At 38.4% G+C, this 72089-nt stretch overlaps 1 protein-coding gene and 1 long non-coding RNA gene across 3 annotated transcripts in view; both read left to right on the top strand.

Annotated features, from left to right (window-relative positions):
* Positions 1 to 19311, top strand: part of tmem132e (transmembrane protein 132E) — a 356024-nt gene extending 336713 nt beyond the window's left edge. For both annotated transcript variants that reach the window (XM_079872223.1, XM_079872222.1), the window contains exons 6-9: positions 3799 to 4004; positions 8513 to 8789; positions 11951 to 12145; positions 18072 to 19311. In XM_079872223.1, coding sequence (XP_079728349.1) covers positions 3799 to 4004; positions 8513 to 8789; positions 11951 to 12145; positions 18072 to 19142 — 1749 coding nt within the window. In that variant the 3' untranslated portion in view covers positions 19143 to 19311. The remainder of the gene's footprint in view (positions 1 to 3798; positions 4005 to 8512; positions 8790 to 11950; positions 12146 to 18071) is intronic.
* Positions 19312 to 36780: 17469 nt separating this feature from the next.
* Positions 36781 to 67140, top strand: LOC307158597. Its single transcript, XR_013821252.1, has 3 exons — positions 36781 to 36903; positions 37115 to 37225; positions 66778 to 67140. It is a non-coding gene; the product is annotated as an uncharacterized lncRNA (long non-coding RNA).
* The last annotated feature ends 4949 nt before the right edge of the window (positions 67141 to 72089 follow it).

Genomic DNA, 72089 nt, shown 5'->3' with positions numbered 1-72089 from the left:
GCTACTTAGCCGGAATTCTCACTGCACACATTCCCAACACAGCAAACACGCACATTTAGACATGAATCACCACGTATAGATGAGTCACACACCTTGATTCCGGTGCAATGACTGAATAATATGTATAATAACAGCAAATGTCATGTGATTATCTTTGGCCTTTAAAGTTGATGTATTTTGTTATTTTAAATGTTAAAATACTTTCTCTCTTCTATCCCAGGTTAATTGTAAAGCATAAATATTATGAAATGGATAGTTTCGGTACTGATTGGTCAATACAGAATTCCAGTTGTAAAATAGTAACCACTTTGAGTCATGTTTATCATATCATATATGGTGGAAGGATGGCACTTAATGTATTTACTGTAAGATAAGATAACATTTTGAGATTTGCAAGATTACGTTTAACAGTGTTGTTAAATTATTACTATTTTTTTAGTGAGTGTTGACAGCAAAATAAATCCAATATTAAAAATCCAATATCGGTCAGTACCAATATATTGTGCATCTCTAATGTATTTTTTAGTACAAGTCACTTTTGCAGTGACTATATTCACAATATAGCTTGGCCTCTAGAATGTTATTGCATAAATTTAGCAGAGCTGGAACGCTGAATTGACCAATCAGCATTCAGGACTTGAACTCTCTATTTGATACCAGTATTTTAAATGTGAAACCATTCTGTTTCTGTAGAGGCTACCTGTCATATTAAATCAAATCATCAGTTTCTGCTTCAAGCTGTTGGCAGTAAGTTCGTCTTTAACCATGTATAGTCGGCCTTCGCATGATACCATCAACACAGATAAAAGTGCATCTGCTTAACTGTGTGACGGCAGCCTGGATGGTGGAGGGTTACAGGAGGTGTTTGTTGGATTAAACACAGCTGGCGGGTGTGTGGAGCTGGAGGCCTCTCGATGGGTGGCACTATCCTGACCTCGCCCTTGCCACTCCTCTGGAACCACGCAAGTTGCCAGGGCAGATTAGTGACTCTGAGGAACTCTGACTGCTGGCTGGCACGTAAAAAGTACTTTCAGCCGGCCCCTGCTGGCGAGTGACGCCCACAGTCCTTAACTGCTTTTGACTTAAAAATTATCCATCCAAGTTTATTAGAAGCCCCAGGAGCAAGTGGGTCAAGACTGAGCTCACATCAATAGAAGTGGCACAGCAGGAACATATTCGTGAGACTGTAGAGTGCAGTGGGAACCAGACAGGACATGAGCAACACTGCAAAACTACTGCTGCTTTTGTTGTGTGCCACCCACCCACGCTATTGATAGTAACAATAGTGACCATTTTTATTGGGCTTACCAGTGTTAATATTACTATTAAACAATAGTTCAACCACAAAAAATCTAATTCTGTCATCAGTTTGTCACCCTCATGTCATTCACGTTTATTCTCTCTTACAAGGAAATATTTTGAGGAATATCCAAGCTGTTTGAAGGTGTAATACACTCCACCTATATACCATTGGTCGACAGAACAGATGGTACCGCCCTGAACTTTCGCCATTGGTTGAGCTATCATTGTGGAGTCTGGCTGATTGGGATGCAAACAGAGCAATAAAAAAAAAAAAAAATTGACTTAAGTTCACCAAAAAAATGAAAATTCTGTCATCATTTACTCACGCTCAAGTTGTACCAAACCTGTATGAATTTCTTTCTTCTGCTGAACAAAAATGTCGGTAAGGGCCCCATTGACTTCCATAGTGTATATTTTTTTCATGCTATGGAAGCCAGTGGGGCCCATCAACTGTTTGGTTACCCATATTCTTCAAAATATCTTCTTTTGTGCTTAACAGAAGAAATAAATTCATACAGGTTTGGAACAACTTGAGGGTGAGTAAATGATTTTTGGGTGAACTATCCCTTTAAAATGATTTACTTATAGTTCAGTCAAGATAAGTCTCAAAATAGATTTTACCAGCATTTTATTGATATGAATTGAGTATAGATACGATTGATCTTGGTGGAATGGTTGCTGCAAGGTAAAGTAAGGAGATCCCCATAGCAGAGCTAGACAGGTGGTGCTGGGGAGGAGGAAGGCTAAAGAAAATGATCTAGCAAACTGTACTGAGCTGGAGCAGTTTGGGATGGGAACAAAAAAGGTTGTGTAGATAAGAAAAATAAATTGATTGCCTGTGCAGCTGGCTTGAAAGAATAAATAAAGTTTCACGACTGACCTATGCATCTGTACTACATATTAAGATGGAATAGGAGAAAATATCATCAACTCTAATAAATATAAGGGGTCTTAAAGTAAGAATTTTTTTTTTTTTTTTGTGACTATAAAAACTTTACTAGTGAGGTTTCTCTCATCTAGATTAAGGCCAAGCAAGGAAATGTTTCATTTGCACATGAAAAGCACTCTCTGTTCCTCCTGTGCTGTTATCCTCTCTGCTCTATCACCATATGTCAGGGTTTTTTTTTTTTTTTTTTTCAGCAGTATTATTCATAGTTTTTCTCACTGAATAACAGTCCCTTTAAAAAAGAAATGAAGTGGGCAAGCAGAGTTTCCCCGCAGATTCTCCTAAAGACCACTGTTGAGAGAGCCATCTCCTCTGATCAATTCCCTGTATTGATGGTATGGATAAGAGAGGGAGCTGTCTAGCAGTCCTACATATTTTATTACTCAGATATCCCCCACTATGATGAATCTCCAGTCTTGGATGGACTGCAGCTCCCGACCTCCATTTGAGGAAGATTAGGTTCTGATTACAGTGTCAGCTGCCTTAGACCCCTAGATAAATCATAGATGGAACCCCAAAGCAAAGCTTCAGCTATCTATTACAGTAAATAATTTATTATTAAAGACTGCTGACTGTACATATGAAATGTGTTGGCAGACCAGAAGGAATAACAGGGGGGGAACTATTCTTTTAGTTCTCTTTGGTAACCCTTTGGGTGCGTTAATGAAATTTCCACAACTTGGAGATTTAAAAATGTGTGTGTAGTGTGTTCATTGGTGTATCTGTTCGTGTACTCAGAAAAAAGGCAGAATGCAGTGAATAACAACTGCTGCTTCGAAAAAAAGAAAGAAAAAAACAATGCCTCAGGAAAAAAGCTGTCAGACCCAGTTCCTCTGGGGTGTTATTTTAGGAAACATGTTTCAAGTAAAAAGACCTCTTTTGCAATTTAAAAATACTTTTGAATGGATTATTTTCATGGTTTACTTGATGCTGTTCAAAGTGACTCAGAATGACACGTTAACCCTTTCTGGTGCTAATTGATTTGAAAGAACATTAATTTGAAACTACGCCTGTCATTTATTTGAATGTGTTATTTAGTACAATTAATATATAAAAAAATAATGTGATGCACATGGTAAAAATAAATAAATAAATCATGCATTTAACACCTTACCCATACAAAACTGCAGGCTACTTGGCATGGCAAACCATACTTACAGAATAGTGAGGAGCTGTTCACATAGGATGCATTCTTGGTTCAAAAACAGCTGAACGTAGCACAGTGCAGTGGTCTGTTTTAAACTTGACACAGCTTCTTAAAAGCATGTTGCTCATGATGTGAGATGCTAAAAAAATGCCCTTTCGGTCCCCATCTGAGCGTGAAGCTCTGCTGTGAAGGTAGTCTGATGTGGAGTCGGCATCATTTTGAGGGGATTTCATAGCAAATATTGATATGTGATTCATTTTGATTTGTTCAAATAAGTGTTTTAATTCACAGGCCAATTACAAACCAACATCCTTGCTGTTGCCCGTGAAGAGCTTTTGTTTTGTGCAGACTCTCCAGAGGATGCAGTGAAAGCAATCAAACCTCTCTTTGCTCTCCTCAACAGGTGTCCATGAACTGTGACTATGTGTTTGTGAATGGAAAAGAGACGCGTGGCTCCATGAACGCTCGGGTGATTTTCAGCTATGAGCACCTGAGTGCCCCTCTTGAGCTCACCGTCTGGGTGCCCAAACTACCCCTTAAAGTGGAGCTCTCAGACAACAGGCTGAGCTTCATCAAGGGCTGGAGGGTGCCAATCTTACCCGACCGCAGGTAAGACACCACCGTATCTGTGCTCTCAAATATTCTTGCACTCTGAATGCTGTTTGTAAGCAATAAGGTACATGAGACTGTGCTGTATCGTGAACAAGTCACGAACAACAAGAAGGGCGTTGTTAGGCCGTGTCTTTTTCACGATACAGCACTAGCCTCGAGTACCTTATTGCTTTTATAAAGCAGTTACCACACAATACAAATATTAAAGGCAAAAAATATGTATCAATGCAACTTTGTAAAATCACTAAAAGCCTTCCTTCCGCTGGAAAAAATAGTTCCTGACCGTAAACAGCAACAGAAGTTACATACATTATTTCGCCATTAGATGGCGGCAAAGACTGTCTTCATGAGTGAGTCAGTCAATAGACTAAAGAAGACATTTTTAGATTGAAAGGAAGACGCAACTGACAAATGACTAGCATGTCAGGGCACGGGAAAACCCCTTAACTGTTAAAAGGACAAGATATCGCAGCGGACATTCAAACTGATTTTTTTAGTATTACGAAATACGAATATAGGACTGACCTGAAGGAAAATGCTATATCTACTGTAAATGCAGGTACACTCGCTTACTCGATCTCTCACAATACTCTAACGTTACTCTATAAGCTTCAGAACATATGTTTACGTTGCTAAGAGTGGTTGCTAGGTGTGTTGTGGAGTGATACATAGAACCGTTGGGTGAAGCGGTCATAGCCGTGTTTTATCGTGAAAAAAAAAACAGCTATTGACCATTCAGAATCGAGGACTGGAACTAACCGTTTTATAAATGCATATTAATTTCCCCAGTTAGCACCTTTACTGCATGTTTTCTTTTATTTTGCTGCTTGTTTATTTAAACGTAATACTTGTAGGCGATGTGAGGGTGATAAAGCGGTGTAATATTTTAATTAGTGTGGTTGTAAAAGCTTTAATGCTAGGTCACTAAGGGCTGTGTTAGTTACAATGAGACCATGGAGCTGATGCCGCATGAGACCCGAATGTCATTCTTCATACAGCCCATTTACTGTGATTTTGACAAATTGAAGCTGCGGTGTTGTCGTACAGTGCACGGCAGAATATCAGCACAGGCATTTTTCATGAGGAACCTCTCCAGAATTAATCATGATGGAAAACATTCTGGTAACTCACTGGTATCATTATTGCTCCCTTACAGAGGTCTTTCTTTTGTGATGTAAATCTCTAATTAAATTCATTCAAATGGGCCATTAAAATGGAAATATGATCTGATTTGGTTATGCTAATCCTGTTTGGGTGCAAATCGTCAATCTACATATAGCCTTCGTGTAGGGCTGGCGGTATGACGCATGTACCATGCAAAGGTAGAAATAAGTCATCAATTGCAAATTCAGCTATAGAGATTTAGCTTTGATATCTTAAATAACATTGGAACGTTTAAAAACATCATATATAGCTGCTAGAAAATCTAGATAGTGTACTGCGGTTCACTATTATCAAGCCGTTGTAAGCAAAGTCTGTCAGTTTCATATAGACAATTCACACACAATACAAGCGTGTCACCGCATTTGCATTTGACCTCAATTTGAGTGCCTTTGATTTAGCTTCCTCCCAGGACCTAAGATCTCTAAGGCTTTGTTCACACATACAATCTCTGTGTGATCGGCTCGAAATCTGATTTGTTTTTCAGATGCAATCTTTATGCCGGTGCCTGCACTGTCATTTTGCAAGTGAAGAGATCTGATCTATTTAATGTATATGGTTACTATAGTAATGACTTAAAATTCAGCATGGCACCAAAAGACATACGAGAGTAGCTGTCACCATGGAAGGAAAGAGAAGATGACAAAACGTAACATTTAGTCTCTGCTGATATTCTTGACATCTTGTCACAGTGCTGAGCTACGGGTGCATAAAACCCAGCCATGGCACCAGCTAATCCTGATTAATCTCATGATTTCTTTCAGTTCCTTTTTAATCATTTTAAAAGAAATGTTTAAAAAAAAATGTGTGTAATCTCTGCAAGCGTATGAGTTTGTGTGGATGACACTAATAGCAGAACATAGTCTGTTTATTTTTGTTTTGTTTTTTTTACCTACAAAATCAGTTGTTTTTAAGAGACCCTAATAAGATTGACGTTGACAAGTCCAACTTCGCTTATGTATTAAGTGTATGTATTATTAAGTGTATGTATTTTTTTAATCCAGTTATTTATATCTTTTGCTGTAGTGTGTCAGTAAGAAATATCAGTTTGCACTTCCAAACATTAATTTGACATTAATTGTAATAACCCAGTGAGATTTTTGTAGGAGTCTGACAGTATACTGTATATAGCTTGTTACCATTTAAAAAAAAAACTGTTTTCTGTTTTAATATAGTTTGTCATTTAATACTACATGTAATTTACAGTCTTCAGTGTCACATGATCATGTAGATGAAGAAAAAAAAATATTTATCAATGTTGAGTTTTTATTATTTTGTGCATTTAATTGAAATAGAAATCTTTTGCAACATTATAAATGTCTTTATTCTCTATTGATCAATTCAATATGTACTTTCTGAATTAATATTAAAAAAAATCTCACTGACCCCAAACTTGTGAACATTATGACAGATGTATCATTCACAATAAGACTAGAAACAAACTAAATTTGATATCATGTGGAAGCATCAAAGGCATTTCTGTACTGTTTACACATTCATGCATATTCTGTGCAAAAACCCACTCATTTGTTTACTTATTCACCGTTTTAAGCGTAAATTAGTGATTTCAGGCACAGCGGTAACACTGCTGTTTTGTGTAGGCCATTATATACATGGTACAACCCAAATTAAATGTTTTATTATTATTATAATTTTAATCTGATCTAACCTGACACTTATTTTATAGATTTGTATTTTTTATTAAACAATTAACTGGATTTGGATGCCTTATTTTCTTTCCCTCTTCCCTTCTTTCAGTTCCTCCCTCCTCTGCTCTGTCCGTTTCATTCCATTCCATTGCTCAATGTTAAGACGTGTCAGTGGGCAGGTTTCTCGCATTGGCCTTCCACACCAATTGATTGATTGTAGCTCACTAAACTGGTGAAACAGTGATGTGTCTGCAAAACCTGACACTCATTTTTATTGGATGAGCAAGTTTCCGTGCATGAAATCTCCAGTTCTCTTAACAGCCTAATGAGTTCGAGCAACGCTCCGCTCTTGAGGTGTGTTCTTCTGGTTTGAAACTCGCATTAACCCGTGTGAGGAGACGAGAGAGTACAACTGTCCTCAAGAACACAGAGAGCTTCTGTCTGCCAGGTTCTTCAACTGATGCAAGAGCCTCGTGTTTTTCCCCTCCATGGAAACAGGAGCGTGTGTTTAACTCAGAAGAGAGCAAAGTGCTGATCAACAACTGCTTTCCACTATTATAAGTCTTCTATTTCTGTGTTTGTGTGCCTGTTAATCTCTCTTTGTTGCTGAGAAGTAACTGTGTCTCCTTACATGATATAACGCAATGCTTTACATTCAGTTCAGTTTAGGCTTATCGATGGGCATGTGTTGTCAGTCACGTGTGTTGTCAGACAGCTGTCTCTACATCTCCGGTTATCTGATTAATTAGTTATGTGTGTAGAATGCTCTTACCCTGCTTCCGCTCGCTTTCTTCACATGGTGACACGCTGCCAAGGGAGCAGATTAGATAGACTGAATGTGATGGTATGTGTGAGGCATGTAAGAGTCACTGATGCGAAAACTCTTTGAAACAGGTCTCCAGATGATGCACTTTTTCATATTGTTATGCAGGTCTAACAAACATTTTGGAGGGAATTCACGATGGAGGGTTGTTTATATGCACACATTAGCTATTTTAACACCCAATGCACTTAAGAAATGCGAATTAATTAGGTAATGGCACAAGCATGCCAAAAAATCGGTGCTGAACGCAATTTATTCATCACAGTTTTAGAAGCGGGTACACTTTAGTAAGGTTCACTAAGATTCTGTGCAATGAGTCTGAATGCATGTCTTATATATGCTCTTTTGCATCATTTGCAGATCATTGGATGAATAACTGTTGCTATAGCTCTATAGAAAATGACCACCAACACCTCCCTTTAATTATATATATATATATATATATATATATATATATATATATATAGTAAACATTTGAAATGGATCAAAAAAGTTCATCAAAGTTGTCATAAGACAAGAATGGGTATTGTTCAAAATTCATGTATAACTTTGATGAAAGGTTTTGATCCACTTCAAATGTTGACTACTGTATATTGAATGGATGGATGGATGGATGGAGGCAGATAGATAGATAGATAGATAGATAGATAGATAGATAGATAGATAGATAGATAGATAGATAGATAGATAGATAGATAGATAGATACATTCTATTTCACCACATAAATTGCTGTTAAAGTTCACCGAACTTGAGTGCAAACTTATTAAACAGTGAGAGACGAAAAGTCACTCTAACATGCATATGAATGGCACATATATTCTGGTGTGAATTTCTTATCCTACTCACAATGACCTCTCCCTCATCTCCTCAGAACGGCCAGAGACAGCGATGACGACGATGATGATGACCGTAAAGTGAGCCGTGGATGTACGCTTCAGTACCAGAGGGCCCAGGTTAAGGTTCTGACCCAGTTCCACACTACTTCTACTGAAGGCACAAACCAGATGATCACTATGCTGGGTCCTGACTGGCAAGTGGATGTGACTGAGCTGGTGCAAGACTCTCTGAAGGTGGTGGACGCCAGGGTGGCTGAGCTGGTGGACAGGACGGTGCTTGTGGCCAATGAGCTTGGATCATCCACTCTGAAGGTAGAATACAAATAAGAATAGACCTTATAAATGTAGGATTGATGGAATAATGGGGGAGAGGTGAATGGAGCTCTCAATACCATATTACAATGCAGCAATTTAATTTAGCTGTATTACATTCTCTTCATCCAACATTATTGGACACTGATCCTTACTCATTGTTTTTATACCTGTCAAGACATGATGCAAAGTGTCTTAGGGACAATTGTTCAATCCCTTTTACTGTCTCAAATATCCAAGTAAAAAAACTTTACTTTCACTCTCTTCCCTGATGTTTTGTTTTAGACACTGGTATGGTGGTCTAATTTATTTTATTTTTACTTTTTTATTTTATCAGCTATTATAATAAAATCAAAGCAAAGTAAAAAATAAAATAGGCCACCTTGCCAGTGTTATAACATAGTCATAACAACGTCAAAACAACATCAGGGAAGAAAGTGAAAGTAAAGTTTGTACTTTTCGTTTTATCATTCTTTCTCTTTTCTTTTGTTACAACAATTGCTCATAGTTCAAAGTCAACCTGATAATTATCTTAGTGTTTTTAAACAGACAGATTGCTAAGAATATAAATGTAGTTTATTGATAAAATCAATAGGGGTCCTAAATCAATAATTCAAATTCTCATATTTAATTTATCTAAGTTAGCTCTGCTGCTGTTTTTGTCTTTTAATGCCCCGTTAGAAAGCTATTCATATGCATATTTAGTCCCAGTAGGCTATTCAGAAACTGGGATGTTTGGGAAGAGAATTATCAGTGCTTTCTAAAAACGCTTTCTAGTGTTAAATTGGGGGAATCATTCTTGAAAGTGAAGTTTTCTCTCCATTGAATACACACACAATCAGTTCATTGTGTCCAAACAGAGAGAGATTTGATTGTTCATGACAGCTTCATCACACCTCTCCACAGTGCTGTCTGTTGATTGGCAAAAAAACAACAACAAAAAAAAACAGTCTGTTTTTGCCCATAAACAAATTTGAGCATAAAAGAAAAAGTTTGCTAATTTAACTTGGGAAAACTGCAAAGGCCATTAATAATTAATGGCCAATGCAGATTTCGAATGTTTTTGCTGAATGCAAGCTGAAAATAAACGAGTCTGAGTACAGAAGCATCATTTCACCCTTCAAAAAAAAAAAAAGAAACAAGGGAAAGGTATGAATAATGTTGCTTATTAGTCAACCACACCAGGGTTTTTTAGCTTATTTGGTGGGTCTTTGATCTTTCTCTGCCAGAACGCTCATCCTCCACCCGTCACTTTGGCCTGAACACAAAGACGCTCCGCCGTTAAGCTTTGAACGTCTCTAGTTGACGCATTGTTTTGATAATCTTCTGAACAGCAGAAGGTATTGCTGACCCCTTCTCAGCATCGACTGAGCTGTAATGGTCCTGTGAATCAATCTACAGTAGCATTAAGTGTACAATACTTACCCTCTGAGCCTGATTCTTTGTATTTCCTATGACTTAATTGGCTCGCCAGGTCTACCAAGTACAGTAATCAGGTTTTAGGGGAATAGGCAGTCCCTTTTTAGCCTTTGAACACACTCTATTCATGCATGCAAAGCTCTGGTTATAATGCAAACATCAAAAGAAGGTATATCAGCAAGTATAATAAAACTAATTGCAACCGCCTGGATACCAAACAAACTAGCCATTCTGGCAAGAATTTGTTTTTAGTTCCCCTTTTTCTATCTGCCATTCCTTTTCTCTCCTTCAAATGTGCTGTATCCTTGAAGCTTGCCTTGAACTCGGGAAATAAAAAATGCAAGAACAAAACAGTTTAGTTCAATTATACATTCATCTGCTCCCCCACCCCCCAAGGTCTACATCTCTTTTCCAACCGGAGGATTGTATAGGACTGGATGGTCAATGAACTGTAACAGCCTTCTCCAAAACATTAGTGCATTGGGACACAAACAGTGTGCATCTGGGACATATGGGTCGCAAGTCTAGGCTGGATCAGGAAAAGACTGGGTTGAGCTTCCGCACGCCAAGACAGCATCATGTTCTTCACCGAGAGATGAGGCTAAAAAAATGGCTTATCTATGCCAAAAGATGGTTGAGCATTGCCACTTCACAGACGGAAGTATAATCAGCAGCATGGCTAGATCATAAACCTACATCAGCGTTGAGGGCTTTTAGCTGGAGATGGGTAATTTTGAAGAGGGAAGTAATAGCAGGTTGGAAATGAAAATGTTTGCTGTAGAGGTTGGAGATTTTTGAACACCATTACCAGTCATTATGGAGTTTATAGGGCTAAATTAGAAGAGCAAAATTCGCTTTGCTCCCTCGTGTGTTGATAAGTGTAACTAGCTCTGACTCAGCTGTGATTAAGACAATAATAAGAAGGTTATATTATTGTTCTTTATTCAGTATAGCTGTAATTGAAAAGATAAGATAACATAAGATAATGAGCTCACTTTGCAAATGCCATTTTGACATTTGCACATGGTGTAAAGGGAAAGCAAAAACAACTTCAATTTCTGTCAACATCTTTTAGTGTTCTTTACTAGTCATAATTTTGTTTGTCATTGAGAGACTGAAGTGTAGGCTGCTGGCAACGATTCAGATTTAAAATTCATCCAATCTCTATGTACTTCTCCCTCTTATTGTGTCTTTCTCGAGGCAAAAACACTCCACATAAGCTGCCTTGTTCTTGTCTTGAAAATGTGAGTTTAAGTTAATCTTTTCGAATTATGAAAAGATAAAAACTATCCCTATATTGAGGCACATTTTATCTAACTTGGCGCTGTGTGGCTCTTGGGATTCCCAGGGTCTCATGGTTCAGCAAAGACACACAGGAGAAAAAAAAAAAAAGAGATTCTCTGACCCTCCTAGTTGTGCCGCCCCACTTGACTTTTCACTCGGTGAGTCCCTGGTGACCTTTAACGCTGGTAGGAGGTGAAGAAACCGTGATATAATGGGTTTGAAGTGTCAGGATTTATGTGGAGGCTGAGTGCTGACCGTCCTCTAGAGAAAAGAAGCATTTTCCCTTGCTTCCTTTTCTCAGTGGGCTGCATCTTGAATATGTGGGATTACTCACTAAATGTTTCTGTTTGACAGACATTGTAATTTCACTCCCCCCCATTCTTTCTTCCATTTAAACTGTCTTTACTCCTCCATTGTCTTTCGGAGTGTGAAAGCTCATCTTGTTTTGTTGATTTCAGGTTGAATCCCCACTGGCAGTGGAGGCGGTACTGGGTGAAACGCAGTTCTTTGTGGTAGACGAGAAAGTGTCCATTGCGGAGCTTCGTGTTCATGCCATCTCGGGACTGGCACTTAATCTTCAACCAAGCCCTGGCAACAGCCATACCATGGTTGCCAAGGCAACTGGCCTGCAGACACTCTCCACTCTTAAGCAGGTATAGTTGATCCCTTCATTGTTTTTCACACCTTCTAGACGAAATGACATTTCATCTGGCTGTCTTGACAGTATGTTGTTACATTTTAAACAAAATACAGATTTTTTGAATGTGCAGTATATTTGATTTGTTGCTGGTCCATGGCAAGGTATCATTAACTAAAAATAATAATACGTGAAATAACATAAACATCAACTGAAATTAAAATATGCAAACCTTAGGCTTATGAACACGCTGTGTTGAAAACCCTGTTACACCTTTGGTGTTCCCGGTCAAAAATGACCGGCCTTTTAAAAATTGCCGGTAAATCACTCATTATGCTATATTATCTCCAAATATTGGATTCAATCTTTTGGTCAACTTGTTTTATTTCAATAAAGACAGGATTCAATTAGGACACCTTTTGTATTTATTTTTTTAAACTGATTGATTGTAGAACTCTTAGCGTAACAAGAGATTTATAAGCTATTTTTTGTAGGCTGGTAATTTTTGACCGGGAACACCACAAGTCTAATAAGGTGTGGAAAAAAATCACCCAAAAAGGACAAAAATTATCCCCCAAAAAATTTGGGAAGTAGTTAACACCCTGTGTGAGCAAAGTCAGTAAGTTGTAGTCCAATGCGATAACATTAACTAACACTTTCAGGAAAAAGAAGATCCTCTCCAGGTCAAAAGGACCCGAACACAACATAAGGGTTAAGCAAAGCTACATTTCTCATTTTCTAAAACTAATAAATAAAAATGAATAAATACTGAAAGTTTTTAAAAAAAACTAATAAAAAGAACAAAAATGCACAACAAAATTGCTAAAACATTAACTAAATTTAAAGTGAAAACTAAATATAAACACAAAATCTAATTCTAAATATATATATATATATATAAACTATAATAGTATATTAATCATACTAAAATAGCACTGTTCCAAGCTCTAATAAACTTGTTCAAGATGGTCTACCAACTCATTCTGGCCCCCATTTTCAGCTAGTCAACGCATAAATCAGCACAGACCATCATATGAGTAGACTAAACCAGCTACAGACCATGTAAAACCATCCAAAGTGTCATATTTTAGTTGAATTGTCATGGTATCATCTAATGTATTTGAATTTGTGTGAAATATAACAGGTATAACTAAAATGATCACACTTGTTTAGGGGAAAGAAACACACTGAAGAATCTTAGTTAATTTATACACAAAATACAAACTTGTAGCTTTGTGTAATTGTCTAAATATGACAGTATCGTTTGTCATCATATACCCCTCTGCAGCTGAGTCCATGGAAAAGCTCTAACCTTTGGCCTCCTGCAACTAATTATGCAAGTGACATTTATGTGAAATCCGTCCTTGTTGCTCAGGATTATTCTGCTCCTCAAGAGTTAACACTGGCTGGACTTAGCCTCATATTGATGAATCGAGTCTCCACGAAGGTTATACACCATTGGCAAATTAGCCTCAGCACGGCCCTCACTACTTTAATAAAGGCTAGTTTGGCATTCAGACATATTCAGATCTCCTTTAATATCAGCACACCAAATGAGCAAGCATCTCGCTTATTAAGAAGCCACCGCCACCTCTGTTCTCTGGCGTTCTCGAGTGTCATCAGGGGAGCTCCATGCAATTGCTGTATAATCTTTCTCAAAGCATTAATTGGAGCGCATTCACTCGTATTTTCAAGTGAAGACCTCGGATGCTGCCGGGCTAATTTATGCGATGTCTTGGGCAGGTCACGGAGCCCTGCCGCGAGAGCTCGGGGCCTTTTTTTCCTGCTCTGTACTTAGCCTGTGACCAACATCAGACGAGGGTGGCTGCTTTCAGTTCACGCATTAAAATCCAGCGGTTCTCCCCCGCTCTGTGCTTCGCCACCTTTGGTTTTAATTAGCGTAATGTATCAGCCTAAGTGCTTGTGGAGACTGTGCAATAAACATCACTGATGACCCTCCTCCTCCACCACTACTACCAGTCCATCATTTCAATCCTTCAGTGCACTTGCCTACTTCACCTCTGCAGTCACAAAATAACAGCAGTTTTGCAATCGTTTCTGCCTTCGGTTTTTTATTGTTTGATTTTCTGGTAACACTTTACAATGAGGTTCAATTTGTTGGGATTGGTTAATGCATTAGGCATCATGAACATTGGACAATAATTCTTTACAGCATATATTAGTCTTTGTTAAAATGCATTAATATAATTTAATAATTTATTAAAAGATAATTATAATTTCTCTATATGCATTAAGTTTTAAGTTTAGAATAAATTACCATTAATGTATGAACGAACACGAATAAACATTGAACAAAAGTGAATTTATAAAGTAACTTTAACCTAGATTTTTAACCTAGTCTTGGAGTTAATTAGTACATATACTTTTATTTGCTGTTGACAATACATTAACTATTATTAATTTCTACAAACTTGAAATGTCATAACGTATCATTGGCCCTTTTCGGACGGTATATATTTCTCACGTGGACGTTCATAAAAATAAACTTGCATGGCACCTCAGTGATAAAACTTTTTTTTAAAAGTTTTATTCATGGCGATTTATTCATGGTGGTCACGTTTTGGTTTTGTTTCATGTCTGTCATGTGGTTCCCTGTTATAGTCATGTGATCCTGCCATGTGTTCCCTTGTCTTATGTGTCATTTTCTGATTGTTTCATTGTTCACAGGTGTCCCTTGTCTTGTCATTAGTCTTGTGTGTATTTATGCCCTCATGTTTGCCACGTGTCCTTGTCAAGTATTGTTACCTGTAACCACTGTTGGGAAGTTTATGTCCATTTTTATGTTCACGTTTAAGTTTAAGTCTTGAGTTTCATGCCATGCCATGCTTTTGTTTTATGTTTGATCTTGTTTGTATACAAGTAAACTGCACTTGGGTTCTGCAAGCTCGCCTCCAGTGGAATCATTACAATGGTGGAGGAGCGAGTCTTGTCATGCTACGAACCAGGGAACGTGTGGTCAGTCGCATATGATTGTCTTCTGTAAATAATATTAAAGAAATAATAAATTATATTTTAATTTAATTTAAATGTAATAATAGGAAAATAATATCCTAGTTGATTATTTAAATCTCCTGTTTTAAAATAGGAAGATGGATGCATTATAGTTAAAATGGTTTTATGTCTTGTATTTTTATCTCAAAATGATGGATGGCTTTTTAAAAATGTGGAAATTAGCAGGAATAAGTTAATACGGCCTCTTATTTATATGATGACCCATTTCAGATGTTTACGTGCTTTTCTTCTCGCAATCGTTATCGTACGGTGCTCAGCAGTGGTCCAAAGGAATTAAACAGTGAATTTTGAATTGATGTTTTCTTATAAACTCAGTGATGTGGGTTCAGACAGCTTTTAAATTACCACACGAGCTTGGTGTTTGTGAAAATACAGTAGGTTTTTTGGCCGGGGATTTTAACGCGGGTAGTGGGAGAAAAACACTGACATTCTGAATTCGGGTGGCAATAAACTAAAGTAACTAAGGTTAACAAATTGAAGCTTGTGTAAAGTGTTACTGATTTTCTTGCTCTTTCTTTTACACTTTAGATGCCCCTTTCTTTTGTCTAACTGGCAGCCTTAAATAATTGATTTTGCTGTATGCTGGTGTAAGCGATTATTCTGTTTTAAAGTTCCAAGTGTCTTGGATGTAAGAACACTATACTTTTATAGTTTGTTACGTACAGTGAATTCAAACTTCCTTTCAAGATAGAGTTCAAAAACTTTTGGCAGTTAGAAATGTAATGACTCATCTATGTAAAAGTTGTAGAAGAATCAAGGACCATGTGTGATTGATGTCATTTTATTTAGTGGCTAGAGTGATCTCAAAAGGTCCACGAGGATATCATGTCATCTTCAATGTATTATTCAGATCATGCATATCAAAGACTCTCTTCATCTTGACAAGCAGTGTTGACAGAGCCTGAGCTCGAATGTCAGAACAACCTTGAAGTTAGTGACGCGACAGAAGATATTTTTTACAGCCTCACAACAGGCCGTTGCTGAGGCAGATAAATACTTCTCTTCCTGAATATAAAAGCAAAGCAACACTTCATTTCTGACTAAAAGCACTCTGGCAGAGTGGTTTTATTTTGTCTGCCTGCCAACAGGTGTAAGGTGTTGTGCTGTTCCTTTAGCAGAGAGCATGAGCAGGAAAACAACTGTCAAGCTCAGGCTTGTTATGAGGTGACAAGAACACAAGCGTCGCGCCAGTGCTCCTTCCCCTCAGTCTGTTTCTTACGGCTAAAGCAGGCAAGCACCTCTGATGTTGGCTGTATTTTGCTTGCTCAAGACAGTTGTCTTTTATGGACCAGAAAACTTTGGATAATTAACATTGAACTCTTTCCCCGCCATTGATGGAATATTCTTTCCGCGTTTTCACTGTTATACGGTAGGGGGCGCTATTACACATCTTCTGAAAGAATCCATGATATCCGATCAGAACAAAGGTGAAGAAGAAGCAGAAACAAGCGATAGCATATGTAAGCAGATGCATATGTAAAATAACACGATCATCAACATTAAACCGCATATAAATCAAAACTGCCTAACGTTACCGAATGAAATGTCGACCCAGGATGAGCTGTAGGATGGTGAAGCTTTGGAGGTGTTGATGGACTTGATCTAGTCCATCTATGTTTTGATCATCATTCTGAATCCTATCCAGATGTAGTCTTTGACAAAAATAAAATTTTCTCAACTTTTTGCTCAAAATGTTGAGAATGCATTAAGCTAGAATAGAGCAGTATTTTTGTTGTTTAAAAGCAGAGGGTATTTTATTTTGCTGCTCGTATCAAGTTCAAGGCATTGACGCTTGCTTACAGATCTATCACAGGCTCAGCTCCCTCCTACTTTCACTCACTCCTACGAGTCTACATCCCTACCAGAAGCCTACGATCGGTCAAAGAGCGACGTCTTGTGGTTCCATCACAGAAAGCCACAAAATCACTTTCCAGAACATTCTCATTCACAGTTCAATGCTAGTGGAACGCTCTCCCCACCCTCATCCGGAATGCAGAATCCCTGACAACATTCAAAAAACAGCTGAAAACCCTTCTCTTCCGTGAGCACTTAACCGCATAAAAAAAAAAAAACCTTCCCTTTCCCTTTAAAACCTCACTTATCGGGCTTATGCTACTCTGAATAATGCCCGAACTTCGTATTTTGAGCACTTCTTGCGTTGTTTTTGCCTCTTCATGATGACTCGCTTAATTTAGTCCTAATTTGTAAGTCGCTTTGGATAAAAGCGTCTGCTAAATGACTAAATGTAAAATGTAAATGTAAATTTTTATTTTTTTTTCATACATTGCATGTTCAGATATTCTAGGGGCCACGAAAGTTCTATGAAAATGTTAAATGCTGTTGCTGGCGGAGAAAGAGTTAAAAGAAGTTTTGAAAGTCAGGAGATGAAGGTCGAAACCCTTCCAATATAGATAATCTCTTTGCATTAAGAGAAAGTTGTACAATGTTTTCGCATTTGAAAAATGTATGTGTTGTGTCACTGCCTTAAAGAGTTAGCTCCCCCCAAAATTTTTATTCTGTCATTAATTACTCACCCTCATGTCGTTCCAAACCCGACTTTCTTTGATCTTCGGAACACAAATGCAGATCTTTTTAATGAAATCTGAGAGCTTTCTGTCCCTCCATTGACAGCCTGCGCAACTACCACTTTCAAGCCCCAGAACCGTAGGAAAGACATCATAAAAGTAATCCATGTTACTCTAGTGGTTAAACCTCAGTTTTCTGAAATGACGCAAGTGCTTTGTTTATGCACACACACACAAAAAAAAAACATAATTTACCACTTTATTTATAAAATATAAATCTCCAAGACTCATTCAGTGTGGGCCCCCCTTTAGAGTGCATCACAGACAACAACGTAAGAATTCAAAGAATTTATGCTCACAATTTCTTTTGTTTTGTGTTTGTAGGAGGCCAGTTTGTCCATCTGGGTTTATTACAGTGACAATACCGCCGCCCCCCTGAGTATGTACGACCCTAAAGAATACAACCTCAATGCCTCCACAGCAGACGATAAGGTGGTTTCGGTGGCTCAACAACCCCAGGGGCGGTGGCCAGTCATCGTTGCCGAGAGTGAGGGCACAGGAGAGGTAGTGCACGTGGAGATGACCATCAGCGAAACCTGCCAGAAGACTAAACGCAAGAGTGTCATTGCTTCATCTCCTGTGTTCGTCAAAGTCCGCTTTGGACCAGATGAAGACTCTGAGGAGGAAGCGGATACAGAGACTGAAATAGACACTAGAATGGCTTCCAACACGAGAAAGCCCGCTATCGATCCCAACGTGGGTGGTGGAGGGTATGAGCCATCTAATGAGCAACCTGCAAGCGTGCCCATTGATTACACCAACTTCCCTACAATAAGCAATTCTGAGGAACCGACTGAAGAAGATGAGGAGGATGACGAGTTTGTGCACAATCCCCGTAGCATGACTGACCTAGAGATCGGCATGTATGCTCTCCTCGGCGTGTTTTGTCTCGCCATATTGGTCTTTCTTATAAACTGCATTGTGTTTGTGTTGAAGTATCGCCATAAGCGCATCCCTCCTGAAGGCCAAGCCAACATGGATCATTCCCATCACTGGGTGTTCTTGGGTAACGGGGAACCCCTGCGCACCCAGAACGACCTCTCGCCTCAGACGGTGGAGAGCCCCAGCAACACCTTGGAGGGGGTACAGACATGTTGTCACGGGGACCACCACAGCAGTGGGAGTTCGCAGACCAGCGTACAAAGCCAAGTCCACGGCCGAGGAGATGGCAGCTCCGGCGGTTCCACCAAAGACCACGGAGAAGATGCCAGCTCGCCAACCTCCAAACGCAAGCGTGTCAAGTTCACCACCTTTACCCTTCCCACAGAGGATTTACCCTACAACTCCATCCCCATTGCCAATGAAGAGGACATTCAGTGGGTTTGCCAAGACATGGGCTTTCAGGACCCAGAGGAACTGCACGACTACATGCGCAGGATAAAGGAAATAGCCTGATCGGGTTATATGCTTTCTAAAGACGTTCCTTTCTATTTTTCTCTCTCTTATTTTTCACTCTAGAGGGGAGGTACCTTTCACGAAAAAAACAACCAAGGCCTAATGTCCAGTTTTGTTGGGGTTTTCTGCACAGTGCTGTTTCCCTTACACATTGACACTTGTACAAACTAAAAAAAATAAAAATATTCATGACGCTACCAGGGAAGCCAAAGACAAGTCTAAGGGATTCTAACTAAAATGGCTTTAGCGGTGTGTGTGATTACTGAAGGGTGAAGGGTGAGTGTACAATCTTTATGGGAAACATAGAGTTTTTTAGTTGTGAACACTAATATCAAAATGGATCCCTGAAGTACTCAATCATGTGTGGGTCACCCTGCTGTGGATGGGATCTTTCTCAGAGGAATGCCTGGAGTCTTGGCACTGTGTCCATTTTTCTTCTTCTCTCTCTCTCTCTTTTTTTTTTTTAATCCAACAGATTCTTCTCCAACAAAGAGGCCTTTGAAGTGCAGATCTACTTTTGTCCCAGATTTGTGTTTGAGATGGATCATTTTCATGCCATTGTTGATAAACCTGACACTTAGCCACAGAAACTGTCAGGGATGTTCGTGTCAGTGTTGGAAAGGTGGAATGGTTTTATCCCCCTGCCCCTCTTTTCAGCGTTATCTCAGTTCAACACATGCCTTGGTTGTTGAATTAGTTCTTCGTCTGTCTTTGGTATTTCATACTCATTCTCAATCTGGATCCCACCTCTGCTTCTCTCACTGTCTTGTTTAAGTCAAATGCCTTATTAATCTCAATAGTCACAACCTCTCTCTGTGGTGACACCACATTTGTTCATATTGGTAAGGGCCAAAGCAGGGGGCAACTCTACAGATGTCTGTATCTCAATGAAATGTGTCGGCATGGGGAAGACGAGAGCTTGTACATTGTGGAGTTAGGTATCTTCTCCAACATTCCTCTGCATGAATGGAGACTTGGAGGCACAATTAGCGCAATTTTGTTTCTTTTTTACTTTGTATATGTTTGTATTGTGAAAATAATCTAATCATGCATAAATGATAATAGAGGACATATCATGTTACCATGCATTACATGCATGTGCCAGACCCTCCCTCCTGTGTACATACCATGTTCAGTACATAACGACTGCTGACGCTTAACTCTTGATTACTCAGTTAGCCTGAGAAATAAGGGAGGCAGATGCCATATAGGAACTCGGCAGCCAGATACTTGAATTTCAGTGAGGCTCTCGTTTCTCTTTTTCTGTCTCTTTACTGAACTCACCGTGAATTCCCATCCAGGTGGTAATAGAGTTAAAGATAAAATGCTATGCAAACACTGGAGGGGTTGATTATTGTGGTTAGGTAAATCTGCCCTAGATATTATTATAGCACCACGGTTACTTTCATTAATATACCAAGAAATATCTCAAACTAGTTGTAACATCTTACACAGTGTAAATTGCAGGTTTTGAGATTTAAGCTGTTGTTTTTGTTTTGTTTTGTTGTTTTTTTTACTTTGAAACACGCTAGATTTGTTAAAGAAAACACCACAAAATGCGGTAGCACAGTAGATCAAGCCCAAAAATTTAAATATTAACTAGTTTAGAAAGGGTTAAGCTGATAACGGGTCTGGAAGCTTTTTTGTGGTGGGGCACAAAGAAGTTGTATCTGTATTGCTGCTGACCAATCACAGGTTAGTTTCAGGGTTACAGTCCCCCCCCCCCCCCCCCCCTCACCCCCCGCTTCTTCAGGATGTCTAAATTCACACACTGTATTAAATGCTTATTTCCCACTGTGCTTATTTGTAACATGCAGGATTTACCTTTGACTTGTTTTTAATAGTCTTATTAGTCATTTTCCTGTAACCAGAGGGAACACCTATATTTGCTTTCTTTGTTTTATAGTAATTTTATTATATTATTATTATTATTATTATTATTATTTAAATAGATCACCCCTAATTTAACCAGGGGCCCTTTGCACTCCAGATAAGAGTCACAGAGAATTTAATACTGACACCTCTCCACCTTTCTCCTATGATTTGTTGCCCCCTTCACCCTTTTTTTTTAAAAAAAGAAAAGAAAAAAGGAGTAAATAAACCCTCAATCATATTATGTGTGATGAAATGTTAATTGATGATGTAACACGTCAAGGTATTAGGTTTTGATTGACAGCTGGAGTGTTGGTCAAATGTTTAGTTTGGTCCACACATTACAGATATGGAGGCTCAGAACTGAATGTAAACTTTTCAACTGTACCTTGGCGATCAAAATGAACATAATTTCCAATGTATTATTAAGGTCTTCTGATGGGGTACACGAGACTCGATACGACTACTAGCAAGTCTCTGGTAGCAGCTCATAGACTTTTCCGTGTTCCAAAATTATTTTCCTTAGTGTAACACCACCATCAGGATATTTTTGGTTTCATTTTGTTTTCTACTTTCAACTGATGTACGTATGTATGTATATGAATCAGCAGTTGCAATATCTGTGCTTTTCTTTTTCTTTTTCAAGAGGAGCTGCTACTAGGCCTTTGCCTTGACCACATGCTGTGTTGTGGTGTAGATTTGAGCTGTACTCTATGACCTGCTGAAGCACGGTACTGTCAGCCATGTGCTGTCACACCCTTAATGTACAGAGCACTGTTACAACATCCTGTATCCTCCCTAAAAAAACAACTGTTGTATTTCCCTCCTTATATGTAAGTACTAAAGAAAATACAATGCATAAACTCTGTGTTATGTCTTTTACTTGACAATGTGTCTGTATTTGAATGCGCTATCCAAACAATGTCTGAATCTATTTGAGCTGTCTAGACAGCTGTTAATTTATAAAGACTATTGTTGTTTGTTAATAATTATCCACAGTGAAAAGAAACGGAAATGGAAAAAAAAAGTTATACTACTTAATTTTATAATGGCATTAGTAATACCAGCGCACAAAGCAAGTTGCTACAGACGTGCAGAGGTGAAGCTAGTTATTATATTTTAATTGAAAAATTACAAAGACAAAAGTGCAATGATGAACTGCTTACATTAATACCAGAAACATTTGGAAAGTTAATGGGGTCAATTTTGACTTGTGAAAAGAAGTGTAATTTATTTTATCAAATGTGCACTTGTGTGTATATATATATATATATATATATATATATATATATATATATATATATGTATATGTGTGTGTGTGTGTGTGTGTGTATATATATATATATATATATATATATATATATATATATATATATATATACAGTACTGTGCAAAAGTCTTAGGCATGTTAATTACATGGAAAATGTCCGACAAAAAATATTGTAATACTTCATAAGTGAACTTTAGTGTACTTTTAAAACAAGTATCACGGAAATAATGTACTTTAAAAGAATATACTTGAGTGCAAACAATTTACTACAGTTTACATTTATATTAAATGCAATAGGCTATAAGTTTAGATGTAGTTGTACATCTATATATGTTATTTCATAATTACCTCTATTGTCTTTGAAATATGGTTAAAGTGTACTGCTAAATGTTTTGGCAGGCATTTGTGGACTAAAATATAATTTAAAGCCATTTCTGTTGACACTTGTCATATATTTAAATATATTTACACATATGTAATTATGTAGCAATTTTAGTACATTTGAAGTATATAGCACAAACTTTAAATCTAATATCAAATAACTAAAATTATAATCAACTACTTTACATGTCTTAGTATGTAAGCCCACACATCAAAAAACATGATTTATTATTATTTGACATTATTTCAAAGTGCACTTTTGGGGTGTACTTTAAGAAATAGTCATGAAAGAGTGCTTTCTTTATGTACACTTATTGGCCTTTCATTTCATTAATATATTATCTGCAAATACGATTTTTTTAAGTATAATTTTAAAATGTGAAGTACACCACAAGTGCACATTCAATACAATCAAGCACACTTTTTTTCACAAGGGTTTAACTTAACTTATACTTCATAAACTTCCAATGCATAATGAAAAGCAAGATTTTAATCAACATACTTTTCTAACGGGATTTCAACATGTAAATGGGTTATAATACATATCCAAATGCTTTAAAATGGCTATAGTGCTTCACGTTCATTGCTTCACATCATTACTTTTATTTCCATCATTGCTTTTGCAATACCAGACTCACACATAAACACTCTAGAGGTTAGTAGTAGGTAAAATGAGAATAACAACCGCCTTCATGGCATCTGTGACTGCCTTCGAGGATGTACACTCTGTGCTTAGACCTCCCATGGGAAATAATGTGGGTTTTCAACGGATGCAAAGACTTCTTCACTTACAGGTCTTGTTATATTGTGCCGAAATGTGAGAAAACAAAAGTGTTTCTGTTGCTATACATAAAACAACAGTAGACTTACACCTATTTTGCACCTTAGTGTCACATCATTTCGTGTACCAGTCCTGTATACCTCCCGTGTCAACACGAAATTTTACAAATCTTGATTTTGTTTTTGGGGTCTACTAGAATAGGTTTTAAAAAAACACCTTTTTCCATTGTTGCAGCACCTCTCTTCCCAGTCTGTCAGTAACACTCTGTTCAGTTCCTGTTACGATGAAGCCCCTCCTTCTGAAAAGCACAGTGGGCTCTGATTGGGCGGCTGGATCAGTGTGTTGTGATTGGTCAACTGCTTTGAGCTTGTTTCAGAAATGTTACGCCCCTTAACATAACCACGCAACTCAACCCGACCTCGACGACCACTTTTTTTTTTTTTTTTCATATGACTTGGGTGGGAAGTATTTAAATGAGGAATATTGTGACCTATTTGAATCCCGGAAGAAAACTCAAGACTACAATGGAGGCGACTCAGGGAGTTCATAAACGGAGCGCGCTGATATAGAGAATAACTGCCTTTGTGCTTATAGCTTCGCAGACCTTTTTCATGCTCAAATGCAACAAAGCATAATAGGTCCTCTTTAAACTCTCTGGAAACAATTCTCTGGAAGGTTGGGTGGGTATAACGTCTGTCATCAGGGAGAAATGTTCTAAATCACAGTGCAGATCTATTTGACTAGAGGGGGAAATCAGTAAATCTTCCTGAGTAAAAAAATAAATAAAGCTTTCATCAACACATCAGGCTAATAGGTACCAACAGTAAAGTGAAGGCAGAACAAAGCCAAGGTCTTCATTTAGAGAACAGTGGCACAAAGGTGACTGTAACAGAAGATTGATATTATTAAGCTGAAAAAGAGAAGTGTAATATCACTCCCCAGGTATGTGTATAGTGGGAACACGCATCTGCTGGCAAAGTAGCCTGTAATATAACCATGCAATGTTTCCAGACATTTCATCAGCTGGGAGTTGTCAGGAATGTCACCGCTTGAAGCCACTCATAATTAAAAGGTTGGGAGTTATCGCACATCACGGACTTGCCAGCATTTGATGGAGTGCATTTGGAATGCATCCTAATTGAAAGCTTTTATTGAAGAGATTCATTAAAATGAAAAATTAAAGGGAAACGAGCAAATACTGTAGAGTAATGGTCTTGTTTTAGTTCTGGACGCCTGTATATATATCATTATGATTTTAGACCTCTGAATAATGATTCAACATGACTGTAAAGTTTAGTTTTTCAATTATGATAGAAAGTCTAGGTATAACTCTTTAACATTAATGTACTTTTTTTTCAATCAGAGTTTTTGTACAGCCCCCGGGGTAGCTTTAGATTACTTTCAAAGGCTCTTTTACAGAATTTCATTTACGTTTTATAGTGTTCTGAAAAATTTCAATATAAATGCCGTCTCTTTAACTGTTTTGCAACTTACATGACCAAAGGTCAAATGTGGAGGTGCATGTTATTCTCACTTTGGCAGCAAATTATTCAGAATTAATTTATTCTCCTGACAACTTCTTTTATATATTTTAAATGTTCCTTTCTAATAAAAAATTAATTAATTAAAAACATTCAGAAGGTCTTCCAGGTTTGTGGAAACACACACAGACCATAGAAGGTATGCTTTCCGCGTGCTGGATTACCCCCCTTGGATATTTCATTTGTTCTAGCTTAAGCACATGGGGGCATCCATTGGCTAACAAGCCATCACCTGCAGTTAGAATTCCACTGACTCCCATTCATTTTGGCGTCACTTTGACAGCGAATAACTTTACATCTGAGGCGTTTAAAGACTCCATTTGTCCACTGTTTATTTCTAAAGAAACACGACAATGTATAAAATGCTCCATTACCTTGTATCTTACGTTATGGCCCCGTAGAAGCCATTTTTGTAAAAATAGGCTAACGATTGCGTCATAACCACGTGACTCTCTGTCGCACAGTAGAGAAATTACCGTATGGACAGGAGGAGAAGCTCGCGGGCAATCGGGGGGATGTGGAGGCAAAATGACCAAATAATTATGACCGCCGCTAGCGTAGCTAGCGAAAGCGGTCATATAGGGATTGTCAAAGTTTTTTTTTTTTTTTTTTCCCGTCACCTTACTGAATTTTTCGTCAACGATACCAGGGACACCGAAGCACCGGGGAACATGAAATTTGGTGGGCATGTAGCCCCACTAGACTTCTAAGGAAAAATTTCGTTTGGTCCCCGGGGGCCACTCCCCCCCCGCGCTGGGCCCCCCCAAACCCCAAAAAATGCAGTTTTTCCTAAATAACTACCTGAACCGTGGCACCGAGGATGAAGAAATTTTTATGGTATGTGGGTCTACTAGACTTTTACGGAAAAATTTCGTTTGGTCCCCGGGGGCCACTTCCCCCCCCGCGCTGGGGCCCCCGTAAATTTTTCGTCAACGATACCAGGGACACCGAAGCACCGGGGAACATGAAATTTGGTGGGCATGTAGCCCCACTAGACTTCTAAGGAAAAATTTCGTTTGGTCCCCGGGGGCCACTCCCCCCCCGCGCTGGGCCCCCCCAAACCCCAAAAAATGCAGTTTTTCCTAAATAACTACCTGAACCGTGGCACCGAGGATGAAGAAATTTTTATGGTATGTTGGTCTACTAGACTTTTACGGAAAAATTTCGTTTGGTCCCCGGGGGCCACTTCCCCCCCCGCGCTGGGGCCCCCTTAAATTTTTCGTCAACGATACCAGGGACACCGAAACACCGGGGAACATGAAATTTGATGGGCATGTAGCCCCACTAGACTTCTAAGGAAAAATTTCGTTTGGTCCCCGGGGGCCACTCCCCCCCCGCGCTGGGCCCCCCCAAACCCCAAAAAATGCAGTTTTTCCTAAATAACTACCTGAACCGTGGCACCGAGGATGAAGAAATTTTTATGGTATGTTGGTCTACTAGACTTTTACGGAAAAATTTCGTTTGGTCCCCGGGGGCCACTTCCCCCGCCGCGCTGGGGCCCCCGTAAATTTTTCGTCAACGATACCAGGGACACCGAAGCACCGGGGAACATGAAATTTGGTGGGCATGTAGCCCCACTAGACTTCTACGGAAAAATTTCGTTTGGTCCCCGGGGTCCACTCCCCCCCAGCGCTGGGCCCCCCCAAACCCCCAAAAATTCTGTTTTTCCTAAATAACTACCTGAACCGTGGCACCGAGGATGAAGAAATTTTTATGGTATGTTGGTCTACTAGACTTTTACGGAAAAATTTCGTTTGGTCCCCGGAGGCCACTTCCCCCCCCGCGCTGGGGCCCCCGTAAATTTTTCGTCAACGATACCAGGGACACCGAAACACCGGGGAACATGAAATTTGGTGGGCATGTAGCCCCACTAGACTTCTACGGAAAAATTTCGTTTGGTCCCCGGGGGCCACTCCCCCCCCCGCGCTGGGCCCCCCTTAACCCAAAAAAAATGCAGTTTTTCCTAAATAACTACCTGAACCGTGGCACCGAGGATGAAGAAATTTTTATGGTATGTTTGTCTACTAGACTTTTACGGAAAAATTTCGTTTGGTCCCCAGGGGCCACTCCCCCCCCCCGCGCTGGGGCCCGCGTAAATTTTTCGTCAACGATACCAGGGACACCGAAGCACCGGGGAACATGAAATTTGGTGGGCATGTAGCCCCACTAGACTTCTACGGAAAAATTTCGTTTGGTCCCCGGGGGCCACTCCCCCCCCGCGCTGGCCCCCCCCAAAACCAAAAAAATGCAGTTTTTCCTAAATAACTACCTGAACCGTGGCACCGAGGATGAAGAAATTTTTATGGTATGTTCGTCTACTAGACTTTTACGGAAAAATTTCGTTTGGTCCCCGGGGGCCACTCCCCCCCCCCGCGCTGGGGCCCCCGTAAATTTTTCGTCAACGATACCAGGGACACCGAAGCACCGGGGAACATGAAATTTGGTGGGCATGTAGCCCCACTAGACTTCTACGGAAAAATTTCGTTTGGTCCCCGGGGGCCACTCCCCCCCCGCGCTGGGCCCCCCCAAAACCAAAAAAATGCAGTTTTTCCTAAATAACTACCTGAACCGTGGCACCGAGGATGAAGAAATTTTTATGGTATGTTGGTCTACTAGACTTTTACGGAAAATTTTTGTTTGGTCCCCGGGGGCCACTTCCCCCCCCGCGCTGGGGCCCCCGTAAATTTTTCGTCAACGATACCAGGGACACCGAAGCACCGGGGAATATGAAATTTGGTGGGCATGTAGCCCCTCTACACTTCTACGGAAAAATTTCGTTTGGTCCCCGGGGGCCACTCCCCCCCCCGCGCCCCCCCAAACCCCAAAAAATGCAGTTTTTCCTAAATAACTACCTGAACCGTGGCACCGAGGATGAAGAAATTTTTATGGTATGTTGGTCTACTAGACTTTTATGGAAAAATTTCATTTGGTCCCCGGGGGCCACTTCCCCCCCCCTGCGCTGGGGCCCCCGTAAATTTTTCGTCAACGATACCAGGGACACCGAAACACCGGGGAACATGAAATTTAGTGAGCATGTAGCCCCACTAGACTTCTACGGAAAAATTTCGTTTGGTCCCCGGGGGCCACTCCCCCCCCCCCCCCCCCCGCGCTGGGCCCCCCCAAACCCAAAAAAATGCATTTGTTATTGCTTTGTAATTTGTAATTGTAAACATTTGTAGTTGTTATGGTATGTTGCTCTTAAGGGCCCACATCAACCTAGCCCATAATCACTCATTTGTGATTTGCGCCCCTCCCATAAAAAATGAAAATGCAATATTATTCTGCTTTAATCGCCCCTATCTTCAGTGGAGATGTTCAGAACTGCACCATATTTCATGTGTATGATTAACTTGACATCCTCTGGGGGTATCCTCTGCTAAGTTTTGTAGAATTTCATCCATGGGGGGGTATAAAATAAATTCATTTATGTGCACATTTAGTGACTGTACACTCATCGGCCTGTAGATGGTGCTGTTGAGCGAAGGGTTGCTGGTTTAGGATGATACTGTCACACACACACATGCAGGAATACAAACAAACGCAAGCATGCACACACACTGACATCCACATGCACAGACACACACACACAAACACACACGCGCACACATGTACGCACACATACATACACGCACAGACACACACACACACACACACACACACACACACACACAGACACACACATACACACACACACACACACACACAGACAGACATGCACATACTATTACTTTTTTTAGGTATATACATAAACACGCAATACAGCCTAATTACTCCACGTCATTTATTTTTGTGGAAAGCCAGTGCAGGCCTGAGCGGCGGTCATATTTTGTACCGCGATGCGGTACATCTAGTTAATCAGAATACTTACCAAAGTTTCTCCTGCTCCTAGCTCATGGACAGCTCATACTCACGCTCTCCGTCTCTGCAAGATTCGGAAGGGAATGATTCAGATTTCTCTTGGCACATCTACTAGAAGACTTACAACTGTCAGACAGGTTGCTCACGTCACATCTACGTCGTCAAGCTCAGTTTGAGTCTGCGCAGTACGCTCAGCCATCAGGAAGAGAGTGCTTCTAATTGACTTCACTTGTCTCCATTGAAGTCTATGGGGTCGCTGTGTCCATTTCTTTTATTGTCTATGGAAATATCTGAACTGGCTAGGTTTGTTGAGTGCCACGTTTGATTGCTTGTTAAATATGGTCAAAAGAAGGGTCCAAAAAGTTAAGAGTATCATCGCCCTTCACAAACAAGGAACAGGATGCAAAAAGATAGTGTAATGGATTTTTTCTAACCCTGACTATCTAGCGTCTGCAAATCGACACTTAATAAATAAATCTTATCGCGTCTACTGATAGACACCGAGCGTCTGCAAATCGACACTTAATAACCTTTATACTCTAGCTCTCTGCGTCTTCCGTCGACAACTGGCCGAGTCTCTTACCTTAACTTCTTTGCTGCACAGCATAAATAACTAAAGAGACAGACTTCAGTAAATGTCCCTCAGATGGTTTATTCAAACGGCTGGGAGTTCTCGAGCAATACTCAGAGAACCTCAACCCAACAGAAGAATACAACAGGCTTTATAGGATAAAGCCAGACACATCAAAATAGAATCATCATGACTAACATGTCAAGCTCTATCAATAAGATTTGGTTAAATTGTTTAAAGCAAGCCTTTACTTTTGGAAGTATACTTCGCAAGTTAAAGTTAAACGGTAACGGCCGGCATTTTGTCAGTCAAAAATAGCCGATCTCCGAATTCAACGTAACTAGGAGGAGAGTAAAGATGGAAAGCTCCTAAAGCTTAGTTCAATATAAATTCACGGATAATTTGATGTTTTCTCGTTAGTGAAAATCAATATTGACCTTGTATTTGAAAAAGGATCCTCATATAAGAAACAATACTAAAATTCAGAGTCAGTTCATTCGCATTTGGATATCGACTATTTTTGACTGTTAAAATGCTGGCGGACACAGCTACAGTGAGTTGATCAAATCTTTTTAGTAAACTCTGTGTACACAAACAATGTTCTCAATGCTCGAGTTCATGTGTAGAGCCCCTGGTGATACTTTGAGCAAAGTTTCATGTTGTATCGAGCCTCCTTAGTGTTTTAAAAATTGTGATTTTTGATGCTATCATAAAAGTGCCCCATTCACAAGGCATTTTAACCTAAAACGAAAATACGGTTAAACTTAAAAGTGGTGTTTCCATTGTAATTATGCTTTTAAATGAAAGTTTGCCTTGGGTAGATTAACAAAAAGAGCCTAGGTTGCATTCTGGCGAGAGTTACCCTTTAACAGTGGTTACACTACCTGGACGGGGTAGCTACAAACAGATTTCTGAGAAGGCAGGTTCAGAAAAACCCTAGAGTGACTGCAAAAGACCTGCAGCAAGACTTGGTGGCAACAGGCACTGAGGTTTCAGCTTTCAAGATGTACACCACTACTGACCCAAAAGCACAAGAAAAGTGCTCAAAATCATATAAATAAGCCACAGAAGTTATAGGATTCTGTTCTGTGGAGCGCTGAAAAAAAAACTGGAACTTTTCGGCCCTATGGATCAGCGGTATGTCTGGAGAAAGAAGAATGAAGCATATACTGAAAAGAACACTCTGACTACAGTTAAGCATTGTAAGCATTGCCCGTGCTCAATCGGCCCAATGGAGGCATCCGGTCAGCGGGGAAGGTCTCTGCGTGTTACTGTCTTTTCTCGTGGCAAAGTATTTTTGATTAAATGTAATACATTTTCTCATATGTATTTTCTCGTTATTTCATCTGACTCCATAAATGAAAAGGTTTTAATGATATCTGTGCATCATTAAATGTGAGCGAATGTTTGACTATTCTTTTTAACTCTTTACTGAAAATAATGCCAGAGTCCGTTAGAATAACGGACCATAGAAGGTATGCTTTCCGCGTGCTGGACATAATAAATGGTTACAATTTATTATGTCAGGTAAATATGTCATGCCAATTTCATAATCAGTTCAAAGATAATCAATACAAAACATCAAATGCTCTGGAATAAAGAGAAGAGATGCGAACCCGACATTAGGAAATACATGATGCTGAAGTCTTTAAGGTCCTTCAACATCATTGGCTGATCTGAGGTACAGAATCGTGCCGATCCTTCTCGTTGCATTTCTTTATATAGACAGACCAAGGCAGAAACCTCTTTTCAAATGTAAACATGAGTTCACAGTGGCAATTTACATAAATCACCGTCCCAGACTTACTGGAGGCAGAAGTTGATTTACATGGAACATTTGCTAACAATGGGAATTTACATTGAGTTTACACCTTTGAGAACAGGAGGCCGTTTGCCTGGAGACACACCCTCCTTTGTGTGCCAGTTATCTCTAAACTCTTAAAAACCTTATTACCTTTTATTTTACTTATTTGGGAATGAGACCTTTGTACCAGTTGCAATGAGACATTTCAAACGATACCAAAAGTGTAATACTGTATGATAATTATTCACATTATACCATATATATTTTGGGTGAATTCAGATAGGGATGGGTGAAGGGAAGAAATGTAGATTAGGATTGCTTAGGTGAGAGGTGCTAATTTCACAAGAGAGAGTTTAAATGTTAATTTCCAGAAAGGTCCTTTGTCTTCTCGAGGAGTGGTCGTTCCTCAACCAGTAAAATGTTACCTGAGAGATAGACAGAGAGAAAAGACAGAGCAAGAGTTACAACTAGGGCTGTATCGATTCCTCGATTAAAGTCGAGTACTCGATTCAAAAAAATCCTCGATTGCAATTTACGCGTGTCGAGTAACCGGCAAAATAACGGAAGTGGGGCATTCCACAGACGAGAATCCATGAACTGCATTATTGCACTGTTTTCTAAGGCTATGCGATATATTTAAAACCATTTACAATCATAATATAGCATAGTGCTATCGTGAAATCACAAAGGCTGTGATTCAGTTAAAGGGGAACTATGCAGTTTTTTAGCTTAATTTACCTTAACTGTACAGCTTCGGAGTCATTGGAATGGTTATATGACTTTTTTCGGGTTGAATGGTGGTCTTCTCGCACCCCCCTACCGCCTGTGAGCGGGAAAACCACCCTTGCAACTTTGGGCCGGCGGGATATCAGGTCTCACGAAGCAACGAATTGCTTTACGGCACTGCACACATACACTATCTAAACATTTATTTGCTAGCCTTCTGTGTATCATACATACCTCAGTGGACATGGCTCCGTGCATTCGCTGGCTTCTTTGAAAACAAATGCACATGACCAGAGGGAGAAGATGGGAGGGGGGAGAGTTGCTAAAGAGTTTTGACGACAGTGTTGTCAAATATCTATTCCGAAGCTGTAGGGGGAGCTCTATAGAGAAACCCGCGAGCAAAAAGCGAGAAAACAGCGAAGAAATTGCCAAAACATGCAGTTTTGTATAGTGCCGCTTTAAAAAATATATATGCGCTCTTTTCCCCCTTTAGTGTAACCAGGCCGTTGGCGCTCTCTGCGGGCATTTGTTTTAATACGTAATGTACATTTGTTTATATTAGCTTATATCATATATTTTACATGGTGTATTTTTACAGCGTTGTTCAATAAAACCCATTTGATTACTTTGATACTTTACCTGAATCAATAATTATTGCTTGTTATTATATATTTTGGAACACTTTACAATAAGGTTAATTAGTTAACATTAATGTATTAACCGAACAATGAACAATAGCTACATTTGTAACGGTATTTATTAATCTTTGTTAATGTTAGTTAATACAAATCCAGCAGTTCATTGTTTGTTCATGTTAGTCCACAGTACATTAATGTTAACAAATACAACCTTTGATTTTAATAATGTATTAGTAAATGTTGAAATTAATATAAACTAAGATATGCTGTAGAAGTATTGTTTATTCTTAGAATGTTAACTAATGAACCTTATTGTAAAGTGTTACCTATATTTGTATTTTAAGTCATTTTAAAGGCTGTTGTTCACTTGGATCTTTTTTTATTACCACAATTTCTTATCCGATTACTCAATTAATCGATGGAATAATCAGCAGAATACTCGATTACTAAAATAATCGATAGCTACAGCCCTATTTACAATCTTCTTTTATCATTTCCCTGACCATGTGACTTTAACCCAAACGTGAGACATTCAAACTGACCAATCAGATAATTCCAACTTCCCCCATTGAACTAAAGGTGTGACAATTCATAGACCCCCAAAGTACACACATCTTGGCCAATAGGCCTTGATCACTATCAGATCCAGCATGTAACCCCTCTGTGCCTTTTGGAACTCCAAATGGTCCTTGTGGTAGAAAAAGGGGGTGGAAAACAGTAAAGCAAATGGCTTTGTTCGTTTCAAATATCTTGGATTATTTTCAAACCTACAATTCTGCCCTTGGCACCGATGGCCACTAACATGGAGTCCAAAGGTGGCACAGTCCATAAAGACATGCTTTCTGTTGTGGGTAGGTCATCTTCAGACTTTTCATCCAGGCTTGTTGCAATCGCAGTTGGTCAGTCTTCAGTCATTGTTCTCCTTTTAGCCCTGAGGAGGCTCCATCAAATGGTGTTGCACCGTTCATACATATGCAAATCATCCAGCAAATACTTCACACCTCCACAAGAACAGGCACTGAATCTGGGAGCAAACGCTGTTTTTTTCGTGGTTAATGCCAATTCTGATTAACATTGTAGCCACATGGCAATTCTTTGGTATTACTGAAGCTATTTGGAAAATAGCAGAGTTTTCCACTAAGGAGGCAAACAAATTCAACATAGTCACACATGCAACTTGAAATTGCTATGCAGTTCCAGTAAAACAATTATTCCAGTTTACACAAGATACATATAGCATATATGCATAGCATCTTCAACCTTTTAACCTAAGTGTTTCATTTTTCATTTTTTGAAATAATGTTTCAGATTCATTAGAGCAAGTCACCTCCTCTAAGAAGTGAACATGGTTTTTAGTCCCATCACTGTTAAGCATTTTGGGAGACTTTTTAGCATTTAGCTTAGCTTTGAGATTTGCAATGATTTCCTTGTGATTTTTACACTTTTCAGTCAGGGCTAACTGCTCAGCTAGTAATTTATCTAGCTGTGTTTGAAGATCTTGAATCTTTGCCTCAAACTTTTGTCCCTCTGCATTTTTAGATTGCACTTCTTTACATTTAGCATCTACTTGAAGATAGACATGTTGTTAACTCACGTATACAACTTATGAAGTTTAAAGCCTCAATTATTTCACCATGTTTTGATTTCTTTTGATGTTTGCCAATTGTGTCCCACCATTGGAGCATTTCCTCATCTGGACATTTAATCCCAATGTACTCTTTCTTGAGTTTACACAAGGTAGGCTCAACTTTTTTGCTCCATAAAGCAAACAATACATCACTATTATCAGAATCTTTCCCTCCCATGCCCGAGGAGATCTGAATATTCACGGATTGTCTCTGGAGCTGCTTTGCATCCTCTGGCACTGGAAACCTGCAGTGTGTGGAAAGCAACATGGATTTATTGAAGTATCAGGAAATCCTAGGAGAAAACTTCAGTTTTCGTCCGGCCGTCAGTGAGGAAGCTGAAGCTTGGGAGTTATTGGACCGTCCAGCAGGACAATGATCCCAAGCTTACCTCAAATTCCGCCAAGGCTTGGTTGGAGAAGAAGTCCTGGAAGATTCTACAGTGGCCATCACAGTCACCTGACTTGAACCCCATAGAAAATCTCTGGTGGGATTTGTAGAAGGCGGTTGCAGCACACAAACCCTAGAATACTGAACTGGAGGCCATTGCTCATGAGGAATTGGTTAAGATTCCTCAGAAACGCTGCCAGAAGCTGGTGTCTAGTTATACATCTCATTTGCAGCAGGTCATAACAGCAAAAGGGTGTTCTACTAAATACTAAGTACTAAAGATGCTTGTCATGTTGAATAATTTTGAGACTGCAGAAGTCATTAAAAGTTGCATTTTCATTTGAATTTGGGGAAACCACTTGAAACATTTGTTGTGTTGAGCTATTTCAGTTACTTTCGTTTGATTTGTTCATTGGAAACAGCTGAGTCTGTACATTTTATATATGAAAAGAAAAAAAGAATATATATATATATATATATATATATATACACACACACACACACATTTGTTGTTTAGCTTATAAAAAGAGAACAGAATGTGCCTTCAGAGTACTAATTTACAATGAAGGCCTATAGCAGCTGAGCAGACAAGACTGTTGCGTCATACCAGTCTCATGTGGTGCTCAAAACCAATTCACACCTACTGCACAGACAGATAGTAAAAAATCTGGAATGTTTCTTAAAAAAAAAAAAAAAAAAAAAAAAAAAGTGTATTTCTCTGCTCCACAGCTCAGAGCTATGGGTGTAACTATAGGAACTGCAGCACAATCTCTAATATTGACTGCAGTTGAACCTGTGTGTGGTTTTTGTTCACACTGCACACGAATTCCGTGAATAGGTTTTCAAATCCAATCTTTAGGACTGTCTGCACTGTTACTTTCCAAATGATGAAATCCGAACAATTAGTTAGGACAGTGTAGTCAATATCTACATTGCCTGATTTAAGTAACACACAATACCAGGAAACTTTCTTTTCACAACACATTGCAGTGAATGTCTCAGATTACTGTGTGAGTAAAGAGCAAGTGAAAATTAGGGAATCTGATCACACTTCCAGACAATGTCATTACATACACTACTGTTCAAAAGTTTGGGGTCATTAAGATTTTTAATGTTTTTAAAAGAAGTCTCTTCTGCTCACCAAGGCTGCATTTATTTGATTACAAATACAAACAAAAACAGTAATATTGTGAAATATTATTCCATTTTAAAACAGCTTCTATGTGAATATACAGTAAAGTGTAATTTATTCCTGTGATCAAAGCTGAATTTTCAGCATCATTACTCTAGTCTTCAGTGTCACATGATCCTTCAGAAATCATTCTAATGTGATGATTTGATGCTCAAGAAACATTTATGATTATTATCAATGTTGAAAACAGTTATTTACATTTTTATTTCATGATGAAAGTTCAAAAGAACAGCATTTATCTGAAATGGAAAGCTTTTGTAACATTAAACACTACCGTTCAAAAGTTTGGGGTCAGTAATAATTTTAATTTTATTTTTGGGGGAAAGAAATAAAATAAATCAATACTTTTATTCATCAAGGATGAGTTAAACTGATCAAAAGTTACAGTAAAGACATTTATAATGTTAGAAAATATTCTATTTTAAATAAATGCTGTTCTTTTGAACTTTCTATTCATCAAAGAATTTTGAAAAAAAAATTGTGCACAACTGTTTTCAACATTGGAAATAATAATGAATGTTTCTTGAGCATCAAATCATCATATTAGAATGATTTCTGAAGGATCATGTGACACTGAAGACTGCAGTAACGATGTTGAAAATTCAGCTTTGATCACAGGAATAAATTACAGTTTAAAATATATTAAAATAGAAAACAGTAATTTTAAATTGTCATAATATTTCACAATATTACTGTTTTTTTTATTGTTTTTTATCAAATAAATGCAGCCTTGGTGAGCAGAAGATACTTCTTTTAAAAACATTTAAAAAATCTTACTGACCCCAAACTTTTGAACGGTAGTGTATGTTACAAACTGCTCTGAGACAAGAAGGTTGAGATCCAAATGCATCTTTTAATAATGGGGCAATCCAGACACGTAATCCTATGTACAGGCAACAGGTCAAAACACAGATAGGCAGTCCAAACAAACAAAACACACAAGGATGGGAACAAGGCAAACAGGTCATTCAAAAGCAGGCAGAGAGTCCAAAAACCGAAATACATGGAGTTAAAAAATGAGATTGTTTTTGCTGTTAACAAGACAGATGAGTCTACTATGTCAAAAATTGTGTTTCAGCTGCACATGTCAACAGGAGAGAACACGGATAGAGGTAAGAACTTTAATAGCACTATTTTGTTCAAAAGTGCACCTGCCTGTCCTTGAATGTGTTATCAAAGTTATCAAAGGGCTTTGGTACTGGTTTTTGTACATTAAAGCGACTATAGTGTGAATGTTGACTGAGGTGTTTGTGTTTTGATTAAAAGTGCTGCTGATTCAAATAAAAGGGGCAACAGAAATGAACAGAAAGCTTTTCTCCACAGAATTTCAAAGAGAAAAAACTAAATTACAGGATGACAGAGCACAAAGTAAGACAACATAAAAGCCCTAATTTTGGATCACAGAAGCATCTGAAGGCATCACTGATAGCTCAGGTACGTTTCTTAATGATTATAAAATGCATGCTTGGCAGTCAGTAAATGTAAAAGCTTGGCTATTAATTACACAACCTCAAAGAATTTGTGATTCTTTACCATGCTTTATTTAATTATATATGTGTTTATACCATTCTCTTGTACAAAAAAACAGAAATGGTTACTTTGGAAACAAGCAGGTACAGAACAAGTATGAATGCAAAGACTACTGGTGGAATACAGAGATGAAGGACTGAGAAATGTCATCATACTGAATGTGAAGTAATTGAGACATATATGAAACCTGTGATTAATATGGCTATATATGTCCTCCTCAAAGATGGAGTTGACAAATCACTTTAAAATGATTGCGAGCATGGGCATAAGTTGACATTTGAGCTAGTGGGGCCAGACCGAGCCATGCAGTCGCCATTTGGTCAGTCACCATTTTAATCACATTTTAGCTTTTCTTTAACAGACATTTGTTAAAAACAAGTTTGGATGTGGTATTAGTGACGTCAGATGGGCAAATATAAGGTGAGTTCACGCAATGTCGGAATGACTGTAATTACGAGATCCTGAAAAATAATTCGTAATTAGCCCTACAACTTATAAACGCAAGTTTTCTGAAAGCTCCAACTTGGACAGCGAGACTTTTGTACCTGACCGCTGCAGATTCGTTTTGCCATTGATTCCGTTATTGCCGTTTAAGGGCATAATTCCGAGGATGTGAATGTCTCCGACAGAACGTCACAGGTTGGCATCTTGTAATTATGGTAATTAGAACATGCTGCGAATGCAGCAGTATTTGCATATGACGGACTGAGCAAGACATCAACAAATTGATTTACATTATCACACCATAGGCCCCGCCCACTGGCATTCAGTCGCTTAAAAGACCTGTCTACATCAGATTAGACCGTCGTATCAAAAGCAAATAGAACCCATTATAATCACTGATGCTGTCTACACTGAATTCAGTATACAGATGCCCATTCAATTTATGACATACTCCACGTGCTTGATCGAGTTATTGTGATCAATTTTTCCATTGCAATTGCATTAGCCAATCATAAAAGTGGCTGTTTTACTGACAAGCCTTGGGAGACACCCCTAAAGCAGATCATTTCAGACAAAGGGCCAGAATTTGGTTAATAAAAAAATTTTAAAAATAATTTGCTGAAAAAAAACCTGTTGTACACAATCTACTATATGGCTTCTGTTGTCTGAATGATAGTTTGTAATTTTTTAGCAAGTAAATGCCTTTAAGTATCACTCTAGAAATGCCCACCTTCAGGTTGTGGTACGTGTCTTTTTGCTGTGAAATCTTTAGTGATTTTTATAAATTAAACATTATGTATAATAAATTATATATTTTCAGTAATATTTGAAGGTGAACACTTGCTGAACTGAAGCATCTTATAGTAGGTTTACTTGATTTTCCTTTTTTTTATCATGTTAAAATGGTAGTATTAAATATGATACATTTTGAGGAACATTTATTTGTACGTTTCATAATCATAATTTTATTGCATTGCATTATACACTCACCGGCCGCTTAATTATCTAAATCATCCATCCATCCATTTTCCAAAACGCTGGTACAGCGACTGCCTAAAATCATACAGGTATAAATTCCTTTTTCATTTATTATTAAATCGTTTAATTAAGGTTTATAAATAGTTTCCATGACAGAGATCAAGATATTTTCTTTACTTCTGGAGCTGCCAAATTATTTGCAAATGACTATTAAGCAGCAAGCACAAACTATGCATAAGCGTCAACCCTTCCGGCACACTCAGTGTCCGAATTCACTCACTCGATTTCATTCATTCTCTCAAGAGAACTATATTAGCCGACTAATGTAGAGAATAGTGAATGAGGGCAATAGGGGTAATTTTGGACACAGCCATGGTAAAGAAGATCTGCTGAAGTTCAAACTGAGCATCAGAATGGAGAAGAAAGGTGATTTAAGTGACTTTGAACATGGCATGGTTGTTGGTGCCAGACAGACTGGTATTTCAGAAACTGCTGATCTACTGGGATTTTCACACACAACCATATCAAGTGAATGGTCTGAAAAAGAGAAAATATCCAGTGAGCGGCAGTTCTTTGGGCGAAAATGCCTTGTTGATGCCAGAGGTCAGAGGAGAATGGCCAGACTGGTTCAAGCTGGTAGAAAAACAACAGTAACTCAAATAAACCACTCATTACAAACGGAGCGTCTCTGAACGCACAACACTCAAACCTTATGACGACATAAGGGGAAGATTTCTAGATTCGCCCGTCTGAGCTTTCATTTTCTCAAAAATACCCAGGGCTTGGTTTACACCCATCAAAACGTCTAGCCACTGGGGGACCATAAGCAGGCTAGGGAAACTCATATTAAGGTTAAAAAACCTCATAAAGTGAAATTTTCATGCAATGGGACCTTTAACACCGCAGTATTGTTGCTGACCACGTCCATCACTTTATGAAAATAGTGTACCATCTACTGATGGCTACTTCGAGCAGGAGAACGTGTCATGCCACAAAGCTCAAATCATCTCAAACTGGTTTCTTGAACATGACAATGAGTTCACTAGACTCAAATGTCCTCCACAGTCACAAGATCTCAATCCAATAGAGCACCTTTGGGATGCGGTGGAACGGAGATTCACATCATGGATGTGCAGCCGACAAATCTGCAGCAACTGAGTGATGCTATCATGTCAATATGGACCAAAATCTCTGAGGAATGTTTCCAACATCTTGTCGAATCTACAGTATGCCATGAAGAATTAAGGAAGTTCTGAAGGCAGAAGTGGGTCCAACCTGGTACAAGGTGTTCCTAATAAAGTGGCCGGTGAGTGTACTGTATGTTTTGCCCCCCACAATAAAAACTACAAAGCTTTGATCATAAAACTAAGCATTACATATCATCTTAAGACATTGTGAGATATGAAATGACGACGAATTAAGACGAATTAAGTAAGTCTGTTATATTTTTATAAAGATCTCATTGATTTACATTACAAGCTATCAGAATTTCATCTTACTTTTTGGTCATATAAATATCAGCAACTGCACCAAATTGCATATATTTGCTCAGTTTGGGCCTCTGAGTTTTTTTTTGTTTTTTTTCTCGAGTATGAGCTCCATACTCATATCATAATATATGAGCCATAAAAGCCTGATGTATCAAATATGATGCTCAATAAAAACACATATGCAATAATTTTTTATAATTTTTATTTTCTAAAGTTCCAAGAAATGGTTCCTTTAAAAAATATGTATATATTATTACTATTATCAGGCTTTTTAGGGTTAAATTAAATGACAATATACACACACCCCACAGCCTCCCCCAAGCTCCATCCATGACTGAGGGTCATTTATTAAACCTACCCAAGCAATTCTTCAGCAGAAATAATGCATGGATGACCTTTCTCTGTGGGTCAATACTTTGAGCATAACAAGGGTCTATGAAGAAATGTGACAATGAGTATTGTTTCAATTGAGCACTCAGCATATGGGCTATGATGCTTTATCTTCATTCTGTGCCAACCACAGTGTTTCCGTCATTTCATTAAGAGTAGTGGAGACTTATCTGTGAGTGTTGGACACTAGAGACAAAGATGGATTAATGCACAGGCCTGCCGGGCATCTGCCCAGAGCTCCAAACCAGCAGGGGGCCTCGATGAGCTGCAGAAATAGTTCATTTTTGCTAGACCTGTAGAGTATTTCTGGAATGATTTTTGTTTCATTCCAATAACAGAGCAATCTTTTACATAGTTGATGTATTACAGCTTATGTCAGAAATTAAACGGCCATAACAATACCTGGATTCAGCTCCGTTGGCTTCCTCAGCACTTGCAGTGATATGAACAGTAATGATGGCCTCGGTTTTATTATATCAACTTGAGCCCGAGTCCTCATCTTTTGAAAGTGCATTCAAAGTGAATTTGCTTTTCCAGCGCAGAAAACAGCGTCTTCTCAACATGTTGATAACGCAAACCAAGCTCTTTCAGGCTTCAGCTACAACAGTGTTTGAGGGTCAATGCAGATGTTCGCAAGCAGCCAATGAAGACCAGAGTCTGGCATTATGCAAATTTGTTACAAACCTACATACAATTGTGCAGAAAGTAAGACTCGAGTTACTGAGGGCTCATTTCAGGCAGTTCAGAAATCACTTCTTTCTTTTGTGAGATGATAACTCCATTTATCGTGCACTTTGATCTTTGAAACTTTGCAGACCTTTCACATCAACAAACAGCTATATTACACAAAAGGTAATATCTGTTACGAACTGCTCCAAGACACAAAGGTTGAGATCCAAATGCAGCTTTATTTGAGTAGTCCAGAATCGTAATCTAAACACAGGCAAAGGGTTAAGCACAGGAAGGCAGTCCAAACAAACAAACAAACAAACAAGCAAACAAACAAACAGGCAGGGGTCAAAGGCAAAAAGGAATCCAAGAAACAGGCAAAAATCCAACCAAGAGACAATGAAACCAGGGAGAATGCTCAGAGATGCAGTGTAAACAGCTAACAAAACCTTGCAGTGAATGACAGAGTCCAGGGTGGAGTGCCCTCTGGTGGCTATCAAGGGCAGTCCAGCTGTTAATCATGACATAGGAGCCTAAGGAGCGGCTTCCAGATGCTCCTAACCTGATCAGAGAAATCCAGGAGGGAGGCGGAGTGGAGACGGACCAGGGGTCGTTATAGGAGGGCCAGGGCAGTGGAACAGAAGAGGGTCTGGAGACTGAGGTAGAGCAGACAGCCAGGGCGGAGCAGGCTGTGCAGGCGCAGAGGCGCAGAGGCGGCCATCTCGTCCGGAGACACAGACGTAGAGTTGGCCGTCTCGTCCGAAGACACAGACGTAGAGTTAGCCGTCTCGTCCGAAGACACAGACGTAGAGTTGGCCGTCTCGTCCGAAGACACAGGCGTTGAGGCGGTCGTCTCGCCTGAAAACACAGGCGTAGAGGCAGGCTTCTCGTCCGAAGGCATAGAGGTGGCAATCCAGAATCGTAATCTAAACACAGGCAAAGGGTCAAGCACAGGAAGGCAGTCCAAACAAACAAACAAACAAACAAACAAACAAACAGGCAGGCAGGCAGGCAGGGGTCAAAGGCAAAAAGGGAATCTAAGAAACAGGACAAGAGACAATGTAACCAGGGACAAATCAGAGATGCAGTGTAAAAAGTTAACAAAACCATGCAGAATGATAGAGTGAACCAGGCTTATTATATACACAGAGTTAACAAGGCTATGAGGAACAGCTGATGACAATCATGGTTGATTAGTCCGGGCAGTGGGTTATGGGTAATGTAGTCCGAGATGGTGTGGCAATAGTCCGGGGTGGAGTGCCCTCTGGTGGCTATCAAGGGCACTCCAACTGTTAATCGTGACAATATCTAAAAAATAAATTTAAAAAAAGCATAATAAGGGTACTTTAATGTTATAATTAATACCTGACTACAGAGTGCTATAAGAAGCAAAGTAGCTAAATAGTAGAGGAACTGATTCATCAAGAGTGATAGCAAATCATTCCTCGTCTTTAGTGGTTTCTTTAGTGCTTTCCACAATTGATTAATACTGCCTGATTGGCTTAAAAGAGTGGCCTGTTAATAAACATTTGGCTAGGAACTACCACTGAATGAGATCATAGCTTTATTTCAGAAGTTTGTGAGCTGCCTCGCTGCCTACATAGGCAGCTGCCTTTTAAGGAAACTTAATGAAATCTCATTATTCTTCAGTTAAGCTGTTAATATCCTCAAAATTTGCTTGATAACACTGCATGGACATATACAATGATGAAACTTTAGTTTAGGCTCGAATTCTCACTATTACCTATAGTTATTAGCATGCATATTACTAGGAAATTGGCTGTTTATTGGTACTTATAAAGCACATATTAATGCCTTAGTCTGCATGACCATACATCGCTTAAAGGGGTGGTATAATGCCCTTTTCACAATATGTAAAATAAGTCTTTGTCCCCAGAATGTGTATGTGAAGTTTTAGCTCAAATACCCCACAGATATTTTTATACAGCATGTTAAAATTGTCCATTTTTGAGGGTGAGCAAAAATGCACCGTTTTGTGTCTGTTCCTTTAAATGCAAATGAGCTGCTGCTTCCGGCACAGAGGGCCGAGCTTCAACAGGTTGCACTCACACAGACATGCACTGAAAATTTCAAAAACTTTTAGCCTTTTATGTTCAAACCGAATTCAGACAATGATGGAGCGACTCAAGAAGAGGTGAGAACAAGAATGCAACAGGACGTTTCTGAATGGTTATGTAGTTATGTAATTTATGTAGTTTATGTGTAGTCTGTAATCTATAAATCGTGTTCAGGGGGTGGGGTTTATGTAAATTTTAGGGTTGGTGATGTCACTAACCCTGGAGGAATGTCTTGTAGTCCCTACCAGCCGTTTGTTGTAGTCCTTAAAAAGTGATCTCTTTAAAAGCAAATATCTCCCTTTGCTTTGAAATTTGAGCGTTTTAACTTTGCAGATGTTGTTTATGCTCAACCAGCAACATTACACACTAAATAAAGTTTTTAAAAAAAGTGAAATCATAATCAACCACCCAATACCTAAACTTAACAACAACCTTACTAACTACTAAGAAGCAGTAATTAGGACTTTAATGAGGCAACAGACATAGTTTATAGTTAGTTAATAGCAGTGTTGGGCAGTAACGCGTTACTAGTAACGCGTTACTGTAACTCAGTTACTTTTGACAGTAACTAATACTGTAACGCATTACTTTTTTTAAAAAAATAACTCCGTTACCGCTACCATATGGTGCGTTGTCCGTTACTTTTTCAAATTAATTATGTGCGAGAGCAAGGCGAACAAAAGCGAGGCGAACGCCGCGAGCGCCCTTGAAAGTGCGCGAGAGAGACCGTTGGAGAGCGCGCTCGGAAATGCGCGAGAGAGACCGATGTGTTGGAGAGCGCGCTCGGAAGTGCGCGAGAGAGACCGAATGTGTTCGAGCATAATATAGTTTGTTTATAAATAAATTACACACTTCAGCATTTGAATAATATCTGTAGCATATTGGTATCATCTGCCACGTTTTAATTAGTTTACATATGAAACAAAACTCCAAAATAACCTGAAGAGAACGTTCCCAGAACACATCTGACCGGTTGTGAACACGTGCGGCAAACACGACTAGAATTTGGCTTAAATAACCTCTGATGGTGACGTTCTCTGTAGGTTATAGAAATAAACCCCCCCAAAATTATATTTTATTATTATTGTTTATTTTGGTACATTGTTCAGTATTATATTGAGAGCACATTTTGTTAAACTGCTTACTTTCGTGAGGAAGAAAATACTTCAAGTAGGCTATACAGTATGTCTAGTTGTAAAGGTGTGTGAGTTTTATCATTTTAATTTGCACTACAAAGAGTGTATGTGTATGTATATTTTTGTATTACTGTTTATTTATTTTTGGTACATTTCTTAAGAAGCATCATTTATTTTTAGACTTATTTCTTGGCCAGTTGTTGACTGTGCAATAAATATTAAAAGTTCTAAACCTTCTATTGTTTTGTTGTTCCTCTATAGTAAAGATAACATTTTAATATTTAAGGTAATAGGTGTCTCTCACAATGTCCCACACCAAATTAACATTAAAATAGTGTGAATTAGTGTACAATATTTTATAATAATAATTTATTCTATTTAGTGTCCATTTAATTCATTTAACTTTTTTTTTAAGAAACGCAATAGTTACTTTCCCTGGTAATTAGTTACTTTTGTAATGATGTAACTCAGTTACTAACTCAGTTACGTTTTGTGAGAAGTAACTAGTAACTATAACTAATTACATTTTTAAAGTAACTTGCCCAACACTGGTTAATAGTGAGAATTAGACCCTAAACTAAAATGTGACCAATACAACTATGAGATATTCTTACTGGAATTCTTTAACTCTATATTATAATCGTGAGATTTAACTGATGGCATTGGTTATGTAGTCACAAGTAGCCCTGTTGGGAGCACGTCGGTCTAATTAAGCTTGCATTCATGAATTATTTTAATAAATAGTGGGATTTTAGAAAATAGCAGGAGAGCTGTGGTCATTTGTCAGAATTGGATTAATGGCTGGCCCTGGATGGTGAGAGATGAGTAGACGCTCTTTAATTTATTTGCTAAACATGCTTGGCACCTTCTCCACTCAGTTCACATTTATAGAGGCTGATGCTGACTGAAATGGATGCGCTTCATTTCTGTTGTACTGCTGAGCCAGCTGTATTGTTCCACCAATTAGAGATGACTCATCTGTGCCTACAAGTCAGGAAAACTCCAGAAACGGAACAATAATGACACTTAGTCAAATGTGAGGCATGCCATGTTCAAAGGTTGAACAGGACTGAAAGCAAACAGGAATCAAATTAGGAATCAGTGCTCAACATTAATACTTGCCTGGGACAAGTGAAAGAGAATTTTACTTGCCTGACCGAACAAGTAGCATTATTAAAATGTCAGTAATAAAAAATAACTAGGGAAGCACCAAAACTTCGGCCACCGAAAAAAAAATTGGGTGAGACTTATAGGCTATTACATTCAGTGTAAACAGCGACTGACAAATGATAATGTACTGACATTAACAAGGTCGCGCCAGTTGAGGCTCACACAGCCTGTCTCTGGGGAAGAAAAATCTATACAAATTAGTACAACAACACACACAGAGAAACATACTGCTGTAAAACATACAAAAATATCCAATGAGGCCGGTAAAACCTGTCACTCGCATGAGGTCACAGCAATAGCAAAAGCCAACGATCCAACCACCCAATCAATTCCAAATGGACAAAATCAAGGCCTGCCCCACTTCTTTTTTTCGAGAAGCTGCTTCTCTCAGATATACACAGATATCACAACTTCAGTTTCATGACAACTTTGAGCAATATCACACAACCAAGAGTGCTGTTTTCCCGAATATCAGCATAATTGTAAATGTGACATTTATTTTATACAACAGTTCAATAAACAAGTAGTTAATATTAAGTTACATTTTAGACACAATATTTTAGTTTTTGCAGTGGTAAATTTGTAGTGTAAATGCAGTGATGCCCTTGCCTTTCATAAAGGTAAATCAATGCCCTGGAAATCCATTTTAGGTGGCAGATATCACAAATATGCTGATTTAAGTAAGAGTTGATAGAACACCGATGAGGATATTGCTTCAGAATAAATTACAAATTATAAGTTAAACCTTTTTCTCTCTTTCTTTTTGGAAAAGTATTTTTTTTACTTGGACAAGTGAATGACTGATTTACTGACTGACTGTCAAGCACATAAGGAGGCTTAATGTTGAGCCTTGTGAAATTAAAATCAAGTACTGCGCACCGCTCTGAAAATTTCATAGCAGATTATACAAGTAATATACACATAAGAGACACATCCCTTCTATTTGGAATATGAAAAGCAATCTTCTTTTTTTTCATTTTTTTTTTTCCTGAAACACAAATAACAAAACATGGTGACAGCCAAAAAGAAAGAATGAATCAGCATCTTCTCTAATGCCAAAATCTAAAGTCTAGGGATGGTGAGGCTGGAATTATTAACCTATACATTTGATTACCATATTGTCATATTATATTAATATTTGTACATATATTATATAGTTACATAATAATACATCATATAATACATCAATAATACATTAATTCAATATTATATTTTATTTTATTTTTACTTTATATTATTAATTGTAATTAATTAGAAAAGCAAAAATATAGGTATTGAATAAAATTATATGAATATACTATTGTCACAAGTTTCCTCAGGTTTTTTTTTTTTTTTTTTTGCACCGTTTAATCATTCAGTTCGGGTGTGTGTGTTTAATCATCATTGTTTTCAGTTGTATAGATCTGTTGTAAGCTGCTCTCTTTGTGTGGATTATTACCTGTTGATTTATTAAAGATGTTTCCCTTCATAATCGTGGTTGTGTGTGTTCTACAACACAGCGTTGTGACAACTATATATGCGCACACACACACAAAGTATTTTAATTATATTGTTTTTGTTTTATCTAAAACATCTTATTAATTACAATAGAAAAAAAGTATGCATATGTGATTATATCAGGGATAGTTCACCTGAAAATGTATATTCTGTCATCATTTACTCAAATTCCAAACCTGACATTCTTCTGTGGAACATAAAATATATTTTCACAAATGTCTGTTTTAGTTTGGAATGACATTTGGGTGAGTAAATAATGACAGAATTTTCATATTCTGGATCTCTTAAACCCCGCACTGCAGTCTGTATCACCTAGATTTTGTTTTATTTAGTGTTGTTTTGCTATCACCTAACAGTTACCACAGTCCACACAACTCGAAAAAGGCAACTATCAGTGCAGTTCTCTGAGTCTTCAACTGAACAACAAGTTCACACACATTAAATATGCAAATTATCACTTTCGGATTATATTTACCCAAAAGTCATGAACTCATTCAGAGGTTTACCTTTACTGAGTACCAGAGCTTGGCAGTAAACAGCCTGCTCAGGCATTTTGTCACGGTGAATTATTTGAAAGTATATTCTTTTGGAAACTGTTTTCCATTTTCTGGAGGTGTGCAGAATCTACAACTAAAAACCACCCCAAGGTTTGGAGCTTTTTAAACTCACGCAGTTTGAATTTGGAAATTGATTCTGAGCGTAAGTGAAAGTGAAAACTTTACAAACTCATCTACTCGAGTTTAAATTTAACTGAAGCTTCCATTTAATTTGAGCTGATGTCATTGCGATAACTCTCTGCAGTCAGTTCCGTCTTTATGATGGCTTCATTAGCTGCGCAACTGTGATAAAATAAGACCTTAAATCTGACCAATACACATCATAAGAACAGACAAGCACACTGGGAGTAGTGTCCATACCTTTAGTCGTGCTACATTAGTTTCGGTGTGAGTAAGAGGGATCCAGTCATGCATGACACCTATTAAAAGGCCCTGAGTGTGAGGCCATCTCTTTACGGTTCACTGAGAGGAATCTGTTCTATATCAATCATTAATCCCTACGTATGTATATACATAGACTTCAACGTTCTCTGTCTGAAACCCTTAGGCTCTGAAAGCGTATTGCTGCTGATAGAAAGGACATTTATTTTTGTCTGTGCTTCTTTTTCCAAGGTATATTTCCACAGTCAACTTGGTAAAGGGTTGGGCTGCTGACACTAATTGGTGGACAAAATAGCCTAGATGCTCTAAAAAGCAGAAGATTGAGGCTGTTTCGCAAGGATGAGTTTGCTAGCTTGAATTGCTTCAGAACTCATATTTATGTCGAGATGTTTTACACGCAGCCTCCTGATCTGGAGTCCACAGGATCAAGCAAGTAAGAGCCGTGTAAACCTCACTCCCCAGGCCTCAAGAGGCGCACTAGCGACTGACATTAGAGACTGCGCTCTTTAGCGGCCTACGCCATTAGACGCCGGTTCAAATCTCGCTCGGAGCGGGTCAAGTAGACCGGTTACATTTGGTGCCGTGACCCGGATGGGAGTGAGGTTTAGGGGGATGAGTGTAACAGAGGCAAGCTAGAAACAGCTGTGTAAACCTCACTCCCACGGCCTCAAGAGGCATGCTAGAGACTGTGGTCTTTAGCGTTCTTGTTAGTGAGCCCGCCTCCCATGCTGGAGATGCCGGTTCGAATCCCGCTCGGATTAGGTCGAGTAGGACCGGTTACATAAGGACACTATAAGGGATGGGAAGAGAAGGGAATAATTTTGGTTTTAAGATTACAAAGGTATATGAATGATGAAAAATAATGATGTGCATGGATAAATAATTAACCCCCCTTTACATGAATTAGCAATTCATTTAATTTTACCTGTGAAGCATATTTGTTACGTGACAGCAGTTTCTTATGGGTCAAGAACATTTTTCAAATAGCACAGGAGACAGCATTGTTTAACTTGATGTCACCCGCTCTGCATCAAGCCACTTCCATAATAGCTGTCAGTCACCCTTCAAATTCATGCACAGCACCATGTCCAATAAAATTATTAGGTAATTATTCCCTCTCGAAAAAATCTCTCAATGAGTGAAATTGGCTGTGTCTATATTATAATGAACCACACAACATTATAATATTATTTTTAAATTTATTTTAAAATTGTTATTATTAAATTATTATTGTCCCTGGTTCACTAAGGTACCCTTGTAAGAAAGTAGCAGTGGCCGGGACTGACTTTAAGTAACACCTAATCCTGTTTACATGAAATAAGCCTGCTACTGTGAAGGTTTGAGCTTGCGGACCTGTTGCTATGACAGCAACTTTGGGATGAACTTCGGAGAACCTAACAATCCTGGATCATGTCAAATTGTCAACAGTAAAATACAGATAACTGAGTAATCCACAGAAGAAGGACAGGCCTCAGGTCAGCAACTGTCATGGTGGTGCAATAGTTTGATGAAGATCTTGCTGATAAAATTAGTATCGAAGAAATCAGTGTTTATATTATCTAGTTAGCCTCTTCTGGTTGACGCTGTAACTACATCATTATCTGGAAGGAATAGTCACATCTGACTATTCACAGCTGAAAATGAATAGACACAGCTGCTCTCTCTCTCTTTCTTTCTTTGATATATGCAGAGACACATGATGGCTTATGAACTTGAAATGTCCCTGTCTTCCTTATCCTTTGTAGCTCTACGTGAAAATCTTACATTGTCATGTAGCTCTGCTTAAAAAATCTCGTATTGTTCCCCTCTCTCCTCTCAAAATGTTTCCTGTATACCTTTGTGCTGTCCTATCGAAATAAAAAAAAGGAAAAACACCATCAAAATATGAAAAAAAATAATAATAATTCACTGCAGACATAAATTACTTGTCTTTCTATTATGTTTGCTTATCCCCTAAATGCAAAGTCAGAACAAACACTTTTCCAAACTATCCTGAAAAACTTTTCCGCCAAAAAACTATCAATCAAGAAAAGAAATAAATAAGCAGCTCCCTTTCAACCCTTTAGTGTGTGTGAAATAGTGCCGGGTGCGGTGGACTGTGAAGCAGATTTTTAAACCTTTGATCTAATTCAGACTGACATCAAAGATGAACGGTGAGTGGACGTTGACATGCCCTAATAATCACTGTAGATGTGAGCTTCTTAGACATTACTCTCAAATACAGTCTAACGAGTGCAATTCAAAGCTACTGTTTTAAATGCAACTGTCTTCATGGTAAATGTGGTTAGTGCTACTGAATTCAGCACCACGGACAGTTACTCTACAATTCTGGGGTTTATTCGAACGTGTTGAAACTCACTCGATAAATATCATTATATATCTTTCATCTTACGTAAGATGGCACAGACAGTAAAACTCCTCAGTTGTGGATCTTTTTTGCCTTTCACATAATATGCATCCTTTTCTATTGAAATTGTAGGCTCAGACACTCCTCTGACGTGGGTGTAAAAGCTCTGCGGCGCTGTTTTGTTTCTCCTCATGAGTGAACTCTTGCTTAGCCCTCATCTGAACATTTCATTGCTTTTGTTCTTGCATTCACAGCAGTATACTTCTCATTTCAAAACATCCGTTTGCCCAAAGCTCAGCGGAGTGAGACGGCCTAAGAGCTTTCAGTCTTCCTCATGCTTTGTCCAGTTCAAAGCAAATGAAAGGTTTTCTTGCAGCTCTGACAATGCTGTGGAAAATGAGAAGGAAATTGTTGCCTAAACTAAAACTAACCAGCAGAAGTCATTTCTCTCCACTTTAGAAAGTAGACTAAAGCTTTTCAGCCTCGAAACATAGAAAAAAACATAAAAGGATGAAAAAAGTGGCCCATATGACGTGTGCAATATATTCCAAGTCTTCTAAAACCATATGACTGGTTCTAAATTGTTTAGAGTTTATATCATTCGAAAATGTAAACTATTTCACTTTATATAAAGATGGACATATATAAGTATAACTTTATCCACATACATACAGTGCACACATGTAAAACGATATATAGGCTACTATATAGCAAATCTCAACTGCCCGATTGCCTGTAGTGTCGCAAATGTAATGTAAACCATTATCGCCAAGCTTTAATCTGCTAAATACGACTTTAAGGCACAAAGATATTAAGATATAAATATTAACATCATGAATTTCTGTAAAGCTCTTGAAACAATGTGTATTGTGAAATTCATTATTATTATTCTTCAGGCAACCTGGAAAAGGTCTGTTTTACATTTTTGCTGTAGTCAAATTGAGCTGAAAATAACCATAAAGTGTGTGGGGCTGAAACATGGTGCTTTTAAAAGACTGAAGGAGATTTGGGCTTCCACTGAGGCAAGGTGGATAAGGGCAAACTCAGTATTTTACAGAAATTATGATACATCGCACATGGCAATCATCATGATCTCTTTTGCTCTAATAAGCAATTGTTGGGCAACTGTTTGTTGGTAGATTTGTATCTCTCTTAGGCACTACAAGTCCTAAAGATTTACTGTCTGCTGGTGGGTATTGGCTTTTTGTGGAAGGATAAGCAAATGAAATACAATCAATAATGATGAAATCTTTGCAGTTGTTTTTATATAAAACATTTGTTTATCAATATTAAATATTATTACTTGTGTATTCGTGCTTTGTGTGTTTGTCTAGTGGACTTTTTTTACATTTATATACTTTTATATTTCTATATTTCATATACCATTTCTCAGGCTTTGGAAGTGCATTTTAAATGTGAGGATATGAATTCAACAACACAATCTCATGGCAATTTGTAACTACATTAAATTACTTTACATTTGGCAAATTGGTGGTCAATTAGTATGAATTTGTACGATCCCATTCATCAATTTTGGAACGATCTGCTTAGGCCCCACTGACGGTCAGGTTTAGGGGTGGGGTTTCGTACATTTTTTAATTAATCACAAAGAACAAAATCGTCACCTCATAAAAAATAGTTATGTTTTCTAATGAGATCGGTTTGGAATTCAGCAACTTGTTACGTCAAATTAAGAAGGGTTTTGTTAATATGTCAAGAAGAACCTACATATTTGCTCATTAGCACTTGCTCCTTTCCCACAGCTCTTGGCCCCGCCATTGCTTTCCACAATATTTTTTTTAACTATAAAGCACTTTTTAGTAACCTTGGTTAAAATTAACAAACCTTATCACATTGTATAATGCTTAAGATTATTAGACTCGTAGCCATAGGCGTAATTTGCGGGTGGGACGGGTGAGACATGTCCCCACCACTTTTTGCCAGGGTCAATATTGTCCCCACCACTTTTTAAAACATCTCGCGGCACGAATGTACCATTTCTACAAATAAATAAAACATCTCCAGTTAACTGGCAGAGCATTTATTTCCTTCGTTTTTTAAATAAGAGACGATCTAGAGCTGAAATGTGTTTTTTAAATCAAGTGATCAAAGTGCACGATGCCGCTGCAATCAGTGGTGCGGATACAGTGTTTTCTCGTGTGGCTCGCGCACACGCCGCACTGTCTTCACTCGGACGCGCGCTTTAATCCGTTGCGGAAACTCTCTATTCATTCTGGTGAAATCACAAAACATAATGCACACAAACGTGTCCCAGCTTGATATACAACCACTGATGAACATAATCGGTTTTGATGAGGAAAAAAAAACTATACGAGAAAAAAAAAACTATACGGATGCGGATTAGAACCCAGAACCTCTGACACGGTTGGCGAAAGTTTTACGCCGCCTTCACACTGGCACACTGGCTACGAAACGAGCGGAAGTCATTCATCTCCTATGAAGATTCGCAGACCGCATGCGAATGGGTCCGAACCGGGTCCGAACGAGTGCGGTGCGGAAAAAAATTTTCCTCCACGCAGCAGCCTGTCTCTATAACCCTCATCAGAGAGATCATACAGAATTGTACATTCTGACACTGACAAAATCAACTGTTCTAATCTCTCCGCCATTTTTGTTCTACTCGCTTCCGAAGCTTCCGACGCTTTTCAACGGTGTACTACGACGTCCGCTGGGGGCGTATTGTGTATTACGGAGCAGTGTGAAGGCGGCGTTACCACTGGACCATTCCACTGGACCATTACCACTTACCATTAAGACCATTAAACCCCATGTAGCCTTCTATTTAAATCGATTGCTGGACATTGTAATGTTATTGTATATATATCTGATTTAGCATTGTATTAGCAACCCCCACCCCACCTGTCCCACCCACTTTTTAAAACAAAGTTACGCCACTGCTCGTAGCGCTGCTCATATGCATCACTACAAGCTGCTTGCCTGAAGAAACTAGAAACACGGTTGCATGTTGTGTGATGTCACAGTAATGTCATCTATATATTGTTACTTGACCAGGGCCAGAATTATATTCTATAGGTGTGTCCCAATTCACGTTCTTGTGCACTAGTTATGACGTTTTGTAGAATAAATAGTGTGAGCAGTGTGTTCACACTGAAAAGTCCAAATAGAAAAAGAATACTTTAAATATGATTTAATTAACTGAAAAAACTAAGTGTGGAATGTTGGACATTTCATGCACTCAATTGTCGCAGCTTTAATTATGTACCGGAGGGGGAGGGGCTATCAGACTCCAGTATTGAATGCAAAAATAATCATATAAAATTCATACACTACACGATTGAGTACTTAGTGTATAAATGCACAGTGTATAGTGCTTAGATGATAATGAGCATACTGGGGTTGAATTCCTTGGTACAATGTTATTTCTTTCAATAAAACTTCTGGCGATCAGCCCTACAGCACAACATGGACCTGTAAACACAAGGATGACATATTCTGAATCTTAAGCAGAAGTCTCAATCACATACACCTTGAAAAGAACAAAGCATCAGACAGCAGATGAAATTCTTACCAAGGCTGCTGTCATTTAAAGGCTGTCTGTTTTTTCGGTTCACTCTCAGGGATGGTTTCCACCACAAAGTCCTTGGCAAAAGTAAAAGGTCAGCTATCTTCCAGTGGATCCAATGCACATCTCACAAGCTGTCACAGACTCCAGCTTGTTTTCCGATCGTAGCAGAACTGCCAACAGACGAACACCGCTCCATCGTAAACAATCGGTGGAACAAATGAAAACAGTGAGGAAAAGATTTCGTAGAGATCAATATGCTCCTCGAAACACTGACACGTTTGATTTTGGCTTCAGGGTTTCCTTCAATCTAACAGGCTCTAACAGTTCCTGAGGTGTCTGTCTGCAGGTTGGAAGTTGCTATACGGCGTTTGTGTCCAAAAGTTCGCTGAAGACTTAAAAACTGAATTGGAATCACAACACAAATATATTTGCATATTTAATATTAATAGATAACATATAGGCTCATTATAAAAAAAACATGCCTCTACCTACATTTTAGCACCTATACATAACAATTCAGAGTAGTTTCCAGCTGAAATGAGCACTAGTGGCAGTAAAATTACAATTTTTATTCCTTTCTTGCACAAATTGTGATTACAGGAGAAGAATTTCGATTAATTAATACTTAGGGCCCTATCATACGGTGCCAGGTGCGACGTAAGTGTTTTTTGCTAGTTTCAGCCTGACGCAGTTATCATTTTCACGTCCTACGCCACGTTGTTTAAATAGCAAATGCAGCCTATTTGTGGGCAAATTTGAGGCAACTGAAAAATACTGCGCCATTGACCAAAAAAACCTGGTCTGAAGTCAATATTTGTTTTTTTTTACAACACTCTGCTTATTCCACACACAGGGAAGCGCAGCACCACACAAACTAGCCAAATATTAAAAATAAAAGGATTACAATGTAAAAGATTATTATTGTGTACATAAAGATATGGTGGAATCCGGCTTGTCCCGTAGATGGTCTGCTTGCGCGCTTTAACCTCGCGCACGAGCAGATCCGTTTCCTCTCTGGAGAAGCGTTCAATCTTTCCGCTTGCAAATTCCGCCTTGTAAATAGCGAATCCGCCATTGCGCGAGCGCAACCGGCTTTTAAAGGGAATGGGAGATGAGACTCTGATTGGTATATTGCACGTTACGCTCAAAACACACCCAGTACTCATTAAGAGAATAGGGACAACCCTTTTAGACCATGCACCGACCATTTTTCCCATCGTTAAACTAGCAAAAGTGGATTCGGACACGCACTAAGTGCGTATTGCGCCGTGCGCTTTAGACCATGCTTAGATCGTTAAAATAGGGCCCTTATTTTTGCGCGGTTCCTTGCACAAAATTATGCTATGACTATTTATCATAGTCACATGATTTGCAAAGTAATACGATTTGTAAAAACTATTTCTTACGGCAAATGTATAAAGGAGAATGGAAAATATATTAAAACGAGTAAAATCTGTGTATGAAAATGATTAGCTAATATGCATGACACAATAAAAAAACAATAATATGCATATTGATTTTTCTTATGAATAACTCTTACACATAAAACAAATCTTATACAATATATGTTCTTATTTGTTAAACTGAACTGAACCAATACAAGCTAAGTTTCTTTTGTTTTGTTTTGTTTTCTGGACATCAATAGTTTTATAACCGTACAACACCAAAGCCAAAGGGTGCATGGCATTGAGCTTTGGCTTGCTTCACATGTTTGTAGCATTAATCATGCCCTTCAAAATAATGTGCAGTTATTTAAAAGCCCCTTCTTCAAACGCCTACATGCAAGGGCCTTCTGAAAAATATTTTAAAAGTCCGAAATATTATTGAACTAAGCCCAATGCTACTTCTGAGTTTTCTTTCATCTCCATGTTTGTCACTTTGTAGTCATTTAATGAAAAAGTTACAATACACTTTTTAGTGAATAAATAAAGTGCATCTGTGAATGTATCTCCAAACCAGTTTAATTCTTGCAATTAGTAACAAACAGGACCTCTCTGTGATTACAACTGCTAGAGGAACAGAATGTATATGAATTGATTGCTGTGTGCATGAGAGGACACAAGAGCAATAATCTGCATTTTTGGGGCCACTGTGAAAGTCGTGACAGTAATTGTTTTTGCTTCATTCCTTTAAAGTTTCAGCTGGCTATTTGCATTTTAATTCCTGTGATCTCACATCTGATGTGCTGCTGGTATTTTAATTAAAGGGCAGTTTGAATTTAGACAAGAAATCTTGACAACATTGTTCCTTCACTCTTAGTTTGTCTCCCACAGGATTGTTACTTTCTTCTAATATCATGGCAGTTATTGCAACATAAACAAATGTCATAGCTATTTATCAGCCAAAGTAGGATAACATTTTTGTACTTATAGTTGACTGGAAAAGACTGAAGAAGAATTGACTGCTAGGGTTATAGGTTTAAGAAACCAGGGTTAGGGAAATGTCCATATCATATGCAATGTACAGTACACAATTTTTGTTTGTTAAATTATTGAAGGTTTTACTTCAATGTAATTTACTTCAACTGTAGTGTTTTGTCAACTTGTCCTTATTTTGTAGAAAACAGTGCGAAAGTACCTTCAAAAGCATATGGTGGGCATCTGGGGCAGTGTTAATCTCGTCAAACGAAATGACTGAAGCAAATGTTCATTAACAAAAGTGATGTCAGTAATAATGTAGACTGAACGAAAAATGTGCATCACAATAATTAAACAACTTTAAAATCTACTGAGTTATATATGACAAAATATTTATAGGATATTTTTGTAAAAAACAAACAAAAATGTATGACTAAAACATCAAAACTGCTGTAACAGACATTCACTTTAGCATGCTTTTAAAAAGAGCACTTATTGTAGAAATAATTTACTTTACTGAATGTAATGTTTTCAGACATTTAATTGCATATTATTTACAATTAAATAAATGTATACACACTACCAGGGTTTGAAATTAACTTTTTCACTCACTGGCCAATTTGGCTACTAAATTTTACGTTACCTTAAGTTACCGGCCATTCGGAACTTCTACTAGCCAAAAAAATTATAATAATAAAAAACATGATTTTTAATCTTCTCTATTGCTTCAATGCAAATGAACAAGCACGGCGTTATTTGTTGAGTTGTGGCGTGTTTTCAAGTAAGCCAGATATGCGCAGATTCTGCGCAATACGCTGTATTTAATGTATCATGCTGACTGTGTTGTGAGTTGAGTATTTGCGCTAAATCACAGTGTATTGTCACACATTAGTTGTGGTAAACACATGAGGCACGTTTGAGCTTCAACAAGAACCAATAAGGTTTTTTCTCACGCGTCAAGCAGTTATGGTTGAAAGTCTTGCTGCGTTCACGCCATAACTACTGTCACTTGAAAGAGATGGAAACCTGTGACGTTATACTCAGAGCGGTTCGTGACTCAAATTTATGCAACAATGGCAAGACTATCAATGCCAAAATGAATCTGCAGCAGTCAGTTGGTACAGGTCAGAGCTCTTTAAGTTATGTTCATTATTTTGTGTGCTTTGAGACATGAGTTTAACACCATCTCTCATGACACTTTGCAGACTCTTCTCTGGCTGTGTGGGTTCATGTGTTTTGAAGAAGGCGTGGCATTGTAGACGCTCTGAAGGGAGGCTGGGATCTTATGCTTTCAAAGCTAGCTCGCTATTGCTAGCCTCTCCGAAAATTGTCTCCCCTTCCTTTAATTTGACATTGTCACAAAGTGCATTTATTAAAAGTGTGCTTAAGGAAAGTGTACTCTCTTTAGGTGACCTTTTATTTCAATAACATTACATTATCTGCAAGTAGTTTTTTTTTTTTTAATATATAGTTTTACGATTTAAAGTACACCACAAGTGCACATACAATACAGAACAACTCTTTTCACAATGATAAACCAGATAATGTGAATTAAAAGAAGTTTTAGAATATAATTTGCGTAGTGTAACAAATTCACAAACCAACAAATCCTAATTACAGCCTAGAGGAGCAGACCAAGTATCTAAAAAGCTTCACAATGTTGGCTGAAATTCCACGCTAATTAATAGGTCTAGACATGATATATATAAAACCTGCCATGGTTAACAAATATTTACCTTTGGGGAGAATGGGAGAGGGAGAGAGTATTCGTCATCTTTCACTTGTGGCTTCCTTCTCCTTTGTTCTTGTTTGGCGATTCAGTCAAGTGTGCAGCAAAGGCTCTCTCTGTGCAAACACTTTCCCTTGAATTCCTGTCTGCACTGTCATCTACCGTCTCCTCTCATTTGTGTGTTCCTCTAGAGGAAATACTCTTCAAGATGTTCGTCCCTATAGATGCGAAAATCAGACAATGTGAAAAACAACAAGGTGTCCTCTGAGAACAGAGCTCCGAAATCTATCCAGCAGGCAGCATCTATTAGATATGTTTTTTTCCCCCACCAGTTGTAAACACTGTTGAATATTCAAGCTTCGTAGGGAGGGAGTCATATTAAAAAATACATTTATAGTATTGTATTTATACTGTATTTTACAACACACTCTTAAAAATAAATGTTCTTTATTGGCATCTATGGTTCCATGGACTATGTAAGATTGTTGTATCAAAATATCCAAAAACCACTACTAGAACAATGTTAGATATTTTATTGTGTACTTTGACCGTGTCCATGTGTCGCCTATCAATGACATCATACCCGCGTTACCCGCGATTTTTGGTTTTATTTTGTAGAAACCATGGAAACACCAAAGACGCTTTAATATGTTATGTGTTTTACAGGTGAGCAATTGTTTGGATACATTCATCGACAGAAAACTAATCATGGTTATACACTCACCTAAAGGATTATTAGGAACACCTGTTCAATTTCTCATTAATTCAGTTATCTAATCAACCAATCACATGGCAGTTGCTTCAATGCATTTAGGGGTGTGGTCCTGGTCAAGGCAATCTCCTGAACTCCAAACTGAATGTCAAAATGGGAAAGAAAGGTGATTTAAGCAATTTTGAGCGTGGCATGGTTGTTGGTGCCAGACGGGCCGGTCTGAGTATTTCACAATCTGCTCAATTACTGGGATTTTCACGCACAACCAATTCTAGGGTTTACAAAGAATGGTGTGAAAAGGGAAAAACATCCAGTATGCAGCAGTCCTGTGGGCGAAAATGCCTTGTTGATGCTAGAGGTCAGAGGAGAATGGGCCGGCTGATTCAAGCTGATAGAAGAGCAACTTTGACTGAAATAACCACTCGTTACAACCGAGGTATGCAGCAAAGCATTTGTGAAGCCACAACATGCACAACCTTGAGGCGGATGGGCTACAACAGCAGAAGACCCCACCGGGTACCACTCATCTCCACTACAAATAGGAAAAAGAGGCTACAATTTGCACGAGCTCACCAAAATTGGACAGTTGAAGACTGGAAAAATGTTGCCTGGTCTGATGAGTCTCGATTTCTGTTGAGACATTCAGATGGTAGAGTCAGAATTTGGTGTAAACAGAATGAGAACATGGATCCATCATGCCTTGTTACCACTGTGCAGGCTGGTGGTGGTGGTGTAATGGTGTGGGGGATGTTTTCTTGGCACACTTTAGGCCCCTTAGTGCCAATTGGGCATCGTTTAAATGCCACGGCCTACCTGAGCATTGTTTCTGACCATGTCCATCCCTTTATGACCACCATGTACCCATCCTCTGATGGCTACTTCCAGCAGGATAATGCACCATGTCACAAAGCTTGAATCATTTCAAATTGGTTTCTTGAACATGACAATGAGTTCACTGTACTAAAATGGCCCCCACAGTCACCAGATCTCAACCCAATAGAGCATCTTCGGGATGTGGTGGAACGGGAGCTTCGTGCCCTGGATGTGCATCCCACAAATCTCCATCAACTGCAAGATGCTATCCTATCAATATGGGCCAACATTTCTAAAGAATGCTTTCAGCACCTTGTTGAATCAATGCCACGTAGAATTAAGGCAGTTCTGAAGGCGAAAGGGGGTCAAACACAGTATTAGTATGGTGTTCCTAATAATCCTTTAGGTGAGTGTATAGCTCAACACAGTTAGTCTTTTTGTTTAAATCTCGTTTTCTTGATTTACTGTGAGTACCATATATACCATGCCTAATATTGATCTAGCTCACTGCAGTGTGCAACAAGTGTCTCATATAGTAGCCACCGAGCGAATGCACAGAGTAGCATTATAACAACTTTCAACACACTCAAATGTTTCTAATATGATGAAACAGGGCTGAGTTACCCCACATACGCATGACCGGAAGAAGCGGAAGCATTCTGCAGAGTAATAAAAGCTCCACTGCTCTCGAGCCGCATGTCGTGCCCTCCACAGACGCACTTTGGTAAATTAGGGAATGAACTTGCGCTCCCGGGGGCGGTTCAGAGAAAAGAGGAGGTGTGTTCCGGCGTAAACGTTCCCTGGTGCTATTTTGCAGTTCCAGAAAACAATTCCGCCACAGACCAGGAAAAACATAGTCTAAAGTCAGTGGCGCGTTACTCAGATGCTATTTTAAGTCATAATGTAGCGTGTGCACAACGCGCATACACTTTGCTTCTCTCATCTACACAGACGCAGCAGTTCCCATTTTTGCAAACCATACATAATTACAAGGAAAAATATTACCACACAAGGGAAATCATTGTGGTGTCCATGAAGATGTGAAAAAAATAGGCATAAATCTAGCTTTCACATTTACCCAAATTATTATATGCCTATTTAACTGAAGATAATTTGGGTGGGTTTCTCCCATCCCCATACAATGTCACTTCTCTGTCTTTTACGGCCATGACGAGAGCATCAGTCTCCTCAGCTGTGAACCGCTCCTGGCGTGCGCCTGGCAAATCTGCCATTATAATAGCAATCCGCCATGGAACAAGCGTGCCTGCTCTTAAAGGGAGATGTTAGATTTACGTCGGGCGCAAGAGTCATTTATCCCGCCGGTATAATAGCAACAGCGCCCACAGAGATTCACCCACAAAGTTACTTGCATTTCGCGTTTCAGATCGTTAAAATAGGGCCCATAGTGTGCCTTTAATATCCATGGGGCCTTTCCATTGCATGTAAGTTCTTTATAGTGGAAAAAGGTTATTTAGATCATTAAAATGTTCTTCATACTAAAAAACTACTGTTCATTGAAAAGTTATTTTGGAAATCTTAAATGGTCATTCTATGGAATAACTTTTGGAAAATATTTTTAAGAGTGCAATGTTAAACATCTGTAGTACTTTAAATTCCAAGCCATACAATAGTCAAGTCACATTTATTTATATAGCGCTTTTTACAGTACAGATTGTTTCAAATCAGCTTTACAGAAATAACAGGAAAATAATGCAACAGAGTTTGTTTCAGAAGAAAATAGCGTCACAGCCCAGCTTAAGTAAGTTCAGTGATGTTTCATCTTTGTTGTAAAAAAGTAATTAATTTAGTTAATTTATATATATATGTATATATATAGCCGCTCTGGAGAAAACCGTGATGTCATCATCCAGCTCAGTTCAGTTCTCATATAATGGTGTCAATGCAGGCAGATCAATATTATTGTTGAATATTAAAGGTGCTCTAAGTGATGTTGGGTGACGTCACTTCTTGTTGACATTTAAAGTATTGTCAAACAAAACGGAGGCTAGCTAGACCCTCCCTCCTCCTCATCCGCGCACTAACCCCCCAAACCACATCCCAAAGTTTTTTTGTCGGTTATTGGCTGGAGCAGTTTGTTATGTTTCGTGGTGCGGGTGAGCCCAGTTTGTTTTTGTTGCCGTTTGTGGAGCCTGGGGTGTCTACAGAGACCGCGTTTTTTTACAGTGTGTTCAGGGGAAAGGCAGCTAGCGGATGGTGAGGAGATGTTTGCTGTGACATCGCTTAGAGCACCTTTAAATTAAATGCCAAAAGCCAAAAGCCAATGGCAATAAAGGTGAAAAAGGATACAGTGGCAAGGAACCAAAACTCCATCAGGTGACAGAATGGAGAAAAAAACCTTTGGAGAATCCAGGCTCAGTCGGGGGCCAGTTCTCCTCTGGCCAATGAACAAACAGTGTATATGATTATGATTCAGCCAGCATTATAGATCAGAAGTCAGATTGGTTTGAAACAATCAGAATATTATCCAGTTCCATCTGGTTGAAGATCAGAGTCATCACGCCGGTATGGAGACAGGTTTGTTGAGGTTCAGTGCCGATGGCTGTCGTGTCGATGAGGCCTTCACAGGGGAGAGTCTAGTTGACACAACCTCTGCTGACACTTCAGGGATGCGTTGTGGTCGTGTCTAGTCCTCCATCTGATCTGGATATGGCCCGGATCCGGCTGACTACATCATGCGTTGTGGTTGTGTCTAGGCGCAGGTCCACCATCTGATCTGGATACGGCCTGGATCCAGCTGATTACAATAAACCTCGGAATAAACAGAAAGACTAACATTAGCATAGATGCAATTCTTCTTAAGTATGTAACGAGTACATCCGGTGTTGTAGGAAGTGTTCCCGGTTCCAGCTGACCTAATTTATTCAGCCTAATCATTTAACTGATTTGAATAATAGGAATGTATAATTTTCTATGTGTATGCCAGGTTAAAGAGATGTGTTTTGTAGTCTAGATTTAAACTGACAGAGTGTGTCTGCTTCCGGGACAATGTTAGGCAGACTGTTAAATAGGAAAAGGATCTACCGCCAGCAGTCGATTTTGATATTCTAGGTATTATCAACTGGCCAGAATTTTGAGATCGCAATAGAATTGAAGGACTATAATGCGTTAAGACCTCGCTCAAGTACTGCGGAGCTAAACCATTTAGTGCTTTGTAAGTAATCAGCAATATTTTTACATTTATACGATGTTTAATAGGGAGCCAATGCAGTGTTGACAGAACAGGGCTAATATGGTCATACTTCCTGGCTCTGGTAAGAACTCGAGCAGCTGCGTTTTGGACCAGCTGTAGTTTGTTTATTATGCGTGCAGGGCAACCACCCATAATAGCATTACAATAATCTAGCCTTGAGGTCATGAACGCATGAACTAACTGTTCCGCATTTTTCATTGAAAGCATATATCGAAAGTTAGATATATATTTTAAGATGGAAGAATGTGGTTTTACAGATGCTAGAAACGTGGCTTTCAAATGAAAGATTGGTATCAAAGAGCACACCCAGGTTCCTAACCGACGACGATAGCTTTGGAGTACTTGGAATATAGTGAACAACTCACATACAGTACTTTTATTGTGCCCAAAATTACTTTATATTGAGTAGCCAATACATTCTGCAACATTTCGCCTGTTGTGTTCTACAATTTTGGTTTGGAAAGACATGAGGGTGCAAATGATCACGGAATCTTCATTGAGTGAACTATCCCTTTAATAATTGCCTTTTCTGACAGATGTGTTATACTGTAAAACATCATGTATGAAATGAAATCCCACACACATTCTAAACACTTCATGTAAAAAGTCTTTTGAGTGTGGCACAATGACAACTGCAATTATGCAACACATTCGTGTGCTTTGATATAAACCCTGATTGAGACATCAGAGCTGCTGCTGTGCACTTTTGCAGACTGTAAAGTAGATTCTCCTTGTGAGTTTCAAAGTCATTTGCTTAAAGCATTATTCTGCCTGACAAAATCCCGCTGCACCTGTACTTTGTGGCAGATCCACCGGCGAGATGCTAAATAATAAAAAGGAGTACCGTAAAGAACTTTTTCCCAACAAATAATGTAAAAGTTCAAATAAACTGTGGCATGTTAGGTTAAATTGATTTCCTTCACATTCTTGTTTTTTTCAAACAGTGGGCTGCAATTGCTTGTCGAGAGTACTTGCATGTTAAAACAAAAAGTTGTTCACCAATACCATAAGAGGCATGTTTTTTATATGGAAAATGTTTGTTTCAGATTTACTCCCCTTGTTGGCACACAGAAAACACCAGAGTCATGAATAATGTGCATCTTATTTTCTACTTCAATAAAACTGTATCCATTGCATTTATGTAAATTTTGCAGCAGAGATATCACTTATTAAACGCTGACATGCAGGGTAATATTTCTGAGCATGAAAACAAAACAGAAGTCAAAGACAGGACTAGAGCTTTTTGTGATCAGCAACAAACAACCAAAAGTAAACATAATTTTTCATGGCAAGCGCACACACATAGATAATTCTGCATGTCTTTAGTCTCCATCTGTTCAGGGTAGAGATGCGTAAGTGGGCTGGACTTTGTCATTTACCATCTGACTGAATTCATTCATTATAAATGATAGGGCAAACTGAAATATGACACATTAATAGGGCAAATGTGTCTCTGTTCCTACTCATAGTAACATATGTCATCCCTATCCAAAACAAACAAACCAAAAAATTATCTAATGATGTCAGAGGTTCTCTTTTCTCTGCACAATAAAGTCACTGACCGTTCACCTGATTCTTAATCATAAAAGCATTTTTACAGCAAAGCTGATATCGCTTAGCAGCCATAGCACATGCAATATATGAGCAGAATATTTTTGCATTAACCCACAAGGACAAGTGTAGTTCAAGCATTCTTTGACCTCTAAGAGAAAAGCATAGCTTTAGAACGGTCATGGGTTTGATTCCCATGAACTGATCAAATGCGTGCCTTGAATGCATTAATACAATGTAGTTGCTTTGGATAAAACCATCTGCTAAATATGTAATTGTAGTTGGTTATGCCACTAATGTGCAGTACAAGAACATAGTCAAAAGAAGACCCTGGCTTTTTTTTTTTTACCACATGTAGTGGACTGTTCAGTTAAGACATAAAGATTATGGACTGAAATCCACCCTGATGAGAAAAAACAGCATGCAGCTTTGATACACTCCCTCTATTCGCTTGGAAGCCAATAAATAAATAATTAAATTGCCAAATGTCACTGACAGCCTCTATGCAGTAAAGATAAAATATACATTTAAATGTCATTGTCATTGTTGGACCATGTTGGCATGTTCAAAGAATATTAAATAATTATATTGGCTGAACAGGTTTTCTTAATGGGGATTCTCTGTGGTTGTGTTTCTTTAGGGAGAGTATGACAAAGAGCAGTGATTATTGAGAAAGAAAGAAATGTTTCAAATCATAGGTCCCTGCTGCTTGATTAAAAATATGTATATGCTGAAATATTAGGGCTAATTCAGGCCATCCATATTATTAATATTTGTACCCTTGTGTATCTTCAACCAAATGTCCCAGAAACAACAGTCATATCTGCTCTAAAGCCTCATTATGAACAAATATAAGTAAAATCACCTTCAGCTACCACCAGTGTGACTTTGTTGCCCTTCACATGATCAGACAAAGCCAGGATGACAATTTGGGCCATTAATAATTAAGCCCATGCTTTTAGATAAGTGGAAAATAAAATGCCCAAAGCCTGTGCAGCTGGCCTGTAGAATTTCTCAGATTTTTTCATTTTGCAGCCATAAATAATTTAGATGTGTCTGCAAACCAAGACTGAATATTTTATAGAGGACTTGTAAAATTCTGCCCCAAAACTTATTCAATTAGGTAACCCTAGATCTGTGGTTTCAGAATACTGATATTTGCAGATTTTGTTCAGGCACCAGACAAATAATTCTGCATAATCCTTTACAAACTTTCGGGGTTTTTTTTGTTTAGTTTTTTTCAGCCTTCAGCTCAAAATGGTTTGATTGATTGATTTATTTTTGTTTGTTTGTTTGTTTTTGTGTTCATTTGGTGAGAACTTCCACTGTAAACAACTAGATGACAATACTGGGACTTATTTCTGTGTGGTTATTTATCGGAAAGTGCATGTGTGTCAATTAGCTATTCCCTTCATTTGTTTAGCTCTTTAAAATCCACTGTTGTGCATTGTTCTTTGCTTGGTTTTCACTGTTTTTGATTCCTAGAGTTTAAAGGCACTGTCTTTTGTACAATTATGCAGACAAAATTATCAATAGCATTAAAATGCATGAAGCACTGCTTACACAGAGGTCACTTCTAAACCAAGCAGTTTTATATTGGTAAAAGCAGCAAATTCTGGCATTCAAAATTCCATAAACCCATGTGAAATCCACATGGGAAATTATTATATATATATTTTTTTTCTTTACGTGTCCCTCATGCAAAAAAAATCCTGATTGAGTGGATTCCTATTTAGATGACTGTATTTCACCCACAGAAATTCACTTTAAAGGTAAATGTGACTACACCTAATGTAGTATCCTTCATGTAAAATCTCACAGTGACTATCAGCGTATTCTGATCAAGGAGCTATGAGCCAAAAGGGGTCCATCTGAACAACGTCAAGCAACCAACCTCAGTTTTTAACAACCCGATCTCATGGCAATTCGTACGTATTTTATGAGGTGGCTAATTTATACGACCTCACTCGTACGAATTTGTAAGATTTTTGCTAAAACGTAAATATTTTACGAGTTGCCCAATTCATATGAATGACCTACCCCTGACCCCGCCCCTAAACTTAGCCATCACTGGGGTTTAGACAAATCGTACAAATTCGCACGAGTGAGTTTGTACGAATTCGTACGAATTAGCCACCTTTTACTCACTCGTACGAATTTGAACGAATTGGTTGTGAGATAGCGTTGGTTTTTAAGTGTTTCACACAACAGTGGTAACCAATTAAAATATGGCTCCATTAGTCTTTGAAAGAGATTTTAAAAAGATGTCAACTTTGTTGTCAGAATTTCCCAGCAGAACTTAGGAATCAATTGCCATCAGCCAACCTAAGACTTGTATGTTCCAAAGTTTATGATTGCATCTCTGGGAACTTTGTCATTGTTGCTTCCTATTTTCACAGGGGGTATGATTCATTCGGGACCAATTCAGAAACCCAGGTACTGCACCTCCATTAATCTCAGGTGGAATTTTCTCTGGTCAGTCCAGTTCCTTCAAGGACCTTCCAGATGTGTAGCAGATGGTCTTCCCTGTTCTCCAACTTGATGACTCGCCACACAGTAGAGTAAGAGGAACAGGCTGCCGTGTGGTGTCCTCTTCCACACTGGGTGCCTTCCTGCCCAAGTCCAACAGCTGGTCAAACCCTGGCCTGTCCCACTCGAAGTGGAGGGGTGCACTATAGCTGCTTCCCAAGGCACCTGGCTGAGATGGATACTGGCACTGCCAGTACACGTCTAGTGTACAATGTATACACATCAAGCAAAGTCTCAATCTGCCTCTAACTGGTGCCAAGCAAGAGAGGATAGAGGGTTGGGACAGATTCAAAACAATCCACAGTTCAAGAAAAGGGTGATGGTGGAAGTGCGTATAAAGGGCTATTGAGTGCCTTCTCTATTCAACTACACTCTCAGGGGAAAAAAGTTACAGAACCTGTCACTGGGGTAGTACCCCTTTTTTATACTGTGAACATTGTACTTACTAATATGTACATTTAACCCTCATACTTCCCGCGCACTTCAATTTCAATTAAAATTTTTTTTTGTTTTTGTTTTTGTTTTTTTTTGTCCAGAAAGCTTATTTTATTTCATTTTGATAATATTTTTTAATGCATTTTTTTGTTTGTTTTTTTGTTATTTACCTTTAAATTAGATTTGAAAAATAAATAATAAATAAATAGTAATGCAAGCACATTCCTCACATTCTTTCAACTTAAATTCAAAATAACTTACAATTGCATGCATAACCCTTTTAATTCAGCTCAAAATATCTTACATTAGGTGTCTTTGCCGACCTCTTGTGGAACAAAAATAATATAACATGATATTTCATGACTCTTGTCACTAGACGGCCTGATAGCTCTATTTGGAGCAATTGTTCCGCTGGGTCCTAAAGTCATTTTTCGTCAGTATGCGTTCAGATAGACACGTAGACATTATTAAAAAAAAAAAAAAATTTGGTAAAGTTTTAGCATTTTTAGCTTGAATTTTGAGCTTTTTTAGGTTTTTAAATTTATACTGAAGCATTGCTCGCATTCCATTCATTCCTAAGGGGGGCAAATTGACCCGCGAGGGAAGGATTTGTTACTTTTAAAAAACTAATAAAAAAAATAAAAAAAAGAATTTCAGGTCAAAATGACCCAAGGGAAGGATGAGGGTTTTAAGGTACAAATAAGTACCTTTTGAAAGGGTATCGCTAACAGCTTTTGTATCTTTCTTCTCAGACAGTGTAGCCGAGAAGAGAGGGTACTCAATGGTCCTTGATACACATTTTTTTCTGGGCCTGTTCTTTGTTTTGTTTGCCTCAGATAGTGGAACCCATCCTCCCTTGTTTGGCACCAGTCCGTGGCAGACATCACATGGTGTGTGTGCATGGGGACACTAGACTTGTGCAGCAACACAGCAACCACTTTTACACTTCAAAAAGTTCATTAAGAGATCGTAAAACGAATCCATATTAATTAGGGCAGCACGATTAATCGCAAATCGCATGAAATCGCACTTAAACCGATTTGGCTTATCGCGATTATGAAATCGCAAAGGCTGCAATTATTTTTTTTGCGCTGCTTGTCATTGATGTACGGCTCTGTAAACGCTGCTCCATCTGAAAGCACTGCGAGTTTGAGTCACTTACAACATGCATTTGAAAAAAGCAACACGCTTCAAACATCTTTCCAAACGTGAGAAGCATTTATGAACCTCTTGTCCTACAAAAAATAACATTTAATAACATGCTTTTACTCCAAACTCACTTCATAACGACAGTTGAGCATCCTTCTGTGAGATGATGTGACTTCTTACTCAGTATAAGGCAGTCGTGTGTTTATTAGTCATGTTTAATCAAAGCTTTTCAATCTTCTGTTTATTCAGCTACAGTGATAGTATGATGCCCATAGGGATTTCCTGGAATGATACTTCTGCATGGGGCGTTTTTGGCGTGTCTGTGTAAGAGCGGCCTCTGGTGTTCAGATGGAGCAGTATTTACTACCGATCAGCCGTGCTCCACTGACAAACAGCGCATAGAGTAATCGCAGCCTTTGGTAAATTGTGTGCAGTTTCATTGCGATTAATTGTGCAGCCCTAATATGAATTGAGCGGTTCAGTCCAAATTTTCGAATAAAAAGAGACATGATCGCTTCATACGCTGAACAGATTGAATTTAGGCTTTTATTCACATATAAACATTCATCAGTGCACACATCAGTTATGATAAACAGAAGCTCAAGCATTCTTGCTTGATGTGCGAGAACCAATGAGGTTCATTCTTGTGTGTTTCGTCCAGCATTTGAGCTTGCACAAGAACCAGTGAGGTTTATTCTTGTGTGTTTCGCAGCACATTTGAGCTTCTGCAAGAACCAATAAGGTTTATGCATCATGCAGTTATGGTTGAGTAATTTATGTTCGCTGATCAATGTTAATATGTGAATAAAAGGCTAAATTTAATCTTTTCATCATATAATGTGATCGTGTCTCCTCAGAAAATTTTGACTAAATCGCTCAATTCATATGGATTAGTTTTACGATCTCTTTATGATCTTTTTGAAGAGTCAAAGTGGTAGTTGCGTAGCTGTCAATGGCGAGTACAGAACTGGCTCAGATTGGCCTAGGGAAACCGGAACACGCAGAAGAAAAAATAATAAATATTATTTTACTTTATGAATGCTTTTGATTTTGGAAAACAAGTATTTTTTGATCAATATTAAATAAAAATGTAAGATTTGAACCCAACCACAAATGTAAATATTTGTCAACAATTTAGAGTGTTTTTTTAATTCTGTCCAAAGAAAAACAAATAAATAAATAAAATGATATATATATATATATATATATATATATATATATATATATATATATATATATATATATATATATATATATATATATATATATATATACACACACACACACACAAAACTAAACTATTGTATTTGAGTTTTTCCATCTTCCAACTTGGTTCCAATAATCTAATGCACTATTTTGACAGTTTCACCAGACCTGGATTAGAGCCCAGAACTATTCTTTCTGAGATCAAAATTGTGGCACCCCTCCAATGGAATATTGAGATGACAATCAGGGGAGCACAGGAGCAGACTGATCCAGATAATGGTTCTTCAAGCCATTTTGTTCCTAACAATATATGCTTTGATGCAGTGACATTCATTGCCATTGGACATCGATGGATCATTATGGCCTTCTGTAGTGCTGGGTTTGATCAATCTTCTGCCATAAAGATATCTGAGAGATTATTCCCTGAACTAATCATGTGTATTTGTGCTATCACAACTCCTGGGTTATTCACACTCATAAAAAAAACACTTATATGTATATTAGAAGTAGTTCTATGTACAAGATCTTAAAATGCATGTAAAATACATTACACGATACTCCAATTTAAAATGCCAAAAGAAAAAGAAAAGAGAACAAAAGAAATAAATTAAATTAGTTAATGATTAAACTGTCCTGTTTATTTTGCTAACTCTTTAATTGTATATGGTAAAGTGTTAATAAGTTTAAAACTTTTATCCTAAAATGAGTCCACTGGTTTAATTTTGATTTTTGCAAATTCAGACTTGTGCTACCAAATTCAACACAATCACGGACAGAAAACAAAGCTTTAAAAAAAATATTATACATTCCATATGTAAAAAAAAAAAAAAACCTTGTCTAAATCAATTAGTCATTCAGTTTATTGAAATTTACTAAAGTCCAGCCCTTAGAAATCATGAGGAATTAATAGTCCTGACAAGTTTGTGAACCCATGTTGTTCACGGGTTAAATATTAAATATTATTCATTTGGGTTACAATTCCCTACTTTTAAACAAAACAAGCTTTCTTGGTTTTCTCGGTTTTGCATGTTCCATCTTAGCTCTGGTCCCACAGCTTGATGGACATGTCATCAAAGTAGCATGGCGATCAAGTCATTAGCATAACATGTTGTGTCGTTGCACATTTAAAAGAAAGCCCAGGTGGCCTTGCAAAGGTCTTGTCTCCAACTGAATTACCAAGACAATTGTTGCTGTGGACAGTTACAAAAAAATTACACAAGTATTCTATGATATTAGACATGGTATCAGGGCAATGCTATTGTTTTCTGAATAAGCAACTTGGTAAAATGGTGGTTGTTGTTCAATCATGTTTTTTAGACATGTCAGCCTGGTCTCATTGTTAATATGTAGGTATTAATACGTAACATTCAAAGACACAAAACATACTTTTTCGTACGTTTGGATAGATGCTGAAACTTACAATACGGACGTATTGGTAACATTTAAAAGTAGCATTATTACACGTATTCCCGTGATATCACGTTGGACCTGTAGAACGTTTGATTTATTCCGAAACAATTAAAATTGTTCAAATGTTAAAATTTTTCCTTTGTTTGGTTCGCTTTCATAAGGCAGCATTTCTAAACGGACAAAAGTGTAAACTGCCCTCTGAGCGAGTAAACTGTCCTCTCACTGGTCAGGGTGCATCTTTTCAATAATAATAATAATTGTTCCGGGATTCCGCTCATAGCAGTCATCCATCAGGATGGATAGATTTTATCTCTTTATGATCTTTTTGAAGAGTCAAAGTGGTAGATGGATAGACAACAATTCTTCAGGCTTATTGTGGCTTACGTTGTAGCAGTTGTTCAGTATTTATGTGTGTTTTTGAATATGTTCGTCCAACCAAATTTCAATTGGGCATTTCACTTTGTTTGATTCATTTTGAGAGGTATTAGCAAAACAAACACTGCTGCTTTTCATGCAACGTGCATAATTACCACAATGGCCAGCAGCGATATCGCCCTGTAGACCAAGACTGGTTGCTCATTGAAGCTAAGCAGGGTTGAGCCTGGTTAGTACCTGGATGGGATACCTCCTGGGAAAACTAGGTTGCTGCTTGTGAGGGTTTAAACACCCCAGTATAGTAATGGAGATATACTGTAACAAGCACCATCCTTCGGGTGAGACGTTAAACCGAAGTCCTGACTCTCAGTGGTCATTAAAAATCCCAGAATGTCCTTTGAAAAAGAGTAGGGGTGTAACCCTGGCATCCCGGACAAATTTGCTTCATTTGTCTCCTCTCCACCAATAAGCTGGAGTGTTGTGGTGCAATATTGCTGGCGTCATCCAGGTGGATGCTGCACATTGGTGGTGGTTGAGGAGATTTACCCCTTCCATATGTAAAGCGCTTTGAGTACCCAGAAAAGCGATATACAAATGTAACGAATTA

Source organism: Squalius cephalus (assembly GCF_949319135.1).
Source record: "Squalius cephalus genome assembly, chromosome: 5".
Lineage (NCBI taxonomy): Eukaryota > Metazoa > Chordata > Actinopteri > Cypriniformes > Leuciscidae > Squalius > Squalius cephalus.
Note: the sequence above shows the minus strand (reverse complement) of the source record. Positions and strands in the feature narration are given on the sequence as shown.